The sequence below is a fragment of the Phoenix dactylifera genome, chromosome 10 (genome assembly GCF_009389715.1).
Source record: "Phoenix dactylifera cultivar Barhee BC4 chromosome 10, palm_55x_up_171113_PBpolish2nd_filt_p, whole genome shotgun sequence".
Classification (NCBI taxonomy): domain Eukaryota; kingdom Viridiplantae; phylum Streptophyta; class Magnoliopsida; order Arecales; family Arecaceae; genus Phoenix; species Phoenix dactylifera.
Window position 1 is genome coordinate 13515450 of NC_052401.1, and position 72089 is coordinate 13587538.

General features: G+C 38.6%; 2 protein-coding genes across 2 annotated transcripts; one reads left to right on the forward strand and one right to left on the reverse strand.

The window, feature by feature from the left end:
- Nucleotides 1–13143: 13143 nt before the first annotated feature.
- LOC103697815 lies at nt 13144–29483 on the forward strand. Its single transcript, XM_008779754.4, has 2 exons — nt 13144–13353; nt 29121–29483. The coding sequence occupies exons 1-2, from the start codon at nt 13207–13209 to the stop codon at nt 29175–29177; spliced, it is 204 nt and encodes a 67-aa protein (XP_008777976.2). The 5' UTR covers nt 13144–13206; the 3' UTR covers nt 29178–29483.
- A 4328-nt stretch (nt 29484–33811) lies between these two features.
- On the reverse strand, nt 33812–35597 carry LOC103697816 (NAC domain-containing protein 83-like). The gene is made up of 3 exons (XM_008779755.3): nt 35195–35597; nt 34668–34954; nt 33812–34308 (listed from the first exon to the last, which is right to left on the reverse strand). The coding sequence occupies exons 1-3, from the start codon at nt 35373–35375 to the stop codon at nt 34048–34050; spliced, it is 729 nt and encodes a 242-aa protein (XP_008777977.2). The 5' UTR covers nt 35376–35597; the 3' UTR covers nt 33812–34047.
- Between the last annotated feature and the right edge of the window lie 36492 nt (nt 35598–72089).

The following is a 72089-nucleotide window of genomic DNA, read 5'->3' on the forward strand; positions in this document are numbered from 1 at the left end:
TTATAGCCGTTGGGAGTCCAAAAAGCATTTCTGCACAACTAGCCGTTATGTTCAGCCCGTGTTTGGGTCGGCTCAACCTGTCCTTGGGTCGACCCAACCTTTACTTGGGTCGACTCAACCATTTCTTGGGTCGACCCTCTCAGAAAACACAGAAACTTGAAATTCAGCCTTCTGTTGCCTTGGGTCGACTCAACCTTTCTTTGGGTCGACCCAAGGTCAGCTTCAGAAAATTCAGAGCCTTGAATTTCAGCCTTTCTTCACTTGGCATTTTGAGGTTCTTTGGAGGTTGGGTCGACTCTTGCTTACCTTGGGTCGACCCAACTCACTGTTCATTTGTGCTGTTTTTGCAGGAGTGTGCCAGATGATTTCTCGATGTGCCGGGGTCGACCCAATCAACCTATGGGTCGACTCAATCCACACTTTGCTGCATTCTCAAGGTTAGTTTCATCCAAATGAACAAAACCATATATATATTTCCAATTAAGCAAATGTACTGAGAGCAATGAACTTATAAATGAAGTATCAATTTTAACTTATAGCATACTCTAGAGAATTGCTTGTTAATCATCAAAATAACACTATCATCCTCAATCTCCCCCTTTTTGATGATTACAAAATAAAGAGTATAAGCCTATTGATACTTGTCTTTAAAATCAGTTTATAAAAGGGATTGAATTTCAGAATTTCAGCTTTTCATATATATAAGTGAAATCTCCCCCTATATCATTCAAAATTTGCCAATTTGATTTTTTTGAATGGCTCCCCCTTTCATTTATAATTCATTAGCAATGAAACTTCAAAAATTTGAGATAAAATAAGAGTTTCAGCTTATGTATCGAGGTGAGAAAGGAGCGTGCCAAATTCTGAATTTATATGTGCCAAATTCTGAATTATGATAGAAATTTTTGATTTGATGATTTTCATTGTTACAAATTGCTCCCCTTAGATATGTAAGCTTTCTTATATGATTTTCAATTTGTTTGTCCATTTATTTCTCTTTTCTTTTCATAACTTCTTTACTCACTCTTTCTCACAAAAGTAATACTCTTTCTTTTCTTAGAGTGAATACTCTATCTTTTCGTCTCCCTCTTTATATACTCTTTTCTTCTCCCTTTATATACTCTTTCCTTCTCTTCTCTTTTATATACTCTTTCCTTCTCTTCTCCTTTATATACTCTTTCCTCTTCTCCCTTTATATACTCTTTCCTTCTCTTCTCTTTTATATACTCTTTCCTTCTCTTCTCCTTTATATACTCTTTCCTTCTCTTCTCCCCCTTTTTGTTATCATCAAAAACATATATATGGGAAAAGATGCAATAAAGAACAAACTTCAGACTTCATTGATCAAAATAGGAACATTTTCATATATTAATGCTCAAAATGATGAAAAGTACAATGTTCCACAATCAAGATTTAAAGATATAAGGGAAAGACAAGATTCATAAGGAAAAAAGCAAGATATATATGAGAAAAGGCAAGATACATACGAGAACTAGATTTCTAGCCTAGGCTCTAAATATAGATGCTAAGATCAGCCTAGGGAGACTCTAATTGAGAGTGGGAAATAGGGTTTTCGGAAGAGGACAAAGGGTAAACAGTGCCCTAGATAGCTCACGGGTCCCCCTTTTAACAGTGGGGTCCCGACGTTGGGTCGACTCAAGAAATTTCTTGGGTCGACTCAACGTTGGGTCGACCCTATTCTGGGTTGGGTTGACCCAAGTGCAGAATTTTTCTTTTCTCTTCCGTTTTGCTTCTAAAATGTTTTCCTTGCTTCCAATCCTTATAAACTCTTTATGGGACAATGATACATGAGTAAGGAATCTATAGATAACAAGTTTGACTCATGTTTCATGGGTTTTTAGAAATGGGAGGAATGTATCATGAGATTGCTTGCTCCCTTTTATATCTCTTCAATAAAAAGGATCACATATGCCTAATTTCCTCCTTAGCGTGCAGACTCTATCTTCACTCAAGGGTTTTGTGAATATGTGAGCTAATTGTTTTTCAGTACATATATGCTCATATGTTTCCATTTTGCACATGATCCCTAATAAAATGATATCTTATTTTTATGTGTTTGGCTTTAGGAATGAGATATTTAGAATGTAAGCCAGAAGTGATCTCTAAATGTAGATTCCAAAGATAGTTTTGAAATCAAGTGTAGATGGAATCTTTTTCAAGTTATTTCAAGGAGTATCAAGAATAATATTCAAAGAAAGCACGAATGAAAATCCAATATCCTCCTTTTTTTTTTTAATATATTAAGTATATAGCAACATGAGAGCAATCTAATTAATTTTTAGAGTATAGTATAAGAGCAGATAAAGATCAAAACTTATATACTCAAAAAATATAAGATTATGTTGAATCCTTAATTCTTAATGACTTCAAAGTTCTTTCATGATATAAAAGTATTGGAGCATAGATACCAAGACATGAATTTATGCAATGTAGGATATATAAAATTCAGGGCATTGAAAGTTCTTTTAAACCTCTCTTAAAGACTTTCTTTTACTCCTTTAAAGATCATAGCATCAAAATCAATTAAAATAAATTGGCTCATGATTGAAACACTAAAGTGCAAGCCAATAAGAGCTCATTAGTAGATTCCAAAGTAAATTTCCAATACTAAGACAAATGGAATCCTTTTCACTTAGTTTTCAAAACAAGTGATTTACCAATTAAGTACAGATAAAAATCCAACTTTCAAAAGATATTCAATGAAGCACAAAGTTTAATACCACTTTACATTTAGTATTCTTTCTCTTATCTTTAGTTTGAATTTCAGATTTTAATGATAAACGTGAATAAAACTGAACCTTTATGATATCAAGAATGTAGAGTGATCTAGAGTTATTCAAAATTTATAGCAATCACTCTTTTTAATCTTTTAAGAACAAGTTATGCTTCCTCTTAATCTTTGAAAAAATGTACTGAAATATTAATCAGAAAATGATTCATTTGAAGCTCAAATTCTTTCAAAAGCATTTACATTTTCTTTCTTTTAAGAATCATTTGAGTGAGCTGAAATATTTCTAGACTTGAGATCATTCACTCTTTTAATAATATATATACATATATATTTGATGAAAGTCTTTAACAATGTAGGAGAGAAAAAAATATATAGATGACCATTGAAGTATATGTATTTATAGAACTCAATTTCTTAATCAAGGTTTTTCAGCAATGTATATATGAAGCACAATAAATCTTTTCAATATCAAAATAAAATCATATATTAAAAAATATTTGTTTGCAATCAAGATCATCAAAAGACACATCATTCAGACCAATATTAGTACACTTTGAAGATAAGAAATGATATGTTTCAGATGCGTATCAGGGCAAGCAATCAAGGCATCAGAATTATTCTATTTTTCTTAAGCTGTAATTTTATCTAGAAATTCATATTGAGTTATTCCCCAAAATGATGCAATCATTGAAGCATATAATGAAGGTTACAAAAATACAATGATAGAGGCATTTTTAAATTAAGTTTAAGCTTTTATACAACATCAGATTCTGAATTTCATAAAAATTTTCAAGGAGCCTTTCAGGATTATAATTTGAGATATGCATCTTCTACATTGTAGCTCATCTTAAATTATTAAGATTGAAGACACATATTTCAAGAACATTAGAGCACATCCAGAATCTTTGTAATTCATATTGAATTTTGGTACAAATTGGAGGATATTATGTACTAATGTTAGGCAAGATAAAAGATATGTCAGAATCAATCCATTTTGCCTAATTTGCAAATTCAAATTAAATTTTTTTATTTTTCAAAATATATTCATTAAAACAAAATGATGTTGTTGTTGGTAATAACATGTTTCAATCAAAATTTATAGGCATAAAGCATTACAAGTTATATCTAGGAAAGATCTTTGCTATTTGAATATTGAAAACACATAATTCAAAATATGCAAAACATAACAAGCATGTCATGGATCAAAATCAATTCTTTTCAAATAAAATTTCTTATTTAAATACAATTTAGCACTGATTTTATCCTTAAGGTGTGTTTTCAAGTGATTGAAACTTTATTTGATTTTTACAACCTTCTTATATATTTCATTTATTTATCATTCATTCCCCAAATTTTTAATTTCTTTCTTTAACCATTCAATGAGCATTTTTGATTATCTTCATTTATTTTTCGGTTTTACTTTTCTATGCTCTATATTCTATTTGCTCCCTATCCGGTGGAGTTGGAAGGGGCACGAGGTACTACCACTAGCCTCCCTCTTGTGCCGTCCCTAATATGCCCTACACCGAATAGTTGGGTCAAATAGTGCCGGGTACTACCACTAGCCTCCCCATTGACACCATCCCTATGATGAGCAATATAGAAGGGTTAAAATGTTCACTTCAAACTTTTCTTGTAATTAATTACGGATTTTATCTCTTCCAAAGGAATGTTCATATTAGTCTTACAAATGTGCCAAATATATTATGCTTGTTTTGCTTTTCCTAAAGATTGGAGCATTTGCCTTTACTTAGATTTTACTTTCCTTGAATAATTGTTCATTTTCTTTTCTTTATCTCTTCCTCTTTTTGTTATTCTCAAGTAATTTACATGAAAGAGCAGAATAAAGAATTAATCTAATATGCTGCATATAAATATATATCATGCAAACAGCATTTTCATTATGCCCAATGATTCATAGCTTATCACAAGTTATTTTGAATTAGAGATTTGAGGCATAAACTTGTGTATTTCATGGTTATGCATTATAAAGGAAAGAGTAAGCTTCAATTTAATCACACCATGAAATAATTATCACTAGCATGAGAATGAAGCATGATATCAAGATGATCAGCAATTAAAGGTTTAATCATGCTACCATATAATTTCAAACTATTGATTTGCTCAACTAACTTACAAGAGAAGAGTTTAGATTACCAGTGCATTTAGCATTCTTCAAGCCAAATACCTTTTAGATTTTTTACACCCTTAGCTGAAGAAAATCTCTCTTTTTTTGTTTGCAAGGGAATGTTTATTGTATCTTTCATCGAGGTGTCCTTCAAGTTGAAATTTCTTGCTCATAAATCCTGTATCATTAATAAAATCTTTTTCTTTCTTGAAGGAAAGTCATTAGTTTCTTCAAGATACAAAACATTCATACAATATATTTCTTAGCTAGATGACTCAACATAAGATATGACAATAATGAATATTAAGTCACTTTACTCGAGAGATTGTCTAAATATAAGCAAGCACAAGTCACTTGAACTAAAGAGATAACTTCATTAGGTAAAATGGTTCAAGGACAAGTATGTGAGGCAATAGAAGGATTCATCAAGGTCAAATCATTTTTTTTTATTTTTAGAATTAATTTAGCTTAGATTCTATTTGCTTAAGATAATTATCAATGAGACATGCTAGCTGAGTTTTAATCAAATTATCTTAAACAAATTGTTTCTATCAAAATTCAGATTGTTACATAGAATCAAAATGATAAACTATATCTCAATAAAAGATCTAGTTTTAATAGGAATAATATAAATTGATATTTCTACAACTAGTATCTTGTCATTGAATATTCTATATGCATTGCTTAAAGAGTAATATCCAAAGAAACACTTGTTTTATCAGATTTGGCATATATTTCATTCCTTGAGAACATAATATGTATAACTGAACAATATGAAGGTATGCAACATTTGATTTTCTTTTTTTTTTTATGAGTTCACATGGGGTTTTCTTTAAAAATAGATTTAATAGAAACCTTATAATATGACAAGCTGTGATGATAGTATTAATCAACTGTTATTAACAAAGCATTGTCCTTACACAACAAAGGTTCTATATATTTTTTTTTTTATATTTTTAATAACCCCTATATGCCAATAGTGTTCTTGGTGCAAGCACAATTGTATTCAATACCATTTGATCAACAAATTGGTTTTCAAAGCTGTGCCATGAATTTTCACAGTTTGCAAACCTTTTTCATTTGAAACCTTTTGTAAGTTTGTGCCAAAGCAAAAAAAATATTTCAATTTAAGTGCCAAGAATAAAACTAACATTAGCTTTGAGAAATCATCCATAATTACGAAATTAGAGAGCTTATCTCCTAGGTTCACAAACCTAGAGGATCCAAATAAGTTCTTATGGAGAATTTCCAACGGGTAAAAGGTGGAAATAATGTTTTCAAATTTAGAAATGATTCTAGTTTATTTTTCTAGATGACATACATAGCAAACTTTGACCTTGCAAAAATTAATCTAAGTGAACCAATGACAAGGTCTTTTGAGATTAAGTCCATACTAGTATGAGTTGATTTATATGCCAAAAGTGGTTTCTTTAATCTTGATATTCATAGTGCATATATTTAAAAGCATACCAAGTATACATTCTCATGTCTATGATCAAACAGATAATACCATTGATAAAAACTCTCAATCAAGCATATAGAGAATTCATAGAGTTATTCTTAATAAATTGATTAATCATTTAGCAACTTATCCAGCAGTAAATAAGGCATACTATAAAATGAAGTGATTTGATTATATTTTAAAAATATTACCTATATCACAAAATTGATTAATACCTGCAATTCATGTTTTAATTTGATACTGAGGCAAAGAGAATGATGAGATGCAAGGATTACTAATTTCATTATTCTTTTTATTTTAATTACTTTTCTCAAGTATATTTTAAGTTTCATTCTTTAATATATGTCTAGAGCACCCAATGTCTAAATTAACATCTTTCATTGGAATCTTGGGTAGCTAGACACATTTGCTAAAAATGATTATGTTTTCAACTTAGAAACCCAAGCTCTTTTGGTCCTTGCAGGTTAGCTATAATTGTTCCTTTTGGAACCCATATTCTCTTAATTACCATTTTGTCTATTAGTTTGCAGGTTTTAGGATTGCAAGTAATATACTTCTGCATACTTTTGCTAAATTTTAAACAACATAGATTTAGCAAAAACAGATAATGAATTTTCAGTTTTCTGTTTCTGTTTATTAGTTTCACCAGATAATTAGAATCCGTTTTAGGATAGATAGTGGAGGATTTAACACATATATCATTAAGGGATTTCTGTGTGTACCAAGATTGATATCCTAATCCAGCTTTTTCAAATTCAGCTCTTTGATTATTTATCATTAAGTTCAGTTTTTTCAGAGCTGATAGTAGATTTTTCAACTATAAGACTTAAATTTGTTAACTTCTTTAGTTAGCCTTTCATTGTCTTCTGAAAGTAATTATTATTTTTCTGAGTTATATCATAGCTTTCAGCAAGAGATAGATTTTTCTGATTTAGCTTTTTATTCTTTAACCTAAGCTTCTTATATTCAAAGTATAGATCATGAAAAGCATCATGAAGTTCATCAAATGTAAAATCAGATTGAGTTTCAGTATGTACTTGATTTTTGAATGAGAGATCACTTTGTATTCGAGTACACACCTCATCTCCATGTGCCACACAGCAAAGATCTTCATTTTCAGTTTGCTGCTCTTCTTCTCTGAGATAGTTTCAATGTCACTAGAAACATTAGTGCATTCATATTTAGCTTCAAGTATACTCCATATTTCTTTAGCAGTCATGCAAAAAGATATGTCATCAAGTTCACTATCATCCAATGCATAAATAGAATATTCATGGCTTTTGCATTTTGCTGAGCCATTTTCTTATCATGATTATCATTTGTGTGTAGCCCATTGACTATGATACTCCATAGATCGCAGTCATGTGCTTGAATGAAAGTGCGCATGCGTGCTTTCCAATGTGTGTAGGTTTATACCATCTAATAGTGGAGGTCTATCTGTGAATTGCCCCCTCACTCATTGCACATCCCACTTGGGTTGTCATGATCTTTAACTCTTGATTGTTAGATCAATGAGCACTATTAGAGCACCTTGCTCTGATACCACTTGTTGCCCAAGGTGACAAGCCAAGAGGGGGGGGGTGAATTGGTTTCTTCTAAATTTTGGTGCTTTAAACGTTTTCTTAATTAAGTGCGGTGGATGCTTCCTTAAACTATTTGAATGATTTAAACTAGTGCAAAGATAGAAGATGATGCAAGAATAAACGTAAGCACAAGCACAACACAAACACAACAATATATAGTGGTCGGTGCTCTCCTTAGCACCTACGTCCACTCCCCAAGCGTCCCCTTGGGAATTCACTATAATCCCGCGGATTACAGTTGGATTGTTTTCCGGGCTCACAATCCAAAAACCTTTGTTGGTTTTACGGGCTCACCAACGAACCTTTACACTTTGGTTTTCCGGGTTCACCAAAAACCTTTGTTGGTTTTGCGGGCTCACCAACGAACCTATACACTTTGGTTTCCGGGTTCACCAAAAACCTTTGTTGGTTTTGCGGGCTCACCAACGAACCTATACACTTTGGTTTTCCGGGTTCACCAAAAACCTATGTTGGTTTTACGGGCTCACCAACGAACCTATGTTGGTTTTACGGGTTCACCAACAACCTATGTTGGTTTTACGGGTTCACCAACAACCTATTTACAAGTAGTTTGATAAACAAGAAGAAAGATTCAAACTCCCTAAATGAGCAAATGAAACAATATGAACTACAAAGAAGAGTTAGAAAATATTTATCGCTTTGAAGTAGCTTCTCTCTTCTTTGTCAAGGATGCTTCACTCTTCAAGGGAGGATGGAGCTCTTGATGCCTCTTTGAATCTGCTCAACCCTTTCTTGATTCTTTGAATGAAGCTCTGATGAAGCTTGTCTTGCTAGGGTTCTCTCTTGAATGCACTTGATGTATTTTCCCCAAAGCTTACTTCCTCTGATGAATACTCCCTCTTAAATACTTCTCCAACCTCCAAATAGTCCTTCTGACCGTTGGATTGAAGAAACTAGCCGTTTATAGCCGTTGGGAGTCCAAAAAGCATTTCTGCACAACTAGCCGTTATGTTCAGCCCGTGTTTGGGTCGGCTTCAACCTGTCCTTGGGTCGACCCAACCTTTACTTGGGTCGACTCAACCATTTCTTGGGTCGACTCTCTCAGAAAACACAGAAACTTGAAAATTCAGCCTTCTGTTGCCTTGGGTCGACTCAACCTTTCTTTGGGTCGACCCAAGGTCAGCTTCAGAAAATTCAGAGCCTTGAATTTCAGCCTTTCTTCACTTGGCATTTTGAGGTTCTTTGGAGGTTGGGGTTGACTCTTGCTTACCTTGGGTCGACCCAACTCACTGTTCATTTTGTGCTGTTTTTGCAGGAGTGTGCCAGATGATTCCTCGATGTGCCGGAGTCGACCCAATCAACCTATGGGTCGACTCAATCCACACTTTGCTGCATTCTCAAGGTTAGTTTCATCCAAATGAACAAGACCATATATATATTTCCAATTAAGCAAATGTACTGAGAGCAATGAACTTATAAATGAAGTATCAATTTTAACTTATAGCATACTCTAGAGAATTGCTTGTTAATCATCAAAATAACACTATCATCCTCATGCCCTGGCCAAGGTCTTAGAACTCAGTCTTATAAATCACATAGATCTCTCCTCATCTATTCAAGGTCGATAGATTCCTATGTAGGTGCATTACCCTACTCCTACAGTGAATCTATTGCAGCCAATCTATACTACAAAGATCCATATGACTAGAGACCATATATATGTGCAGTCAAACTACAATAACCTCGCTGTGAATAGCCGAAGCACCGCAGGTCAAAGGACCAGTCCACACTACTGCAACATTAAGTAAGTCACTGACGAGTAGATAGACAATCCAAGTGACTTCTTGTCTTGGTCACGCTCAGTACCCTTGTTCTCTAACAAGCACCTGCACTCTCACTTCAGTGTCCCTACACTGTGGACTTGAGTCTCGTCCATCCATAAGAAAAGCAATATGTGCACTGATCGATCGATCACCGTCCTCGTGATGATCCATTGATCAGGAGCATTTAGAAATTAATCACCAATGATACATGGCTCAAATTCTCAACTCTTGAGAATATGTATCATCATCTTATTAATTCCTTGGACGATTCATAGACACATAAACAATATGGAATGAAAAGAATGCCCATTTATTATTCAATAATAATAAAGTCAAGTACAAATTTATGTCCCAGAATTAATAATGTGTCCGCCAGAGTTGGCTTCTAGGGTATACATCTAACATGTCCACCTTCTAATTCAAAGTAGCCACTTGCTGGGTGAGTTCATGGGCTGGCTTCAGCAAGTTGCCTCTCCAGATTGTAGGGGCATCTGCTGGCGAGTGCTCATGATGATCTTCGCTCTGATACCCAATTGACGCAGTCGGGGTGGGTTGCAGAAATTTTTTTTTCTTTTTTCTCCTTGCCAATGCGGCTAGGGTCATTTGGTGGGTGGAAGGAGGAGGAAGAAGATGGATTGCTGGTTGAATTAGATTGGACTTGGAAGGAGATTGACAATTGACAAAAATTGGGCACCAATCCTAGTGGGTGGCTGAAATGGTTGGACTTCAATGTATGTAGGCTGAAATGAAATTTGTTGGATTTTTAATTGAAGTGGACTCCAGGGGAACGTGAGGGAGTTGGGGCATGGATGGGATGACTTGGTTGCTGATGTGGCAAGCTAAGATGGCGTGACAAGGGGAGGCGTGGATCAAAGAAGGAATAAGGATGAGTTAGTTATGGGAGTCTCACCCAAAGACCAACTCTCTTGAAGGCGTGAAGGGAAGAGGCGGTCCCATCTTTCCCCCAGCCTATGACGTCGCACCAAACAATAGAAGAGTCTCTCTTCATGTATGCAAAAGGATTTTCAAACCATTAAAAATTCTGATTTCATTTTTCATACCTTCCCTTATATAGAGAGGGTGGTTGGCAAAGACTAAGGATTACAACCAAAATTTCTTTGGACTCCTAACCACATAAGGACTCTTTTTAAAATTCAAATCTCCTAATTGATCACCTAGACAACTGCCAATTGAGGCTTAGCCACACGTGGAAGCCCTTCTTGGCGTGCGGATTGGAGAATAGGAAGGAAATTTCAGCTGCAAGCAAGAGTCTTCTCCAAGTGGGACTCCATCTTGCCGCATAAGATCAAATCCAACTCCTAAGGACTCTATCCTATTTGACATGTAGCCGCTCCTAATTAATTAATGACCCACTCGATGCCTTGGACTCAATCTAATTAGGTGTCGAAGACACTAACCCATTGTGAATTAAATCACTTATTACAAGGACTCAATCACACCACAACTTGGACTTGATTTTTTCCTCACACACCTAGACCCAATGTGCCATGCTCAACGAAATAAGGGTGATGCTCCCGCATCACATTTGCCAGTTTTCAAAAACTACGTTATCCCTTAAATGTATAGGATATCTAGCATAGGCATGTTTGGATATCTATGTAAGTTATCCACGGGATAAACTGCTGACCCAAAGATTGATTTTGATGATCACAAAACTTTGAAGTATAATTACTAATGTTTGTGTTGCAAGAAGAAAGATAATTTGTTTTGCAAGGAACATAGTAAGTTGGAAAAATACAAGAAGCTCTCAAAAGCTCTTAAGAAAAGTTTAAAGAAAGCCACACTTTATTGGCCCAAGGTTCAAGTTCAAAGGATTCAAGTTGGAGGAGCAAATTCTAAGAAAAATTCAAAAGAATAGTCCTCGAGTCGACTCCTAGATGTTCAGAGTCGACTCTGGCACTCTGGAGTTTCAAGGAACAGTGCTCGAGTCAACTCCTACTATTCACGAGCCGACTCCTGCAGGAAAAGACAGAGAACTGATTTTTAATGAATAGTGCTCGAGTCGACTCTTACTATTCACGAGCCGACGCCCGCAGAAAAAGACAAAGAGCTGATTTTCAATGAATAGTGCTCGAGCCGACTCCTGCTATTCACGAGTCGACTCCAAGCATGCAAGAGCCGACTCCACTACGACTGGGATGCATAACGGCTAATTTTTTTTGAGTCCAACGGCTCTATTTTTGTCTCTAACGGATAGATCTTTGTTCCCACGCCATCCAAAGCTATAAAATCAAGAGGAGAGCAAGGGGAGAAGTAAAGAAATGGGAGAGCATCTGAGTGAATCGCAAAACTTCCTCTCCAACTGTGTGCTGCCTCAGTAATCCTCTACGTCGTGCGAAATCAGAAGAGGGTCAAGTAAAGAAGAAGCCAAGTTCTTTCATCTGCAAAACTTGTTTGAAGGCTTCTTCTCTTTACTCTATTTGTTTATATTGTTATATCTGCTTGTTTGAGAAGTTTGTATTTGTTTTAAACTCTTATTCTACATCTTGTAACTTGATTCAAGAGGTTAAGGGTTGTTGGTGAGCTAGTGAAAACCAATGTTGTAGGTTGTAGTTGGTAATCCGGAAAAAACTAACTGGGTTGGATTGTGAGCCCGTCAAAACAGTCGAATTGGTTCTAGCCCGTAAAAACCGACCAAGTTCGTTGTGATCTCGTGAAAACAACAAATTAGGTTGTGAGCTTGTAAAACAACCGGCTGTAATCTAAGGAATTATAGTGAAATTTCCAAGAGATGTTATGTTAAATAATTTAATATTATGTTATATTATGAAAAATTAATTTATGCTAATATTATAATATTTTATATTTTTATTACTGTATTATACTATAAATATAATATTATTACATTATATCATAATACATGGATATGTTATGCTAAATAAATTAATATTATATTAAATTATTATGTTATAGTATACAATATTATATTACTATATTATAATAATATTATATTACATTATAACAATATTATACTATATAATATATTTATATATTAATATATATTATATTTATTATAATTTGTTGTATAATACTATGCAATGTTCGTTATGGTCATTTTGTCATACCAAAAATACTTTCTTAGTTTGTTTACCAAAAATATGTTAAAATACTATAGTATTTTAGAAATGTAGTTACCAAATAGCAAACAACTTTTTATAATAACTCTACTTTAGAAAGCTCTACTTCCAAAAGCTCTACTACCAATAGCTCTTCCAAATAGGATCTTGTTGTTCTTTGACTTTTTTTGAATGTATCTGAGACTTAAGTCATGTGAGCAAGTCTGAAACTAGCTCTATAAAAATTGGTCATATCTAACAAAAATTTAAATCTGATGGTCGGGCCGGCCCAGCCTGGGAATAGCAACCGGGCCTAACTTCTGCTGTTTAGCCCGGCCCGGCCATCAGCTGAAGATAAACCCTACATTTGAAACACCAATTTCTCCGTCATCGTCATCACAGAGACAGAGAGAGAGGGAGATGAGTGGATTCGTGGGGGCGTTTTGGGGGACGCGGACGCTGGAGATCGTGAAGCGGAACTACTCCCCAGGTCTTCTATGGAAGAGGATCAAGCTCACCACCACCCGCAAGGCCAACGCCAAGAAGCGCCTCCGCCGCATCTGGCAGGTTTTATCCGCCCCTCAAATATTCTTCTTCCCCGATCTATTTATCCCCAATCATCTAAGCTCAGGGCTTTTAATTGGAGTTAAAGTTAGGGCAATGACCCGCCTGAGGAAGTACAGTTCCGGTTTTTTTTTTTTTTTTTGGTAAGAATGCAATTATTCATCGTACCAAAATTTAAAATTTGATGCTTTATATTTCGATTCATCGAGCAATAGGCTTCAATTGCGATGATTAATGCCTTCATTTTTTTGATTTCTTATGGATACATAGTGGGAACCCATCAAAATCGAACCTTTCGCACTTTTATTACAGAGTGGATGCTTGAAACAACTTATGAGGAAAATCATATCTTTGTATTAGCAAGGCACAATCTGCTTGCATATGATCTGATCTGGTAGAGTTCTGAAATGTCTTTCTGGTAATGGGAAAGATGAGTGATATTGTTTTTTAGGGAATGCCTGGGTTGGGGATATTGAAGAAGCTGAATGGAGATTTGAAACTGGTCTTTCTAGTAGTAATGTGAATTTATGTGCATATGTGGATCTGTTCAAGTCAATAGGATAGTTGGAAGTGAGTAGAAGTGTATTTAAACAAATAGCTGCATCTCTTGGAAAGTGGAAGCTATGCATAAATATATAAAACTAAATTAATCACGAATGTAGACCCTGACTGTTTTAAGGATGTGGAGAAACGAGGGAGAAAATCCTCCTTTCTATAAATAGGATCATATTAGAAAAGGGCCTTTAAAGTTTTAACAAGACTGGAAGTGCACTAACATCCTTTGAGATGAACGCAAAATGCAATGCAAGATTGTTGAACATGAACCATTATGGTGATAGCATCAAGCACATTCTTTTGATGGAAGTGGTGGGAAATCTCAATGTAGAAAGAATGGTTGAGGAAGAAGCATTAAGCACACTGGAAAGGGCTGAGGTTGATTAGTAATTATGAAGTCTTTTTCCTCTTTTCTGCCTTCTATGATTGCAAAGAAGTTGCAGTCTCATAGTTAGGGTAGTTGTGAGTAGTAGTCCACCTCATAATGGTGATGGTGGATAAATGGGCTCGAATATGATCAAGTTGGAAGAAAAATTGAGTTTCTATCTCTTAATTGGTGAGAAATGCAGCATTGTGTAGATTGGGCATCTTACTATTAGGACACCCTAGCAACTACAGTGACACCATGACCAGCTCTGGCTGAGAAGCAGAATTTTCATTTGATTGTAAAGAACACTTTTGACCCTATATATTTTCATTTTTAAATTGAATGAAAGTAATGGAAGGCATCGTTCTTTTGTGTGTCAACATGTTATGCCATTTCCCTAGTACTGTCTGTGTTAGTTTTTCTCTTCTCTTTGTTCTGAATCCAGCTAGTTATCACAACAAAGCCATGATGTATAGCTCAATAGCCACTGTTCATTGAGGCGAGGAAGGTGTCATCTATGCGTGAGTTTGGGTTATGAATTTAAAGTAGAGAACAAAGTAAATGATAAATCTCCAATGATTTAATTAAATTCTACCAATTCAGTATTAGAGGTGACGTCACAATTCTCCACGGATCAATTTAAAACAAACTATGAAGGGCCAACTGAAAGTGCAGTTAAGCAAAGTTCAAAATAAAGCCTAAAGGAGAAGCCCAAGATGTCTCTGTCATGAAATCCATTCCAACACTGCTCATTTTGACCTTCAAATTTTTTGTTATTGATTTAAGTCATGCTAGCTATTATTAGTTTCTAGTAGTTTAAAAGTTGAGTCTATTGTTTGTCTCCATTAGAAATTGGGCTAAATATTTGGAACTTGTTCCTATTTGAAGAATAAAGTTGAGACTTTTTCCCTTTAATGCTATATTTTTGCACCATGCAAAAGTTTTTTTTTGGAGGAGGCCTATTTTGTTTTGCTCCTCCCTTTATAGTGGATTCTTCAAGGGTGTGTGTTTAGTGAAGACTTGTGTTACCTCCTTATCTCCCATTTTTTTGGCATCAATTGGTATAAAGAGCTTTGAGTTCATGATGTCCAACCATCATAAACCTAGACCAAGCATGGAAGAGTGGTTTGTGAACATGACTTGCAGGATGTTGATATAGATAACTTGACAAGATAAATGCACCATCTGCAAAAGTGTCTTGCAGACAAGGCTTTGAGATGTGATGAGTCTTGTTATGCGTTGAAGTATGAAAGTCATAGTAGGATTCAATTAGTGTGGTACATCCTTTCAAAATCTTACGAAAATGGTCACTTACGTGATTTGGCAGGACAGGATACAAACAGCTTTAGGTCATGCGCTCGACGAGTCAACCACTCCTCACCCCACTTCTCCTCTGACTCTCTTCCCACGGGTTACTGACTTTGCTTTGCCCAGATAGAACCAGCGCTTAGGTACATGAAGCTTCTTTTTACCTATGCTCTGCACTTCACCCGCTTTGGTAACTAAAGTAGAACAAGAAGGCTGTCCTCTTTCATCATGCTCATGGTTAGTTTTGGGGAAAAAGGCTTTTACCATCATGACACAAAGGGAAGCAAAGTTAAGACCATCTACATGTACAAATTGAGAAGGCATGCCTCTCATCAAAACCAATGAGAGTAAGAGGCACAGATTGACTAAACCTCCAGCTATGACAAGGAACCAAAGAAGAGATCTACTTCATATTCAACATGAGGACAGCAATAGAGATATATTATTTATCTTCAGCATATCTTAACCTATCAAGCATCCCATTCTAATATTGGTCAATAATGAAGCAAACTTCGTTGTTATTCATCATCTTATTTTTCCAAAATTTGAATATCCTAATGATCGAATACAGATTAACATTCCATTGACTCATCAAAAATCTGATGAGATAGAGATAAATATTCTTTAACCAATTGAATGGAAATTATGATGGAGTTGAGCAGATATATGAAACAATATAAGTATCTCTTGATGAAAAAGCTTTTATAGAAGATGAGAAATTCTAACATGTCAAAAAAGTATGCTTAGGGTTAATTCTAAGAAAAAAAAACTAAGTGGTGTATTGGAGAATGTTTGGGATGCATCACCAAATTCTTGAGAAATCACCAACTGGAGGAGCATGACATGGCGATGTTCAGGATCAAGTGAAACCTGCATTATGGTCAAGCAAGGTCCAACCTAATGTTTAAAAGAGAAGCCCAGGCCATGAAGTCTGTGCCATGAAGCCCACTACATAATCCTAATTTTAAAACTTTAATTATTTATTTGATGTTTGCATTTAAAGTTATCGCTTGTTATTGTCATTAACTTCTACTAGAGAATTATTCTGTGATTACTATGCTTCATCTAGAAATTTGTGCTATTAAGACTTGTTTTTATCTAAAGCGTAGGGGAGACTTGTTCTCCCTGTGCTATGTAACCTGTTACATTAATATTAGGAAGAAGCTTCTAATTGAGCTCAAGGGTAGTGATCTTGCTCGTATCTTTTATAGTGGATTCCATGAGAGTGTGCATATTTACTTGATGTAAACTTGTGTTATCTCTCTGCATCTTCTAGCATCAACAAGGACTTTTGGTGGTTATCCAATTTAATAAGAGCCTATCAATTTTTATATGATAGTTGATAATTTATGTAACCAATGTATGATGAAATATGTAAGTGAAGGAATAGATCTACAATGTGGTCCAAAGGTTGAAAGCAGTTTAGATATAGTATATCCATATCCACTAAGGTTCGGCCGAACTGGACCAAACTGCCTTGTTTGACTCATATCGAGCTGACCTATGGTAATGTGTTGGTTTGTCCATTAAATTCGTTTTTGGCTTTGAACCGGCCAGAACGGATTCCGAACCGATCAAAACTGGCCGAAACTAGCCGTGAACTAGCTGGTTTCGTTCGAACTCGGTGCGAACCGTCCAGTTCGCACTGGGTCAACCTTGTTTGGAACGGGATCCCCTCCCTCTTTCCTTCTTTTAACACCTGTTCCTTTAAAGTCTTAAGGCCTAAACGGCTCCCCCTTCCCTCTAATTTGCAAAATCATACCTATTTAACACGATTGAAAAAAAATTCAAGCCTAAATGAGGTGTGTTTCCTCTCCTCTATTTTTCTTAAAGCTCTAAAAAAATAGCTCAAAATTTGTAAAAAACGGAGGTCATGCATTTTTTGATTTGGGCTTGATTTTATGATATTTATAAATCTAGGATGATCTACATGATAACATATTTTTTTTAATTTTTGGATTATATATAATTTAAAAATTAAAAATATATATTTGAATTTAAAAAAAAAAAAATATAAAAATAAAATTTAAAAAATATAAAATCAGAAGTGTGTTAGGAGCTTGCAAGCTACTCTCTAGTAAAATTTGATATCAATTTATTGAAGTTTTGATCGATCATGCGCATAGTGGCCTAGGAGTAAATTTAAAAAAAAGAGAATAAATGGCCTTTGATGCTTGCCCATGAGTTTAGAAAAATATATGTAGCATCCATTAATGGTTCTACATAAATCTGAGCTGAAATTAATTTTAAAAATATTATATTTAAAAATAATTTTTAAATTTAAAATTTATTAAAATATATAATTAATACTAAAACCATGAAATATTAGTATATATTACAATAATTCAGAAGTTTTTTTGAAGTAGAAAATAATTTTTTTTTTTTAAATTTATGATATTTAAACATATTTTTAATTTAAAAATTATTAAAAATATACAAATAAATAAAAAATATAGAAAAATAGTATTATAGATTAGATAAATCAGATATATTTTGTGAGGTAAAAAAATTCTTTTCATTATAAAATTTTTTTGTTATTTTTAAATAATTGACAAACTGACGTACTTGATAAACCTATAGAAATAGAACCATAAAAAAAAATAGATCTAAATCATGACATTGGAGGTATAACTGGTGCAATACAGAGTTCAAGAAGGCAGGATAATTAGGTTGAAGCAGCACTTAGCTGGTGGTTACTCCGACGTATCTATATGCGAGAAATATCCACATAAGGTTCGACAACTGATGAAGAAGTACTTTGCTAATTTCAGAGCAATAAAGGAGAGGATTTCCAAGAAGAAAGCAGAGGTGGATTGCTGAACGACAAAGCCACCTTCCTATCATTCTAGGGCATCAGAAGAGACGTCTGCTCCAAATGACGAGGAGACATAGATCCAAGCTGCCATGCAGGTGAGCTTGGATAATTAGTTGTAGCATAATGAGATGGTCAAGTATAGAGCTCGATTTTGGCCTTCATACTATGAGTCGGTTTTTGGTTCTGCGAGCAGCAGGATAGATCCAGAGTTCAAGAGGACCTTCTTAGTTAGGGACCATCAGCAAAGGCAGTAGCCTATTGCATCTATGCTGGAGGCTTTTGGTTGCAAAAAGAAGTAATCAGGGAGATTTCATCAGGAGCAACCATTCATAATTTAGATCTACACAAGTATGCTGAACCGACCGAAACCGGTCGGTTCAGCCTGTACCGAACCGGTGCCGACGGACATCGGTACGTACAGCATATAAAACGGTTCTGACCCAAATTGGTCGGAATCGATTGGTTCGTGCTTGGACCGGTGCGAACTGGCCGGTTCATACCGGTACAAGCCGGTCTTTCCCCGCGCATGGCGCGCGGGGCTGGCGGAGCCCGCGTGGCCTCTTAATGCCACAGAGTGGCAATGCATCTAACGCGTCCGCGCGGACGCGACGAATTTTTTTTTGGGAAACGCATGCGGACACGCGAGCGGAGAACGCGCGCCCATGCGCGTTTCCCCGCGCAGGAATCGCGCCCGCGCATGATTCCCCAGCAGGGAATTGCGCCCGAGCGCGGTTCCCCGCGCGGGGCACCGTGCCCACGCGGGCTCCACCCCGTGGGGCACTAAATGCCATAGAGTGTGGCATTTAACGCGTCCGCCGGACGCGCGAGCAGAGAACGCGTGCCCGCGCCGATTCACCGCGCAGGAACGCGCCCGCGCGCGATTCCCCAGCAGGGAATCACGCCTGAGCGCGGTTCCCCGCGCGGGGCACCGTGCCCACGCGGGCTAACATTAAATGCCACTTTGTGCATTGACGCGTCCGCGACGCGTTTTTTTTGTTTTTAAAGTCCGCGCGCTTGTGGCCGCGCGCGCGGCTTCGGTTCGGTACGGTTCCAAGCGGTACCGAACCGAAACCGTACCGGTTCCGGTGCTCATCGTACGCTGGTACAGTCGGTCCGGCGAACCTTAGATCTAAATACTTTCTTCAGCAGGAATTCGAAGCAGCAGAGGGTTGACATAATTTGAAGAAGGATAAGAAGGATATGTGGCGAGCTGTTGGATCCTAGTTTCACTTCAGCCACATTTCAACGAATGTGGCAAACAATACGTACTATAGGTCTGCCATTTTTTCATGTAGATTGTCCGGTCTCGGTGTAGATCCTCTAGAACTGAAGGATATCTACGGTGAGCTTCTTCGCAATAATAAAGAGCCTAGAAAAGTGGATTGCCTTATGCAAGAGCAAAGTTGCCCACATATGGACTAATGATGATATGTGATGGTTGGATCCAAAGTCCCTGTACCGGTCCGGTAGGCGTACCGGTTCCTACCGGACCGGTACGGGCCGTTGTACCGTGCTCCGGGCGTACGAACTGGAAAGCTCTCCCCGCCGGAATCGGGGAAGAAGAAGAGAACTAGAGAGAAAGCGGGGAAGAGAGGGAGAGAGCCCACCTTCGCCGCCATCGGAGAGCCGCGGAGGGACGGCGGAGGCCGGCGGGGGCGGCGGAGCCCCGCGGGGGCGCTGCGGAGGCCGCGTCCGGCGGTCGCGTCCACGTGTTTCGAAAGAAACAGGGGACGCGGCCGCGTTTTTTTAATTTGGGGATTTTTAAGTGAATCGGTCCCCGTCCCCCGCCGCCCCCCACCGGCCTCCGATGCCCTCCGCTCTCTCCGATGGCGGCCGAAGTGGGCTCCCTCCCTCTCTTCCCGCGCTCTCTTTTTTCTCCTCGTCTTTTTTGTCTCCGCAAAGAAACCAGCCTGTACCGGTTTCCACGGCTCCGCCGTATCGGTTAGCTGGCCGGACCGGTTTGTATCGGCCCGTACCAGGCATACGCTGGTTGGATCGGTCCTACCAGGTAGAGCATTATCAACTTCTTGATATATGAGGTACGAAACTTTCTTTTCACAAGTTGTGATACTTTAGATTAGGTGCACAATGCCACATACATCCTCAAATTATTGGAGGTGATTGATTTGGTAGGAAAGGAAAAATGTCGTGCAGCTTATCACTGATAATGGCACAATATAAGGCCCGCGGAGAAGATCTTGATGGAGCGGCAGCCACATATTTTCTAGCCCCCATGTGTTGTACCTTGTATCGATTTCATGTTGATGGACATTGTGCAGATTTATAGAGTGCAATTACAATGGAACAACCCATACCATTACTAGATATATTGATACTATACATGGGTCTTTTCACGATGAGAAGGTATGCAGAGGAAGATTTGAGACCAAGAGTCACACGGTTTGCTGCTAACTGCAATATACTTGGTAGCCTTTTTGAGAGGAAAGCAGCCCACGTCAGATGTTGTCAATTCCGAATAACAGAAAAGTAGATATGCGAGGACCGACATTGAAGGAAGAATTGTTGAGGACTTGGTAACAAGGCAGACATTCTGGCAGCGGGGCGACTACGATAGTGAAGGCTATTAGACTATTGTATGAAGTGCTTTGGACTGTGAACAGTGAGAGGTATCTCCAGATGGGCTTCTTGTATCATATGATAGAGGAGTAGACATTCTGGTAGCGGGCGACTACGATAGTGAAGGCTATAGACTATTGTATGAAGTGCTTTGGACTGTGAACAACGAGAGGTATCTCTAGATGGGCTTCTTATATCATATGATAGAGAGGACAAAGATTCAGATTAAGGAGGCAAATCCGACGTATGCCTAGGAGTACATTAATCATTGAGTGGCGGTGGGACTACCAGATGGGTAGGAACTTGTAGCTAGCAGATAAACAAGAACATTGAAAATTAGACTACTCCTGTAATTATACAATTTTACTAAGGCAATAACGAACTCTATCTGCAGCATATTACCTGATCTCGAGGTTTCAGTACACCGTAACAAGAATCGATAAGGATGACGAACTTTTGTCCGCTCTGGCAGAATTGTGATTTACAAGATGGAGCATGATCCAAAAGTCGCGATCCCTATATCTAGAAGAGGTAAGTTAACTTAAGTGACTTATGTAAGTTAACTGATATTTTGAATTATTAACATATTACAACACATTTATTTCACAGATCAAAATATTTAGAGAGGGTACTAACAACTTTAGAGTCTTGGTAGCTGTCGTAAGTAAAAAAAGTAATGAAGCCAGATATATTACACATCAGGAGAACATTTACCTGGCGTTAGATGGTTACTAATATGATACTATCTTAAATTTAATTTTCTACAATGTTTTTGTAGCTGAATGATGGATTCATTTTGGTTTGTTCGCGAAAAATTTTAAGTGGCTGGCTATCCGGATTCTTTTTTAGACAGCCTTCTTGAGTGGCTGTGAGCGTAATTGGTCCATCTTTCCCCTCATCCACGGCAAGCAAAGGAACCGTTTGACATAGAAATGCCTCAACGACCTTGTATATGTTCACTACAATCGAAGGTTGAGGCTAAAGTGCATTTAGGAGGAAGTGGAGCTAAAGTACAAAGATCCAATCTATAGTGCTTTCATTGATGATGAGGATGATCTTATGATCGGATGGCTTTGTGGGCCAGCAGCAGGAGCCGAAACTTGAAGAGCAAGGATTGCCTTCATGATCGGCAAGTTTTGTATTTAGCAAGCTAGGGTTGATGTAGGGCAATGAGCAGAGAGCAATATTCTACGTATCCTTCTTGCTGATCAGCCACAACCATATTAAAGCCGGTCATCACATGACTCCTTGTTTGAGACATCCTCTTAGAGATATGATCGAGAGATGCTTATATGAGGCCACTACGCTATCTAGCCAACTCGATCAGGAGGGCGATATACGTTTTCCAACATAGCTAGACAGAGAGTGGCATAAAGGATAAGCAGGCAGAGAGTGACACGAAGGGTGAGCAGACAATGAGTGGCACGAACGGTTAAACAGGCAGTGAGTGGGCATGAAGGGTAAGAAGGCAATTGCCTAGCACACCAAAAAAGAAAAACAAAAAGCACTTGTAGCCCCAATGGAGAGTGTGGAGGAAGAGCCAATTCACTCAGATTCAGAGACCAGGAGCAGGAGTTCTGATGGTCATTAATCTGCTGACTAGAGAGAGAGTGGGAAGGCATGAGACCACTGTTTATGCGATAGCTATAGGGTGGTCTTGAATTTACCAGTAAGTCCAGTTTATGCATGCTACATTGGATAGGGATCATGATGCATAATCTGGTAGAGTTCACGAGGATTCAATTGTATATAGAAGACACACTCCTCGAGGTCATTTCAGGAGGATACAATGCAGCAGCAGATAACCTCGTACATGAAGTATGATTCATAGACGTATTAGGTTTTGAGTTGTATATTGGATTCTATTATCTATGGCCATAGGCAGCCTCTGACCCATATGGATACGGTTTATAAATATGGTGCGTCTGAGGCATCTTCCGATCGCTATACTACGCAGCCTAGAGCATCTTACAGATTAAGATTTTGCTGCCGGTTTATTCGGATTGGTTCCTTCACAGCCGTTTTATCAGCCATTTTATCAGCTAGAGAATCTCTCAGAGCTAGAGTTTCAGCGAGAGATCCGAAGTGCTTATAATTTGGAGCGCGTTCCTTATGGGATGAAACATACAAGACTACAACAACCGCTTGGTTAGAGGGGTGGGCTGATGTGCCTTCTGACTATGCTAATGATTCAGATATTCGATGAGATTTTAGATATCAATATGTATGTTGTACTTTAAATATATGTATTGATTTATTATTTTAGATTTTTTATCTCACTATTTGATTTGAGCAAAATCTGTCGAACTGGACCGAACCGCTTGGTTCAGGCAGTACTGAACCGACCTGGTGCAAAATTGGATTAGTTCGTTAATAATATTCGATTCTGGCCTCTACCATTCGTAATCGATATTGGATCGGCTAGAATCAGTCCTTTACTGCTCGGAACCGACCGGTTCGCACCGAGTCAATCTGGTTTCGAACCAGGTTGGGTGTTATTGCCACTGTCCCCACTTGATGTCTTTAAAGGCATCAGGTGGCATTAGGAAGGCTCGAGAAGGCCTTTCCAAAACTATTTGAAAGCGGCTCCGCCGCTTCTCAAAAAATCTAGAAACAATATCGATTCAGACTATCAAAAGAAGGATCCAAGGCTAAATAAGGTGTGCTTTCTTTCTCCTATCTCCTTCTCTTCTTTTTTATAATTTATATCATTTTAAAGCAATAAGTTGCGTCATTTAGATTAAATCGGAATCATAGAAACATCAAAAAATACCAAAAAAAATATTAAAAAAATATAAAAAAATCAAATTAGACTTAAATTCATCGAAAAAGTTCAAAAAGAGTGATTACCAATTGAATTTTTTGAAAACTCCAAAAAAAATTAGGGTGTGCTGGTCTGTGAACCAGCACGCCCTACCGGTTTGGTTCGGCACTGAACTGGTACCAAACCGTATCGGATGCCGACTGGTACGAGTCCCTGATACCGGTTCGGCAGATCTTAGATTTGAGGATATTTCATGTTGCTTCTTGTAATATGTAATATCTCACCAATCATTTTATGTTTTGTATCATTTTAAAACAACAAGATGCATCGTTTAGGTTAAACCGAAATTATAGAGACAAAAAAATATCAAATTTGCCTTAAAATTATTGAATATTTTGAAAAAGATTGATTACCAATTAATTGAACTTGAAAACCCCCCAAAAAAGGGCGTGCCGGTACGGAACCGGCATGTCCAAGCGTACCATGCTGGTACGGTACCGAACCGATGTTGTACCGACCCCCGTCGACAGGTACAAGTCCCAGTATCAGCTCGACGAACCTTAATATCCACCCTTATTTAGCAGATATGGATGGGGATAAGGACATCAATCATATACTAAAGTTCATATTTTTATTTGTTTTAAATGGATACAAGTACATGCTAAACATTAGTCATACCCGTATTTTTTTGAAATGGTTATGTATGTTGAGTTGAATTGCAATAACCACCATTGGAGATCCAAACTTTGAATTTTCAAACTTGTCTAAATAGATTATTTGCATGTGCATTGCCATGAAAGACTTCTTTTTTTTGAAGACATTTGCTATTAGAGTCTTAGAAAAGCATACATAATCAGTCACAAATCCACCCAGTCATCAAGGTTACTCAACTTCTTAATCTCCAATATTTTTGCGTATTACAAGATAGAACGGTTGCATGTTTCTATTGCTCATTTCTATTCTAATCCCACATGCCCATGTAGCAAAAAAGCATCAACTCTATGGACCCACAAATTAGAAGAATGTTGAAACTGATGGAGAATCAAAATTGAAAACATAATATTCATTGAAAGAACTGAAAAGATATCCCAAAAGATCTTGACCACGAATTAGGAGTGTAAACAAACCAAACAGGAAAGACCTAGGTGTATGTCAAGCTTGGCTTGTTTTACGATGGAGCTGAGCTCAAGCCAACTCATTTGATTCCAAACCCGAACTTGAGTTGTTTATGAACAAACTCATGAGATCTAGTGATAGCTCGAGTCTTTCAAGAGTCTCATTTATATAGTTTGAGATAACTTTTCAAGTTAATGCTTGAATCATATAGTTGAAATGTATTCTACTCTTTATAAATTAAGCTATATTTTTTTATATTGATAATAATAATTACAATAATATATGCTATTTATAAATTCATAATTTGAGTTGAATCAAGCCAAGCTCGGGTGAGCTAAGCCTAGCTCTAACTCTGCTCACTTGCTTACTAAGCGAGACAATCTTGAGCCAAATTTTGATTTGAGCACAAGCTAGCTTGCGAGAAATTTGTTTATTTGATAGCCCCACTGTTGTGGTGCAACTTGGGTTGGGCTCAACTCGACCTACTTGCCTAAACCCCTCATTGGGTAGGGTTGGGTTGAGTTTTATAAATTTAGGTTCTGCTTGGATTGGAAAATCCAAACCTAACCTCAAGTATGGTTGGTGTGTGACCCAACTTGAACTCAACCAAGCTCATCTTAACTCAGTCCAACCTGATATATAAATAAATAAATTAATAAATAATCCATATTCCTGTTTAATTTATATTGCTTGTTTATATTATTGTAACTTACATCTTGTTGTTACTGTTGATGCCACTAGCAAGGGTGGCAGAACCTACTGCTAGTAGTGCAATTGCTGTGTGTTGAGCGTCGATAGTGGACAACCCAATATCTATTTTATTTTTTGAATTTTATCTCCAAATACAAAACACAGAAGAGCAAAAAAGAGAAAATGAATTGGAAAATATACTAAATTGATGCCTTGAATTGATTGTTTGTATATCTGTGAACATGGATGAGATTAATATAAGGGTAAGTTTAACGCATACAGGTTATTTTCATCAATTAGTCTTATATTATACTTTTTCTTTGTTTTTTTTTTTTATATTTATAGACTGTCTTGAATCCTAGCAGCCTGTCTTGTGCCTATTATCTTGTAAAACCATGGGGACGATCTAACCTGATCCGACTAATGCAACCAACCCAAATTTAGATTAAAATGGTGATGCAGGAGCATTGAACCCAATCCCTCTGTGCGTGTTGAGTCATTTGGAGATCGAGTCCTTTTTGTTTGGCGTGTTGAGTCAATTGAAGTTTGGGTCCCAGTGCTATGAAACCACGTTGAGTCCATGGCGTCGAAGAGTCCTTGAGTGATTAGGGGTTTGTCTATTTGGTCCATGTGGCGTTTGGGAAAGAGTCCTAGCTGATTTGGACTCTTTTCCATTTGCTATAAGGAGTCCTAGTTATTTGAGAGTCTTAGTTGGTTTAGTTGATTTCGTCAAATGATTGATTTGATTTAACAAAGTTCATGTTTAGTTGGAGTCCTAAAATTCTGATTATAAGAGTCCATGTTTAACCCAACCTCTTACTCTATAAATAGAGGTGGTTGAAGAATAAATTTCAGAATTTGATCACTTGCTTTTCTTGAAACCGTGAGAGTCCTTTCTTGTGAAGGAGAGAATTCTTCTTGCTTAGTGCGACGCTAAGAGGCTAAAGGAAGCTTGGTGAGACACCATCATCTTCTCTTCTTCCAACCGTTGGATTGAGTGAGGGTGAGATTCTCTCGTTCTTTCTGTACTTATCCTCCCTTCACGCCATACCTTGCTCACACTCACCTTAGAATCCTTCTTTCATTAGAACACCTATGCCTCCTCCACGCCCTTAAGCCTCTCATGTCCAAACCCAAGTCCTTTTTGGGTCCAAGCCAACTCCATCAGCCCAATCCCCCTAATTTTAGCGACCAACCATTGAACCTAAGCGAATCACTTAGCCATCTTCTTCCATCATCTTCTTCCTCCTTCCTTCCCTGAGAAACCTAGCCGCCATTGATAGAGAAAGAAAAGAAAGAGAAAAAATAGAGAGATCAGCCGCCGTCCAACTAGATTTCAGCAAGCACCCATCCCCGCTGCGTCAAATGGGTTCAGGTTGGGTTGGTTTAGAGATACGAAACCCAAGATCGGGTTGGGTTGGGTTAAGCTTGGGGGATAGAGGGTCGACTGGGTTAAGGTTTGCCCTCAACTTGATTCATCCTGTCCGAGTTGCTTCCCTATCTACAATGGATTACCTGACGAATTAAAAAGTCATCATTCATTATTCTACTAAGTTCTGATTACAGAAAATATTTAGGAAGGAATGGGTACCTAAAGATAAAACTATGATATAAGCAATCATCCCCCATCAAACAAGAAACACCCAAAACTCTGCAGAAGGATTCACCTATGCATTTCAATCAAATATAAAACTAATGAAAATGAGGATGGAATGATAGAAGCAAGCCAAGAAATGATTAAAGGGAGAAACCAGATTCAGATTGCAAGATGAAAGAAAACCATTAAAAGGTGGATGTCAATAAGAGTTAAATGAATTCAAAGAAAACCGCCGCTGCCATTACTGCTCCTTCCACCGCCCTTGGTCACTCCATCTCAAGTGCACTGCCTCCTCCTTGTCCAGTTCAAGAAAGAGGATAGATGACAGAGGGGTGATGCTGGGTGGTGGTCATTCTCTTTAGTAATGACAGTATACGTAGCTGGGAGATCAAAGGAGTGAGATGGAGAGAAAAGTGGAGAAACAAGAACTACAATGAAGCGAGGTTATGGTCAGTTGTGGTGAAATGGAGATGGATTGAGACTTGGCAGGTGTTAGGCAGTGGGGCAAGGACAGAGAGGTTGAGAGGAGAAAGGAAAGAGACCGAGATTGGTTTCAGTAAGTCACCAGGCTTTTAGTGTTAATTTTAGTCAGCTAGCAGGATCCAAATCCAAGAAAATACTCTGAATCTGGACGCTCATCAAGATTTAAGTATTTTTATTTCTTTGATCATATCTAAATCTGAATTCACATTGGATATGCATTCACGTATCCAAATCTGATGATATTCAAATGCGAACCCAAATTCTGTTTGATATTATCCAACTCAGTTTCAGCCCTGTGGGCCATAGTTGCAAATCTCACTAGTTTGACTATTCTCTCCTCATATTTATCGAGTCTTTGTGAAAAGAATCAAAAGACGAACAATATGGGATATATTATTTCATTAGTGCCTCTGCCAATATACTGTGAGAAAACCTCATGGCTGGATTTCTAATGAGACTATGAAGCTCTTGCACTAGTGGGTTCTGACACATAAATCCTCAATATAATAAATCTATTAATGAGCCCGCCTCTTTTGTAATATTTATTGTTGAATAGAAAAGTCTATATTGAACCAACATTTTATCTAACCCCATTAGGTAAAATCTAATCGTAATTTAAAGGGTATCCATGCAGACTTCATTAATTTTCTATTCATAAATAAGAACCCAATTTTAGATATTCAAATATAATTTCTGATATTTGATCTTTGTTTTTAGTTTTAACTGCTCAATAAGGCTTATGGTTTACTTTCCAATGGTATATTTGTATATCTTGAAGTCTTTAAGGAGCTGTTTAGTTTTCTTTGATTTTCTACAAATAAGATACACACTAAACCTGATATTTTATAAAATAAGTATATGAACTATAAAACTGAATTATCAGGTTTTGCCAGTTTCCACAAAGCTTGCTGTAGGAAAAGCAACCAAACAAGGATTACGGTTTCCAGGTTTTGTGTGAACTAATTTTAGTAAATCCTGACAGCCAGACAATCTCTAAGGATCTGTTCCTTCTTAATTTGTACTGGAGGCTTGATAAACATTCCATTCGAAGCAGGGGAATCTGAAGCGGTGGTCAGTGCGTAGAAGTTTTGTCAGAAGTGAAGCAAAATTATGATTATCTCTGTTGCCAAGAGAAACAAATTCGTACATCAGGATGATTTATTTTAACCACCACCTCATTTGCCTTAGCTAGAATGACACCTTGTACATATTTTTCTTTAAAATGATATGCCCCCTGCCTCGGCTGTGCTGTATGCTGCATGACTTGCTTTGGTTAGTTGCTTATTCATTGGTTTAGTGCTCGGCATGAATCGATGTCATTTAGCTGGCTATTCATGTCCTTGTTCTGGTATGATCAATAGGCATATCCATGGCAGGATCCCATTTTAGTGTTACAACACACTGGTCTCTCGATCAATTAATGAATTCTACACATTATTTTGCCTGCTGGAATTAAAATTGTTTAAAAATCCTTTAAAATGTGCCACTTTTGTTGCAGAATGAGGCAATCTTGAGGGCTTGTGCTGAACCACCAGCAACAAAAACATCAAATTGAGGGAGGACGCCGGTGGCCTGTAAACCAGACCAAAAGGGTATTGAGCATCGGGTAGGCCCCCGAAGGGTCTGCTTTCGTGCTTCCAAGCTTCATGCAACCAAATATTCTTCTTTGGCGAATTTCCAATTGGAAGAAAAACTTTGTTAATTCTCCCTTCATTTAGAGGATGTCAGTATGGTAGCGTTGTATTAGTCATTTTTGCTATTAATTTGGAATTCCAAGACAATATGATCTACCTTCTAAAGGTTATTACTTTGGAAATTTCAGCGCACAATCCAAAACTGTGTTGGTTTGATCCTTACTGAAGCCATTAGATTCTTTTCTTGTGCTAACTATGTGATGTTACAGTGTGTTGGGCCGTAGGATGATCTACGTTCATATTAGGTCATCTGAAGCCTGTCATTTCCAGTAGTTCTGAAGAAGTTGGTAGACAACATGGCTTTGTGCCTGCAAGAGGCTGAGACATAAGAACTACCTACCATCACTGACCTACCTGGTTTTCACCAAAATTGGTGCATTGCATGACAATCCATTGATGATGGATTAAGAGAGGCATGAATACATACATATGCATGTGCATCTTTGAAGCAGTCCAATTTTGTTGGCGAGGACGAGGAGATGATTGTTAAATACCATCTATCTGTATTGACATAGCAGTCAGAAGGCATTTTTTGTTCCTAATGGATTGTCAGATAATCTTCTGATTGCAGAGTGCATGGATAGTGATATATCATGATAATCTTCTGATCTTGTATCTCTCCCCCTCAAGTTTATGACAACCTATCAAAGAAATAGCAATGTCTGCTTTTACTTGGATATGAAACAAAAATTTCCCTTCGAAACAACTCATTAGTTTACACCATCCACATTTGAATATACAGCTATATAACCTCACATCAATCTGATTTCTGGAGATTAATCTTGTAAATTATCTTTCCATGGTAGTCACATCAATCTGAGATTAAGACTAGTGCATATTGGTGTTATTCCTCAGATTTTTTTTTTTTTTTTTTTTGGGAGAGAAAGATTTGCATTGTAGCACAGGGAATACATTTGGAAATAAATGCTTTGTGTGTTCGGTTCTTATTAGTAATTGGATCAGGTTGAGTCCTAGACAAGTTTCTCCTCCCCTCCTTTCCTTCTTTGCTGGATTGCAAGGCAGGGCATCCTCATGTGGTGTTCACATGCTGGGCGACCGCACAATTCCAACTGCCCACGGTCCCCACCGTCCTTTAGATAATCAAAGAGCCATCCTTTCAACTCTCAACTAGATTTTAAATGCATGCATGATGTCTTGCTTTCTTGTTCTTCTCAAATTCGCTCATCAGGTGGTGGTTAGTCAAATGTCTCTTAAATCAGTGCTCGTCTACCATGCCGGCAGGTCCCACGTGCTTCATGACGACAACCAGCAAGTCAGCAATCCAATGCCACACTCTTGTCGGGTGTAAACGGGTTGGATTCACACAAGATCCAAATCCCATCCCGATTGCAGAATGGATCCAATCTTTTGTCGGGTAACCAAACATTAACTTACAATCGCTATTACCATTCAAGTATATGCATAATTATCCAATATTTGTATTCACTTATTTCCAGGACTTTACATATTTTCTCCGTTTAAGATCATAGACTAGGTGCGCTCTAATGCCATTTGTAACAATCTAGAACCTCATCCAGAAAAGCTAATTAGAAGACATTATTTGGATTTATTTGTTCTGTACATGTACCTAAAATCTCTTCGAGAAATGACTGATGTGTGATTAAACATATACTCGCATGTCGATTTATTTTATTCATTTATGTAGGACCACATGCCTTTTTTGGCAACTCTGTGCCTACTCTAATTAGAGATTATCTTGCTCATAAATGGGACGGGTTATCGGGTTGTCCGGTATCATCTGCTGCACCCTATAAAGATAAAGGCCAATGGAAGGGGTCAAAGAGGGGGTGCAGGGGAGCTTTCATTGAAATGGGGATGGAAAAGGAAACATAGGCGGTGTCGTGAACGAACTGCCCAAGCTCTAGCTGGATGATGATCCCAAAACCACACTCACAAGAAACTTTGGTCGGCAGTTCTCTTTGGGGGGTATGTCATGGCTGGCACGTAACGTGTAAATAATATTATATGTCATCAAAAACTTTGGTAGTTTTACTAAGCTAACCTATTGACCATACTTTATCTACTGTTTTCCTCCTTGTTCTCATCTATTCTATGTTTTGGGAAGTGCTATAATTTCCAAGACATGCTGACCCCACCACCTTCAACATCAGTGCTTTTAATGTTATTTTAAGCTTAATAACTTGTACTATAATATTAGTAATGTAGATTTCTATATCTGCCACATGCCTCCTATCCATGAATAACAAATGAATAATCTGACATGCAGTTTTTTTTAACACCGTCCATTAGTATAAAAATCTTAAGTAATGACTTAGTTTTGCTGCCATACCACAATGAATGGTGTCTCACTAGAATCACCAATCAATTGGCCTTTCATAGTGCATCCTTCTCCTGAAAAGCGACAAAACAAAATACACTTTTGATCTTATTATTCATCAAACTTTATATGGAGAAATCTGAATCAGGAGATGAGTTGAATCATTCATCATTCTATAACCTACCAAATATTCATTGATACCCTTGATGGAGCGGTTCCACCCTTTGCAGTGCAATACTCTTTATTACATAGGTGCCACAAGTATCTTCCCCTATTAAATTTGCAAATTTGGTAGCTAATGCTTTGTATAATTGATACCCTTTACTAGCTCTCCTTGAAATGATCACAAGCATTAGCTTTCAAAGTTGCTAACCTACTTTGCCTTTCATATTAAGCTTTCCACCCCACTTAACGGTTCCCATTTAGTATGAAAACATCTCCCACCGGCCTAGTTTGATATGTGATTTCGATAATCAGATGTTAAAGGAAATCTTTGTTTTTCCTTTGTTTGTATAAATGGGTTATTCAACAGAAATGATCAGAACTCCAAATTATTAAGAACTGCTAACAATCCTAACAACTGTTTTTATTAAGCTTGAGCACGGCGACTCATTTAGATACCGAAAAGTATCAAGCAGTTATAAGATATCTTATTGGCTTATGATGGTCATAAAGTGTTGCTATGAATAGGTTTCTATATAATGTAATAGCTTGCATATGTATGTGATTAGCAAAATATTATGATTTTTTTAGTTTGTATACTAGTGAAATTCATCATGGATGTTTAAAGTTACATAACGGTCCTTAAAAAGTCATGACACAATCACGTACCAATAACTCATCGATATCTTTACAAATAACGTAAAGGTCATTATAAGTCGCAATGCAAACATACATTTGAATTAGTCTATGCTTCAAGAAGCATTAAGAGAGTGTCCAAAATAGATTTCACCACAACTTGCATAATGTAATATATGGTCTTAGATAGAAACTACCAAGGATGAGCAAAACCAAGATAATATTTATTGATTACAGTCATTTTTGAGTGATGGTTACCTCAAGCCTATGGAATGGGATTCAACTAGTGTATTCAATTTGTCTAGATGATTGTCTTATTGTCATATTCTCACATCAGAGTATTCTCCAATGTCCTGGTCACTGACCATTTCAAACTTTCGGATCAATATAGATAACCTTGGGACAGACAAAGTTCATCAGAAGTGGTCCAGCTAAGAGTTAGCAGGACTAAGCAAGATGTCAAACCAGTCATAACATCATAAACCTTGAAAATTGTTTAACAAATGGACCACTTTTGGATGTTGAAGTGCTCCAAGCAACCTGAAATAGTTCTATTATTATTAAGAATGGCACTTTTATTTGTGATTATGGAACAATAATTCTTTAAGGTATTAAGAAGAGGGTGTGTTTGGTGCAATTTTCAGATTACAATGACATTCTAATTGATGTGTTAGAAATATTATTTCTTCTTCCAGACATTCTTTTTTGTGTCGGAAGCAACACCTAGCTGCTTCAATCAGCAATGGAGTTGGACAGTAAAGTTTTCTATGGATTTCAGCATAAATTACTCTTGCAAGCTTGCTCTTAATTTAGTCATGTTATTGACAAACGCAACTTAGGAGTTTGAATTTTTTGATTTATCACTGCCTTTTAGATAGGCTAAGAAGCCATGCAGTGGTCTTTGAATGAGTTAACTGCAAGGTTTGTTCATCCACCAATATGGCCCATTTGACCAAGTCAGAGCTGCATCTCAGCAATAAGCACATCAAAGTGGGGGGGTCATATTCTGATTTGATTTGCTCTCCTCTTGTCAAAACAAAATCTAGTGCAAATATTCTTGGCGAATATGGGTGCTTGCTAAGGGACCCATATTCCCCTTGACAGCTCCCCTTTCCTCTGTCTCAGCTGACCCTAAAGGCTAAAAGCATCTCTTTCACAATCCACATGGAGATATGCTTCCTCTTTCTTGCTCTGCTTTCCTTCCTCTCTTTTCACCGCATTGGATCCTCTTTTCTGCTCATAAGAACCATTTACCTTCTGGTACTCTTAGTCATCTGAACTGAGCACCAGCTGCAGTTACCTTCATTTATGTCCTTCACCTCTTCACTCATTTATACTGGATAATCAGGCTTTGGCAAAAAACACCATCAATCTCAGATGTCAAAATTACACAAGATATAGAACTAATCAAAACATCAAGGTTCATTAAGAAAAACATCTCTTCCACATTAGCAATAATCTCTTGATGCTCCACAAAGATCTCTTGTATCAAGTTGTTAGAAAAAGAACACTTACAAGAGATGAAAAGACTAGAATTTCTGAAGTTAAAAGCTCATGGAGGATCTCCGATTAAGAAAAAAAGGAAGCTCTGAGTTTCGATACAACGAAGCGAAAGAGACCTAAGCCTCTCTTCCTTATGGAGGTGACCTACTATTGCTGCAGGTAGTTTCATCTCCATTGCTAGATACATCAGAAAACTCCGTGACACAGCTTGACTCTGATGAAGAGGGTCGTGGATCGCTATCTCTCAGACCCATGAAATCAATGAAACCAATGCCACCATTTCTACTTTGGCTCTCTTCACGGTATTCTTTGTCATCAACGCCCATCTTGGCAGCTCTTTTCTTCTTAAATATGCGACAGAGCACCCAATCTTCTGTAGGAACCATGGAACTCTGCATAAAAGCATTATAGAATTTAATTAATCATCTCCAATTGCAGTTGTATTTATTTTTTTCTTCTACTCACTCCTGAGACATTCACAATATGCGTCAACAATTAGCATCTTTAGTCAGGCCAGGAAACTGATAAAAAACAAGTACTTAATGAACTACTCAAACTACATGGTTAAAGCTATCACCAACTAGCACATATACATGGGGGCCTAAGGGTATGAGAAGGGCTAAAATTCTTCTCTACAACAGAGTAACTGGGGACTCTTTCAGTGGGAATTCTCATGGCATAGTTCCTACCAAGTACAAGCAAGCACTCTTTTAAACTAAACAAGAGGAAAGAGATAGGATTGGAAGCTCACATGAGTTGAGTTCTTTCTCTGGGGGAAGGCACCAGCTCTAGTCTCGGGGCCGGCAAGGCGATACTCGTGCATGATCCAATCAGTTCGAGACCCTCTTGGAGGCTTGCCATGATAAAAGACCAACACCTTCTTCATCCCCACCACCTGGTTGCTCCTCAAAGCTACGATCTCCTTGTCCTTCCCTGTCGCCTTCCAGTATCCGCAGTCGGTAGCCCGGTTCAACCGATTTCCATTCGGATACTTGGCCTCTCTAAGGTAGAAAAAATACCTCTCTTGCTCCCACCCACCTAGACATCAGGAAGGGAAAGAATAACCATGTTCAACTACAACTCAATACTGCAATCAATCATCATCATCATCATCATTGCATGGCTCTCAACAACTAACTAAAATGATTATGAGAAGACTTTCGCTTTGCAAATTATGGTTGTCATCATGATGTTGATAAAGTTGGAGCTGGTTTTACAAATGTTTCATGTATTAAAATCTTGAACATAAAAAAAAAATGAAGAAGCAGTGCTACTGACCAGGCAAGTCCCAAGGATTGTATTTGCCGAGATCGACCTCAGGGATGATGGAAGCTGGCAATGGACAGGAGAAGACCTTCCTTGTGAGGTACTGGACAACAAGCTCTTCATCAGTGGGGTGGAATCTAAATCCAGGGGGCAGCCTCAGCACTCCATGCCTCATGACACCTGGCTTGTCCATGACCAAAGGCAACCCTCTTCTTCACTTGTCCTTGGAAGTGAGAAGCAGTATCAAACACTTGAGCAGCCCAATTCCAAATGCGTTAGATTAAAAGCGCCCATGTTCCATTCTGCTTGTCTCAAATCCAAGGAAGAAGGGGGGCAAGAGAGAGAGAGAGAGAGAGAGAGAGAGGAGGAGGACCAAGGAGGGGAGGTGGAGTTGGGTTTGTGAATTGGAAAAAAAAGCGAGGGGGGGGACCTTTATAGTAAGATTGCGGGGAGAAGGCGACGATCGCTGTGGCGTAAACCAGACTCAAACTCTTTGACGCATTTTAACAAGTGCGTGGCGATAGCGATTTCGGAGGTGAAAAAAAATATTAAATTCTTATTACAAAGGATAGCAGAACTTTTTTTTTTTTTTTTTGGTAGAAGCTGCTAAAAGCCGGGGGAGAAACGTCAAAAGTGTGCCTTGCCCGCTGCCCGACGGCCAAGGGCTCTGTTCTCGCTGCTCTGGGGACCTATTAAATTCCTTATGGACTTACCTACCCTCACCTGTTTATGTTATTTACGGAATAAATTGGGGAGGTGATCGCCCACCTGGAGGGTCGTTTTGGTCATTTCGCTCCGCCGTTGGGGCAGGGGTAGTTGACGTCATGCTTACAGCTGGAGAGCATCAACGCATCCCGTGGATTGGCTGGATGACTAATATGCCCTTAAGATTCACCGCTTATTACATAAACGGACCTTACCACGGCAAAGCCTCTACCCAAGTCTACATCCTTCTCTGAATAAGACTCAATTAGAGCCCCTCCATATACAACATTCTCCCATTCTTGACAACAAAAAATCCCACACAAAGCATATTTATTTAAATTCATTTCTTTTTCTCAATTATCTTCTCCCTTGTTTGTCTCTTGCAATTCACGGATAATTATATTCGAAAAGCGATCATTCATCTAATGACGACTACTTAGGAAGAGCAAATTACATTGTTCTACATCTTATCATCATTCAATGTTATTTACATTGCAGCCAGCGTGACATGTAAAACTGAATTGAATGGTTTATAAGGAGTATGATATGGCAAATTTAGAGGGGACACGGGGATTTTTATGCACAAATTTGGTAGCTAAAATTTGCTAACATGGTAATGTATGAAGACCTAGATTCTCTTCATATGGGTCTCTATCTGTAACAACCCAGGACCTCACCCAAAATGGCTAGACGGAAGGTATTATTTGGGTTTCTTGATTCTGTATAAGTACCTAAGATCTACCCAGCAAATAACCGATGTGAGATTAAACACATGCCCGCACGGGTCCTCACATACTCCCCCGTTCAAGCCCTGACGTCCTCATCAGGCTAAGGATTTAAATCCATTCAAATCTAATCACAAGCACCACGATCAGTCCGTGGTCAGCCCTAATGGATCTGTGCTGCAGCGTCCCCTAGTCCACATAGGTTATGAGCCAGGTCCGCTCTGATACCATTTATAACAACCCAAGACCTCACCCAAAATGGCTGGCCGGAAGGTATTATTTGGGTTCCTTGATCCTGTATAAGTATCCAAGATCTACCCAGCGAATAACTGATGTGGGACTAAACACACGACCGCACGGGTTCTCACATACTCCCCCCGTTCAAGTCCTGACGTCCTCGTCAGACTAAGGGTTCAAATCCATTCGAATCTAATAACAAACACTACGATCAGCCCATGGTCAGCTCCAATAGATCCGTGCTGCAGTGTCCCCTAGTCCACATAGATTATGGGCTGGGTTCGCTCTGATACCATTTGTAACAACTCAGGATCTCACCCAAAATGGCTAGCCGAAAATTATTATTTGGGTTTTTTGATCCTGTATAAGTACCCAAGATCTACCCAGCGAAAAACCGATGTGAGACTAAACACACGCCCGCACGGGTCCTCACATACTCCCCCCGTTCAAGTCCTGACGTCCTCGTTAGGCTAAGGGTTCAAATCTATTCAAATCTAATCACAAACACCACGATTGGCCCGTGGTCAGCCCCAATGGATCCGTGCTGCAGTGTCCCCTAGTCCACATAGGTTATGAGCCGGGTCCGCTCTAATACCATTTGTAACAACTCAGGATCTCACCCAAAATGGCTAGCCGGAAGTTATTATTTGGATTTTTTGATCCTGTATAAGTACCTAAGATCTACCCAGCGAATAACCGATGTGGGACTAAATACACGTCCGCATGTGTCCTCACACTCTCTTATCCCAGAATTAGAGATTCATGCTAAGGAGACTTCTCTATGTATGCACTTTTGGTTTTATTCAATATGAGATAGAGGAGTATTGTATTTTTGGCGGGGCTAACAAGTTGTCATTTTATAAGTTTAGTGGAATTCAATTATATAACTTATTCAACATTATCTGTGGAATATGACAAATTTGCCGCCTTCTGCGGGATACCCTTCAAGATATTTTCTTTGGTCTTGCGTTTGCTTTTGTTTCACTGGTGATGTACAAGAAGGAAGGAAAAAAATGTGCCAAATAGAGAATCTTAAAAGACAAGAACACCCTTGAGGAGTTCTGCAAGTTAGAAAGCATTTGACTAACAAGATGCTTGGATTACGGCAGCAACTTGTTTTGAATTTTCCTGCATATTATTGAGTGTCGATGATCAAAGTCACTCCTATTTATGAGGCCAAAATAGTTTCTTACTAGAAAATTTGGGATGCCAACTTTATCAAGGATCTACCATTGTTATTATATATTGCAATTTGAGTTTCCATAAAAAGTGCACTAGCTTGTGTTGTGTCCGGCCATTCTAACTTGTTGATAAAAAATATTACTTTTAAAAGAAAAGGAAAGCATAGAGTTTGCATTGAAAGTTATGTTGGAGAAAAATCTCCGTTCGTCAACCACCTTGGATTGCTGGAGAAGGAGATTAGGATTCTTGACTGGGATGAAATATGGATACATCTCAGGAGAAGCATTAAATAATTGAAAGGAGAGCTAAATCAATCTCGGAAGAGTTCTTCAGGGCCGGCAGCAACTTTCGTGGCACACCAAGAAGATTACGGATGAGAAAACCGCCATTCTATAGAACCACTTCTCAAAGGTCATTATATTGCTGGAGGAGGAGATGCAGGAGGCTCATCGGAAGTGGAAGTCTATTACTATAGTGACTAAAAGTCTTGGAAAAGGATTATGCTGAATTTGATCTCAAAAGATTTCAAGCAGACGAGAAGATTGCCTAGTGATTTTGAATCCTTTGCCATGGCAGAAGATCACTTTGTATTCAGATTTTAATCAAAATCTGATTGGAATTCTATCTTGGCAAGAGGACCATTGATTATAGTGAGGCAAGTGATGTCAATTAAGCTTTAGAAGTCGGATTTTTTTTTCAAAGGTAGGAGCTACAAAGATGGCACTAATTTGGATAAAGATGCCTATACTTCCATGGGAGTATTGGGAGAAATCATTCATCTTGCACATTGCATCAACAACCGGGTAGCTGATGTTTATTGATGACTTTATTGGCAACTTCCGAATCATCGCATTTGCAAGAGTCCGTGAGAGGGTGAATGTTACCAAATCGCTGAAACCTAGGGTTACTATCCAAGGCCTTCAACATTCTCGCAATAGCTTATTTACAAAAATGTGTCAACTATTTGCTTTCGATGTGTCTATATTGGGCACTCGGTGGTAGGGTGCTGGAGGAGGGTGGTTCATCTCCATTCAGAGAATGTTAGGGTGAAAGCTCATGGAGTTTCTATAGAGATACCTAATCATGTAATATGATTGGAGGGAGAAGGGGGATGTGGTTGAAGAAGATGCAAACAAAGCCCTCTTTGGGCAATCGATGGTTGCAACAAGATCAAAAAGCCTTAGGAGCAATGCATAGGGGAAAAGGAGGAAGGAGGAGAAACCCTAGGAGCAATCTCAGGTTGGAGGAAGAATCGGCTGAACTCTTCAACCGTTGATTGTGGAACTAATGGGTGGGAAAGGCTCTCTAGATTTACTAGGCATCAAACCATGCAAGGACCAGCAAGGTATGCAAATAATCATATGATATTGGTAAAAAGAATAGTTCGAGTACCAACCATTTTGGACCTTTAGATGAATCAATTGAAACCCAAATTAAAGAAACTTCGGTCCAAAATGTTGATTCGTTTAGTTTGGGCCTACCCGAAGCTAGCTTTGTATAAGGTGTTGGTAGCTTTGCTGGAAGTGCGGCTGGGTCGCAAGCAAGTCTAGCTTGATCCATCAAAAATGGCCCCATGCCTATAAACACTGACCTAGAATTACAGATCTGGCCAATTGCTTGTGGGTTGTAGTTGCGGTTTGATTTCAATCAGATGCAGGTGTTTGCTAAAGGTATAATGAGCTTTAACACGACCCAACTCGCATTTGCTATCCTAAAGGAAGTGTAAGTATTTGTATTTATATCTTCAGAACTATTATTTACAACATATCGATTGTTGGTTGTGTCTTGACCTTTTGAGACTTCACCCAATGGAGATATTAAGGAGGGATAAGAAAATTGCTTCTGATAGGCATGTAATGGTAACTTTGGAGATGATGGCCAATCAAAATGAGGAGACTAAAAAATCTATGGAAGTGGAGGTTCTCTCTTCTTCTGATAATCCAAATAATCCGAATCTCAATGGGAAATCAGAAGAAGTAGGTAAGGAGAAAGAGAGTAATAATTTTTCCTTATCCTATAAACAGGTGGTTATGTAAATTAAGAGTTATGAAAATAAATTAGGGTGATTGAGAAAGGAGATGTAGAGCCAGGGGATGGACGTGGTGGTACCACCCCATCAGGTGATCAACAATGAAGATTCTTCTATAAACTTGTAGGGAGCAACTAAGCCCTTTTTTACCACAATAGTTAAATGTCTGAAATATATGCATGATATAAAAATTTGTATGTTCTTCGAGACCCATCTTATAAGTTTCTAGCTCTTAAATGTTTGCGTCTACACTAATAAAATTCTTTTGGTCGAGTATTAAGTTGTGCCAAGGTTGCCCGTTGTCACCTTATTTATTTATCCCTTGTGTTGATGCTCTTACTAGAATGCTAAATTCAAAAATGAGCCAATGTTTGTTGTGTATTAGCCTGCTTCATTGACATGTCTAGTATCTCACTTACTATTTGCAAATGATTATCTTTTGATTGCTAAGGCTACCTTGATGAATGTTGTGCTTCTACGTAATCTTGTTGAGGACTATTGTTTGATGTTCGAATAGAGAATTAATGTTCACAAATCAACAATTAAGCTCAGCCCCAAAATTGGTTACCAAATTAAGCATCAGATTGGACATCGTCATGGTATTAAAGAATATGAAGGAGTTTGGCAATACTTGGGATTTTTGATCACAAGTCAACAACATAAAGTATCATTCCATTATTTATTGACACAGAAGAACTAGGATAGATTGGTAGGATAGCAGTGAAGTACTTTATCAATGATGGAAAGAGTTGTTTTGGTCAAGTTGGTGTTGAGTTCTATGTCGACCTATTTTATGGCACATACAATTATTCTCTGAGAGGAGTCATTAATCGAATTGAACATATGATGCAGAATTTCTTTTGGGGTTCTTCTAACTGGGCAAGGAGGATCCATCTTCTCTCATAGGATGCAGTTTAACCAGTTCAAAATGGTAGTCTTAGTATCCACTCTCTATTAATGAGATAGGATGCATGGGTGGTGAGACATGCAGTGAAGTTTTTATTGGAGCCTCAAAATTTTTGGAGCAAGTTGATGGAGAAAAGTATGGGGAGGGAGGATTAGCTACTTCTAGAAACTCTTATTGTAAAGATTAGTTTATTTGGAAAGCAATTTACTCATGTAAGCATACACTGATATTTAGGCTTAGATTGATTATAGGTGATGGTAGAACCATAAATGTGATTAATGATCCCTAGATATCTATAGTACTAATGGCTCATTTCTCTTACACTATTGATTATGAGGCTCTAAAAGGCAAGGTGGTTTAGGATTGGATGATTGTTGGTGAAAAGAAATGGAATAGAGGATTTATCAAGCAAAGCTTTGGAGGTGAACTGAGTTCTCATGTGCTTTCCTTAGCAATCCTATTGGAGGAATCAGCTGACAGGATTGTATGGGATGGTACAAGTGGAGAAAGAGTTAGCATTAGTGAGCTTTATGATGGATAGATGTTCACGCAAGAGTGGGTTTTTTGTTCTAAAAATTGGTTTGGGATATGCAGCCTTGTAGAATGGTTCTCTATTATAGAGGTGTTTCTGTATCTCCATATTTTGACCAATGCACTGATGTAGAAAAAACTATTGATCATATACTTTTTGAATGTCCTAAAGCAACTTAGATTTTGTCTCAGGCTTTCAGTTGGATACTAGAACCTACCAATCCTTGGAATTTGGAGAATTTCCTTTAAGTTATTAGAGTTGGTAGTCAAATAAGAGATGCTGATAAGCGGTACATTTCATTACGCTACATTGCTTATCCAATGTGGTTAACTAAGAATAGAAGACTATTTGAAAGTATAAATGAGAATTCGTTAGTTATTGTTTTGAGATTTCTGCATCATGCTTTGAATCTCATACAAGTAAGATCATCAGAGGGATTGATGAGTATTAGCCAGGGAAATCTAGGATTCCCCATCTATCGGTTCTGCATCTCATTTAATTTTTTTCACTTGAGAACCCCGACCTCCTAGTTTCCTCAAAATCAGCTTCGGTGGCAGTTGAGGCACTAAACAGGGGTCAATTTGGTAGAACTAGCAATATTATTTATGATTCAAGGACAACTTTTATTGCAGCAGGAGGCTCTCATCTCATTAATGTTACGGTCTTTATGGTCGAATTGTGAGTTGTATGGTAAGAATTGGTTTATTCTATCACTGTTTTACAAGCGGATCCCATCATGTTGGAAGGGGATTAGAACAAATATTTCTTAGATTATGTCAGAAAACCTTCCATAGCTAAATATATTTTGAGAGAGGCAAATAGGGTAGCTAACTGGATAGCATCCTTGGTTGTTGATCCTAGTGGATCCAAGCTATGGGAATCTTCATCTACATTACTGGTTATCTTCGAGATTTGTTGATGGTTGATGCAAGTGGATGTAATTATTCAAGGGCTGTGTAGAGCTACCAGTTCAACAAGAAAAAAAAAGATAGAGAGGAGAGGAGGGGAGAAATATAACTTGTAGCCTGGTTGATGTCGACATATGAACAAAATTTCCAAAGTTGGAATGAAAAATTTAAATGTGTTAAACAAAGCTTCCAATTCCTATGGTTATGGATCTACTATGGATGTCTAAGCTTAAATATTTCCTAAATATATATAACTTTATTGGAGCAGCCCAGAAGCATTATTAAAAGTAAAAGCAAATAAACAGCTTATGTAACATTTAATGAAAATATAACTCAACCAAATAGCATTTTATTTGTATAAACTAATGCTAACTAGACTTCATCAATATAACACTTTTTTAATTGTCAAGTGTTGCTCCATCGAGTTATGACCATCACATGAGCAAGATTATATGTAGCCACAAGTTTAATCATCAACAAAGTTCCAACCTTTCATCTCCATTGCATCCTTTAGAACCATGAAACTAATCTTATCTAATGTGACCAATTTTATCCAAATTATTTATCACCTACTATCTTTGAGGTTAATGTTGCATGATAGAACTCAAATATGCATTTTCAACTTTAATTTGATCAAGTTTTGCTTTTTGGAACATGAGCTTTGAGTTCCATCTCCATGACATATGAAACCATGCCCCAAGAACTTGAGAGAACCTCTACAATTTTGAAAAGAAATCCAGGGGCAGTAATGGCAATAAGCACAGCTTAGCCCCGTGAACAACGTGGACAAGCTAACATTAGATGGCTTTGGCTCCTAGGGAGAGAGCAATCCTTGTTGTTCTCCATAGAAGCACTAAATTATTATATAAACAAATAGAAGGCATGGAAGGATTGAAAGAAAGAAAGAAAGAAAAAAAAAAAAAGGCAACGAAGGGCTGTCAGATTCCACTTGCAGAATGGAAAGAAAGTTTATTTGAGTCGAGCTTTCTCAAGCCAGAATGCAGCTGATCTTTTCCTCTTTAATATACAAGATATTTTGTCTACTTTCTCCCTCATTATTCCTTCTCCATCCTTGCTCGAAATAGTTGTGTTTTAAATGCTTTTAAAAAGTCTTTATTACTCTTTTTTTCTAGTCAAAGGGGTTTGCGTGTGGGAGTTGAAGAGGGTTTGTAGGAGTACAAGGAGACGTCAAAAAGGTACAATTATTGTGTTTGGCGAACGTCTTTTTTCGTGTGTGGATTTGTTGCTTGTTTTGTTTGATCTTAGCTTGCTTTGTTTATTTGTTGGTTATAGTAATTCAGTTGATTCAGTGGAAGAAGAGAGGAGGAAAGAAAAATTAGCATACATGTACCATACCACAAACATCCACCTGGTGGTGGCTTTACTTGTTAACACAGCAATTAGCAAGCCGAATCACACAGGTATTCTTAGGTGTCAAAAAAGATGCAAAGTGCCACCAAGGTGGTAGCCTATTGGTAAAAGGTCTTGGACTCCACCCGAGTTGTCTGTGTTCGAAACATGCGGGCGTCAATTAAATCAAAACACCGGATGCCCCACGCCCGAATGACTCTATGTGGATATGCTTTTCTTCCATCAGTACTGAGGTGGCGCTGGGATGACGTACTGATATGTGGATAGCCCAGTGAGGTTTCTCACGGATTGGAGAGGGCACGCAGAAACTTGTGACCTGCATCGAATATTTTCTGATGGAAGGAGGGGCCAGTGGAAATTGCTACGCGGGTGGGGTTCTTCCCCTCCCCCTCCCCTCCTATTTTTTACCAAAAAAAAAAAAAGAAGATGCAAAGCCATTATATAGCAGGGAAATGCTTTAGTAACACAATAGTTGGAGAAGAATAAGTTAAGCTAGTATTTATTGCTCTTCAATCAGAAAGCTTGCAAGGTGCTAGTTGGAAAGGAAGCATAGGATAGGAGAGTCATGCATCAGAATACTGCAGGATTAGCAGACAATGCTGTCAATTGTTTGTACGCAATCTCTGCTTTACATTGCACAATCCTTTAGATCTTCCAATATGTTGGTAATTGTTGTGGTTCAAATATGGCCCGAGGGTGACCACACCGATAGAGCTGAGGAAGCCGCCGGTGCTAGAAAGGAAAAGACAGGAGCCACCTCCAGCGCGACGACTGCAGACCTGTACAAAGCCTCACCAGTATTTCCGGTGAGGGCTCTCCAACAATCAAGTTAGAGTGGGTAAATTTGGTCCAGCTAAAAAAGATTCCTTATAAATTATCTGACGGAGCTATTTATAGCCTCGGTGGAGTGGCCTAGATGATGGAGGTACTATCAGTCCCCATCATGAGGAGGCATGGCTCTGAGCCGGATGGCGCGCAGCTCAGGTTGGCTGGTGACGTATGGTACAGCCCGTTCTTGAGAACGGTAGGGCGTTGATAGTCACAGCAGGGTATGACCGGAGTAGTCAAGGTGCCGTCTGACTGCTGTTGGCCGGTTATGGAGACATGACACGTCAGTGTGGTGGAGTACGGCCATGTAGGTGGGCGTAGGCACGCACATAGGTGCAGTTATTTGACGAGGCTAGGCTCGTTAAGTAGTCGTGTCATGCGGGTTACTTCGGGTATTCCATAAGCTGGATCTAAGCCAAGTACTCTCTTGCGGATCCATGAAACAACTCTCAGAAATCTTTTTCCCTTTTGGAAGATACAGGAGCGAAACAATCAACCTATTGATATTGGAAGAGAGTGGTTGGCTTGGCGGATACTGGGAGTGGCTCGATTTTTCGGGTTTCGAGATATGCTTAGAGGAGCACCTTGAGCTCGAGGGTCGGAGCGTGTTGTTGGGGTTGGCGTCCCGAACTTGGTCGGGACGGATTGGCGTTTGTCTGGAGTTGGTGGAGCTTTTGGCGGAGTTCCGAAGATAAGCTGGTTTTGGGCCGAAGTGAAGATTCAGTCGTTCATCATTGGTGTTTACTGGGCCGAAACTAGGAGGCCTTTTAGTGGTGGGCTGGACGATCCATTTTTCCCTCTATCAGTAATCATCAAGCTTCACATTGTGAAACTTCCTATCTTTCAATATTTTTCGATGTGTTTGGTACGTAATTGAATCAGAATCAAAATCAGAATGAAATTTGAATACCTGAAGAGAGTCAGGATTGAGTTTTGGAGGGATTGAGGCATTCTCATTCCCTCATAGAATCGGAATAAGAATGAGACTCTCCTCAACCAAATGGCTCGAATGAAAGTTACTCATTTCCATTCCCATACCCAACTCCCCCAACCAAATATGCCCCAAAATTACTATTTGCTAATTGCTTTACTTTCATAACCGCTAACCATTAACAAAATCCTGCTCCAATGGTGTTTTTGAATTGTCGTTAAATCAGTCGAGCTGTTTTCAATAGCTGATTTTGCATCTAATATAATCACCACAAAGAACCTCAACCTACAGGGTTTGTTTGCGACAATCACATGGGATAAATTAGGTTTTTCTGAGGTATCTCAGAGCCATTCCTTATTTAGTTCATTATTTGTCATTTATTCCTATGTAGGCCTATAAATGGGTCGGGTCGGATCGAGTCCTGAGTGACCCCGATCCGACCCGATTGCTTTTTCGGATCCTAATTTTGGACCCAAACCCGACCTAGCTGAAAATCGGGTCGGGTCGGGTCGGTTCATGCCTACAAATTTTGACCTGATGGATCATTCGGGTTGGATCGGATCCGGTCCTGATCTATGTATTTTTATATTCAAAGTTCCATTATATAATAATAAATAACATCAAACAATTATTGCCCCAATTCTTTTTTTAAAAAATATAGACATTTTACTAGATAAGCTATATTCACATGTTCAAATTCAACATTCTCTAAATTCAACATGTCGGTCCCAAGAACATCTAAGAAAAAAAAAATCTAACCCCAAAAAAAATGGGTCGGGATAGGTCCGGATCCGAGTTGAGGTTGAGTGGACCCGACCCGACCTGAAAAATAGAATGGGTCCAAATTTAGGGCCCGACCCGACCCTGTGGGTCCTAAAATTTGGGTCGGGTCGGGTCTTACGCGGGTTAGGTCAGGTCGAGTCATGGGTCGACCCGACCCATTTGCAGCCCTATTCCTATATACTGAACTGTACTTTTTCCTAAATTAAGTAGCATATGTGCTCCAATGTTTATCTTTTTCCTTTGAGAAATTATGCTTCAATATTTGTCTTTGCCCTTATATATATATATATATATATATATATATATATATATATATATATATATATATATATATATATATATATATATATATATATATATATTCATGACTTTCACCCATGATCTGATGTAATGGATTGTTCCTTCAACTAAAAGTTTACCAAATTCACAACTTAACTACCAAAAATTCAAATATTTATAGATATGGAAATGTAAGAACCCGCTGTTAGGTTTTTCTACTCTTTCTTTCTTTCTTTCTTTTTGTGAGTGAATGGCAGGTTTTTTGAAGTTGCAAGCTTACATACGAGGACATCTTAGGAAGAATTTTTTTTTTTTCCTTTGGCAGGTTCATCATACAATACGTGTATGAATATACCCAATAAAATCAGAAAAAAAAAAGCTCACAGAGTGCCCGAGGCAACTCTCTCTCTCCTGCCCACAAGGTGTTCTCTGAATGGTTAGCCACATAAGCGACCTGATGGAGGACCACTGTAGAGAAAATAGAGAAGGGAGAGGGAGAAGAAAAGAGGAGGAGAAGAAAGAAAAAGAGAAGAGGAAGGAGGAGAAAGGAGGCCAATTTTTATTCAATTCTTCAATACTCTAATTCATGAGAGGGGTGGCCTTTATATAGACCTTACATCAGGTCGAACAATTGATGACATACCAAAATTGGACTCTCAATCAGTTGACTAAGTTAATTAATTGATTACATGCCAAAATCGATTTAATCACCTAACCCAATTATATAACTTAATAGCTAACCCAATTGACTTGTCTAATAACAAATAACCAACCAAATTGCCTCGATTAAACAAAAGCAAAATGCAGAAAATAAAATGTCTCAATCTGGTGGCTCAAGATCATCTCCCAGCCACAATGATGCCAATCCCTAGTGCGAACGCGAACGAGTGGCTTTGATGTCCCCATCACGGCCACCTAATCCGCAACCCCGTTAGCCTCTCTGAACATATGCTTGTCCTGAAAAGCCCTAGCATCCCTCGTTATCACAGAGTGCCCGAGGCAATTCCCCCTCTCCTGAATTGCCGACAAGCCCGTGGAGCTCCCGCCAGCGTACCACTCGGCCTCCTCCAGGTGCATAGAGCCACTCGCCCGCCCCTCGGAGGCTCCAAGCTTGGCCGTTAACAAAGACACCGAGCCTTGCGAGCCGGATCCGTTTCGCAACCCTTCACCTTGGACGGCGACCACCATGCCGAGCACTTCACCAGAGACAACTAGCCATTAGATACGGCAAACAAAGCTCTCTCTCCTTGGAGGAGATTTCTCCTCCTAGAGCTTCTCTCTCTAACAAGCCCTTACAAAAGGTGCAATCAAAGCGGTGTTCCTTTTTCTCAAGAAGCATCTATGTTGGAAGGAGTTAGTAGTTTAGTCAAATCAAACCGGCATTCTGGACATGGTTGAATCAGCCAAACAATGTGAGAATAAAATGTATCCTTAAATTGTTGAAAGGGTGAAATGTCCACAAAATTAGAGCTCAATAATGGTTCATTAGGTATTTAAACTCTCAATGATATAATGTTTTCTTAGAAGGTTGGTTCCATCATGTGAAATGAGCTTGGGGCCTACCTTCTGTACCCTGGTAGCCCTTTTCTGAAGCATCTAAATATCAGGATGGAACACAGTCCCACTTGTGGGTGTAAGAATGTCTTTGAGAGGTAGGATCCTTAAACTTTTGTGCTTCAATTCACGTGGAATGTTGGAAGAATCCTTAAACCTTATCCTTATAAGGAACACACTATGAAACTCTCTTTTCCCGGCAGACATAAGAATATAAAAAGTTCATAAAGAAAATATTCGGATGTGATAGGCATCCGAAGTTAGGAGCAAGTGCTCCCGATGTTTCCTTATCTCCTTTGATTGAGTTAAACCCAAACACCAGGTGAATCCTGTACTCATGATAAGTTATCACATTACGCAACTTTTATGGAACAACAGATTTTTTATATTTTGAAAAGGAGCTAAATCATTTGAAGTTTTTTAATTTAATCTTGAAGTATATATCTTTAGCCCCACTTAGAAAATAGAATTTTTTTTTGACCATTTTATCAACTATGTAACTTCACCTTTTCAATACATAGGAACCCAGCTTCATGGTTCATCTAGTAAAATTTTTTAGTTCCAAAATGATGAACATAACTCTTTAAAAGGATTTTTTCCTTTTATAGAAATAACCCCTCGTTCACCCTCTTTCTGGGAGGATCGAATGAGACATATGTCCCATTTTCAAACTAGCACATGTAAATATGCAGGCGTGCCAATGGCATCTCCAGTTAGAAAAGAAAGAAGTATAGAAAGAGAGTAGCATAGATCCTAACGCTTTGACCTTCAAGGACTTTATCTATTGTCACACTGCTCTTTTGGTAAAAAAAAATATATTGTGTAGTCAGGGCTATGATCGAAGTACTATACTGCTACTCCTATTAATAAATTAGAGTTTTGTTAGAAAACTAAAAGTAAGAAATTTAAAGATAAAAGAAAGGATAAATTAAAGATAAACTAGTTTTATTAATAGATGAAAGGATCATTTGTTCAGATTGCAATCCATTATTTATACTAGCAAACAAAATATATTGTAATCACTCACTCCAACAATAGTAGCCCATATATGTCCTCCACTTTTGACAGTTCTGGCAACTGACATCAACCCCCTACTACTTATGTCTATCATATCGGCCAAATCTTGTATCATCTATCCAACCGATTAATATACTTGACCAACCTCAATCATGTTGCAATATTCTCATTCCGCCTACTCATAGTAGTTTACCCTGGCCATCTCTCATCCTCTAAAATGATCTTCCTACGCTTAAGGCACCTCCAAGCCAACACAGTTAGCTCCTTGATACTTTGGCCTTGGTTATTATACTCGCAGTCACATCACACTCATAACACTCCTAAGCTTGCCATGTGATTGAATGGGCACCCGTCTTCCAGGCCAAATCATGTTTTTATGGTAAAGGTGAATGGTAGCATAGGCTTGTACCTTTGCTCCCTATCGAAGGAAGATACTATACATATCTCCATAAGTGGTTTTAGTGCAATGGCCACTTTACTTGCAACTGCTTTACTGATCTCCAAGCATAGTGGCATAATGGTAAGTATGCAAGGATGTCTCACTAGGTATGCCAGAAAGAGATTGTTCGTGCTCTTTTCTTTTTATTCTGGAGAATTGAAAGACACCAACATCCCCTTTCTAAACTGGTATGTTCGAATGTGGTAGCATGCTACCGGTGTCTCTAGCTGGAAAAAAAAGAAGGATAGGAAGAGATTAGCATGGATCTTGATGCCTTGATCTTCAAAGAATTTTGCCACCGTCATAATGCCCGTTAGATTAAAAAAATAGGATGTAGCTGGGGCTACAATCAAAGTATTGTATTGGCTCCTCCTACTAATTAATTAGAGTCCTATTAGAAAATTAAAATAAAAAATTCAAAGATAAAAATAAAGATAAATTAAAGATAAACTGGTTTCATTGATCGACAAAAAGATCCCTTGATATTACAATCCATTACTAGCAATCAAATATATAATAACTGCTCATTCCACTAACAGTAGCTAATGTTTGAGCTTCACCTCTGACAATTCTAGCAACTGATACCAGCTGTCCTCTACTATTCATGTCTATCATAATGGCCAGATCCTATATCGTCTAGCAAATCGATTATCATACTGAAATTGGCCTCAATCTTTTTGCGATGTCCTTGTTTGGCCTGCTTATAATAGTTTATCCTAGCCATTTGTTGGCCTATAAAATGATCCTCCCATGCTTAAGGCACCTTCAAGCCAACTTGGTTAACTCCTTATTGCTTCGACCTTGGTTATTATTACGGTGTTCATTAATAATATTCGTCAACTCCTTATTGCTTCGGCCATGGTCAACGCCTTATTGCAGTCCTATCATATTCATCATATCCCTAACCTTGCTATGTGACTGAATATGCACATATCTTCTAGGCACCATCATGATTTAGGATGTGGTGTAAACACCTCTAAACAGATTGAATAGCTTTTCCGCGAGTAAAAGTTGAATTGTGAGGGATTTAGATCCTTCAAGGTTTCATACAAAAACACTAAATGGATCACTTATTATATCAAGAATTCCTACATCTACATATTGGGATAATGTCCATTAAAGTTATCGGTGAAATTGCTTTGTTTAGAAATAATTCTATGACATAATTACAAATTAAAATAACATATCATAAAATTGATTTCTCAAAATAAAAATATATAATGAAGTTAGATATTATATATTAGTTTTTTTAACTACTAATGTACATCTTTTGTTTCACCATTCCTTTGCTTGCAAATTGTAATTCTTCAACCTTCTTGGAAATTAAAAGCATGTGAAACTTGCATTCCATACTATAAACATTATCATACCATATATGTGCAGACATAAGAAAATTCAGATTTTCACTATTTTAATCTTATGAAGATAACAATTAATGTATAACTTCCATATAATAATTAATTCTTGGAAATAAAAGAAAAGTGCAAAAATGTTTGCTCTATTAGTTGCTCGATTACTTTCATAGTTTGGAGCACTTGTTCAGTAAGCAAGAAAGCATGTAACTAGGAAAATAGAATATCAAAGGTAGTTTACCTCCCCTCACAATGTTAATTTTATATCAGTCTAGGTACTTAACAACCTAATTTGATTATATTATGTTAATTCTTTTAAGAGGTTTTGGTGCATGAATATGGATATATGTTCTTCTTGTAGTCCTCAAATTTATACAACATCAAATTTACAATTTAATTGATAATTGATAACGATATATGTTGCACCAAGCAATTGACATAAATATTCTTTAAATAGAAATCAAATCAACTCCATCTCCTATTTATTGTACATATGTTTACCAAATAATTCACTGACTTTTGCATCTAAAAACTGAAATGAGGACTTGCCACATTTTCATTTCACAAATATTAAGCAAATGGGTCATTTCATTTTCTTTTATGAACTGATCTGATTGCTACATTTTCTTAAAACTAGTTTGCTTTCCCCATAGGAACTTAAAATGTGGTCAATAAGCTTCATCTCACATATCTACGGTCTACTTCACATATATATCCCTACCATTCTTTCTTTTCCATGGTGCAACACTATGAACACAAGCCATCTCCAATCATTTTCAGACATTTTTAGGAGGTTTTGCCAACAAGCTCATCTTCTCCTTTCCCACAACAGATCCTTAACTAAACTCTTATTTCTTCCCTCCTGGTGGCATCATTATTTCCCTGTCAAAAGGTAAAACTGAACCGAAAAAAAAGGGCATATGTGGACACAACCAAAGACCCTCCAGAAGGCATGGCAATCGACATGGTAAGAAAAGGTGACCTTTCAGGTCTTCCCTATATGGGGGAGTTCAAAGGCTAGTAGTGCTTGCATGTTTGAAAAAAAGCATTCCTTAGAATTGAATTAATCTTGTAAGGAAGCTTTGTCAACGCTTGTGGACCGGTATGAGTAGTGATAGCATATCTTCTTGCCCCTATGAAGCAACACCTGGGATCACAACTTATTTAAGTCTTGTATCTTTCAAATATGACTGCATTTAAGACAATATCTTCCTTGGTCCCTAAAGTAACCCACTGATATAGTAGGTGACCAAACGCAATGGAAGGGTGACAACTATATATCTTATGTTTTTAGCAAAGATTGTTGACATTTTCTTTTATGTTCATAGACAAGGGATTTCATGAGAAATGTTTCAAAGATTGTTGACATTTTCTTTTATGCTTTTAGCAAAGATTGTTGACATTTTCTTTTATGTTCATAGGCAATGGATTTCATGAGTAATGTTTCAATTAGCATGCGTGCTCTAAGTTCTTTTCTTTAAAGTTTTGAAGAATGGGGGGCAATGGAGAGAGGAGTTCATGGAGTGATAAGGACTCAAATCATTCAGGTGCAGCTCCAAAGCACCTTGCTATGCTCATGAGCTTAACATAATGGCTTAATCCAGCGGCATGGAGATGGAGGTGATTTAAACCAAAAATGAGCATACCATTAACCCAGTTAAGGTCATGGGTTAGGTCCAGTTTTGGGGAAGATATATTCTCTTTACCAAGTCAGATCACGTAGGGGTATCAATGGGGTAGGCCAGGTCCGTCTGGCCAAAAAATGGACCAAGGCTCAAGTATACAACGATTGGAATGGAGCCTAAACCATAATAAATTAGAGTTAGGCTGAGGGCAGAAATAAAACAATCATGATTAAGTTCAATGGACCATGGCCCGACTAGAAGCACAGGATCAGGCTGTTGTTGGGCCTTTATATTGGAAATCGGAAGTACGAGCCAGTTTTGGCAATAACTATAAGCTTGCGGAGTCATTATAATTAGATAATGTTGCCACCCATCCTGTGAACCTGCGGGGCAATAAACAAAGATTAAAGAGCTTGCTGGATTTGCTCTAACTGGGTCCTCCGACGCTTAAGTTAGAGCGAATTTGAGGTGGGAATTGTCACACCCCAGACCCAAATCCGTGACACGGCCGTGCCATTGCCGACCATCGCCCACAATAGCACGCAGCCTCGTACAGGGGTAATAGGTAGCCCATGGAATTCAAACTTTCATATATTAAAATATTGCAGTACAACCTTTAAGGCTGATACAAAATACAGAACTTCCATACTATTCAAATATACAAAGGTATGTATGCTTCTGCAAAAATAACGAAGCTCTGTTACAAAAAAAATATATATCTGATGGCGATCACTTGTGGGGATCTGAAAGAAAATAAGAACAACCAGGCATGAGCTACACGGCTCAGTAAGTAGTTCTGCATAATTCTATCTGATCAACTAAAAGACTGAACATGCTTATCAAGGTTTGAGAAGCTGATATGCATCTTATCTAACAATTTATCATGGCAAAATATGTATGCTGGGTAAACAAAGCAGTATTTTAAGTCAAGTAAAAATTTTCGTAAAGTATACATACGAAGCCGTGCCCCCGGCATACCGTGGTCCATCCTCTCGGATGCTACTGCGAAGTCAGTCTCGGCCACTGGCGGGGCCAACTCGGTTATTAGTCAGCCACTGGCAGGGCCGGCTCAGTCATTTTCGGCCACTAGCAAGGCCGGCTCAGTTGCATTCGATCAGTAGCATCTTTGAGCCTATTAATAGTGCCTCTTGGCTAAATAGGATTTTGCTATACTAACTTGCATACATGACTTAAAGTATCAGCATAATCATGGTGTATACATGGCCATAAATTATAAAATCAAGCAAGTTACTTACTTATCATAACATATCATCCATGAAGTATGTACTTGAATAACATTTTAGGAAATATTAATAAACATGACATGATCCGAAATAGGATTAGAACAGGTTACTTACAATAAGTTGTTATCCAATTCCTTGGGTCAGGACGACGAGTCTTTGATTCCTAAAACTACATTATAAGACTCACATTATCCTCTATTTATCATAAATTTTAGTTTATCTTATCATGGACTTGTTTGGATCCTAACCAAGGATCTTAGCCTAGTTCAATTCACCCAACTTGAAGCCCTTGGGGTTCAATTGAGGTAAATTTGGGTCTACAAGGCCTAATTGGGCCTTTAATGAAAGGGTTGGGTCTGATTTGTGGTTAGGCCCATTCTTTTCTAGCCAATTTGGCTTTCTGCCAATTTAATTGGGCTTGATCCGAGCCTGATTTAGAATTAATTGGGCCCGCTGGAACCAACCTAATATGAACAGGGTTCGGACCCAGCCAAATTGAGCTTAATTGGGTTCGGCTTTAGCCCAATTGGCTTAATTGGGTTTGCTCAGGCTCAGTTAGGCTCAGACCCGATGCTATTTGGGCTTAATCAGACTTACTTCATTCAATTGGGCTCGATTCACCTCTTTATTGGGTTTTTTCCGAACCCATTTCAATTTATTTGGGCCTAACGGGTTTCGGACCCGAACTTGGATCCGACCCGCTAGGCAACCCGTTAAGGGTTCTTTCTGGGGGCTTCCAGAGGCTTCGGCCTCTTCGTCCGTGCCTCTTCCTCTCCCCCCTTCCTCCGGTTCCCTTCCTCTTCTCCTCACCACTTTCCGGCTCCTCCCTCTCGTCTCGCAGGCGACTGGGGAGATGAAGCTCCCCCGATCCACCGGCCGAAGCGGTGCTCCTTGCTGAGTTACACCCCGTTCGATGCGACGTTCGCAGCGGAATTCGAATGGGATATCATTCATCGTATGAACGTGCCTCGGATCGTCGAATTCAAAAATTTTTCTGGATCCAAATCCAGAAGATCTTTGAACTCATTAGGAAGGAACGATTAGGATCTGAGGAGGGTTGATTAAGATTTATAAAACTGAAACAAAATCAAAAGTTATTAGATTTGAAGATTTCATCTTCAAAAATTCTGCAGGTGTAGAACACCGCAGTCTGATGATCTATTCTAGGTTCCTGTTTGAGCCGCACAATTGTCCGGCCTCTACAGGTATCCACACGATGATCTAATCATCTGAGAATGGGTCTTACCGGAGTGCTAGCTCCTTGTAAAGACCTCTCATGACTATCATAAGTTGTAATAAGAATCTGCAACTTACCTCCTTGATGAAGAATCTTTCTTCTTCAACCTTGCTTGCGATGGAGGAAGAGGAAGGAGAAACTTTGCACGTGGATCTTCCTTGCCTTGCTACCGTGGAAGAAGAGGAGGATGAAGACCCCTTGCTGCCGTGGAGAAGGAGGAAGAAAGAAGAGGAGACAAGGAGAGGAAGAGGAGAGAATTTTTTCATAATGTCTCCCTTGCTACCCTTTTATAGATTGGGTTTAGGGCCTCTCCTAATCTTATTAGGAGTATGGGACTATAACCCACCCTTGCATTAATGCCAAGTGTCCAATCCTTGTGCTCATAGATGCATGACATGTGTCCACTTAATCAACTGATTAATTTTCTAATCACATTAGGATTCCTAATCTCATTAGGAGAATTAATTGATTTGGGAGCATGCATCCTACGACACCATGTGGACTTTAAAGTCCGCATAGTGTGAACATGATTTAAGTCATATTCATCCTACGCTGACATGTGGTCTTTAAAATCTGCACAAACCTTGGTTTAATCAAATTGACCCAATCATGAACCCAAATCAATTTCGGTCGAACCCAATTTGATTTGGCTCATTAAATCAACCCAATTGCAATCAATTCCACTTAATTCTTCTTCCATTAACTTACTAACACTTAGTAAGTTAATTCAATCACCAATCATATTGATGATTGATTTCCATTGTGATTCCAAATCACAATTATGATAGTCTGACTAATTAAATTCTCTATATGTGTGACCCCATAAGTTCTATTCTGACTGGTAGTGAGACATATTGAGATCTCCATCTCAATATCACTGAAACTCCTTTCAGTGGACTGAAACGATTTTAGTTCTACTCTCAGGGTTCACTGATCACCAAGTGAATGCCTTCGAGTCTTACAATCCACTAATGGCACCTAGCAGTATATGGTGGCAACCCAGCAGAATGGAAAGTCTAAACCTCTAGGTGCAGTTAGCGTATGATATAGTCCCTCTATCATGGATTCCGACGTGACGGAGGTTATGAATATCTCGTCAAATCCCATCATCTGTCATATGTCAAATTTATACGACTTCCAGTTCGAGATATGAAAAACTCTTTTTCTAAAATACCTGCCCAGAAATTTATCGAACTCAGTCTCATAAATCACATAGGATCACTCCTAATTTATCAAGGTCGATAGATCCTATCTAGATGCAACCCTATTCCAAAATGAACCTGCTGTAGCCAATCCGCACTACAAGGACCCGAATGGCTAGGGCCCAAGTTCACATGCTCGTCAAACTACAGCAACCTCACAGTGAATAGCTGAGGCATCGCAGGTCAAAGGACCAGTCATACAACTGCAGCATAAGTAGTCACTGATGAGTGGATATGTCACGACCCCCGCCCCGTTCCCGGCGGGCCGCCGCGATGGTCCTAGGGTGCGGGTAGGCATAAGGCCACCAGCCACCACGTAGAACCCTACTACCTATCAATCATCAATAAATTCTAAAAAAAATTTGGCATGATGCATGCACAAAATGATCACTTTTCCTATGGTGACCTGTCAGGATTATCTCATTACATACAACAACGCTACCTGTCAGAGCAGCAATCACATAACCTGTCACATAACGAACCTGGACAATATATATCAATACATCATCACAGGCATATAACTCAACTGTATAAAAATCTGGTTCCCATTCCATCCATGGTCAAACCCATATCCACAACAGGATCTATGACTGTGACTATACACTAAATACAACAGAAGGTTTATAATACACCAAAAGGGTATAAACCTCTATCTACATTATACTATACTATGGAGCGGCACAGCTAGCAGGCAATCACTAATCCTGCTCCTCTCTATACAATACCTGTCCTGCAATCAAAAACACCAAACTGGGGAGTGAGTATATAAATACTCAGTGAGTGGAGTAGAGAGTACTATGCACATGAGACAAGATATAATCATGGCTCGAGGTGAAATCTCAAGAGCAATAACAAGATGAACATGATCTCAACATAGAGAACATGGAGTAAATCATCAATATTACCACAATCAATATCAACTCATCTGAAGCATATATGGAATAATCAAGGAAACATATATGCTACTCATGAATATGCTCAACAGATCATAATGCTGGAACATGCAAATCAGGTGTCAATATGCTGAAATCATCACTAGACAGCTGTCGGGAGGTGGGTTTTACGCCCCAGGCGAACCAGTAACAACTCCCTACTGCCTTATGCATACATCGAATATGACACCACACCAATATGTAAATCATCACTGGACAGCTGTCGGGAGGTGGGTTTTACGCCCCAGGCGAACCAGCAACAACTCCTCATTGTCACATGCATATGCAGGATAAGATACCATACTGATAATGTAAATGCTAGACAGCTGTCGGAAGGTGGGTTTTACGCCCCAGGCGAACCAGCAACAACTTCCTACTGTCACATGCATATGCAGGATAAGACACCATATTGATAATGTAAATGCTAGACAGCTGTCGGAAGGTGGGTTTTACGCCCCAGGCGAACCAGCAACAACTTCCTACTGTCACATGCATATGCAGGATAAGACACCACACTGATCATGTAAATGCTGGCCAGTATCCAGAACAGAAATCCATCTCACATCTACATACTAAACGGCACCTCGCGGGAATTCTACATCCGCGGAAAGCCATACTGCACCTCGCGGGGTCTTACTATGCCCGGCGGCAAGCAGAATATAAGTCGTAGGACCGGCCGATCCTACGCCTAGGGCCGTGTCCCCCCTAGGAAGGGACTGGGCTCCGCCCACCCAGAAGGCTACTATGTGCACAAAGGCCGATGTTCAACCCCCATCGACTATAGGTGTCCTGCAGATACTGCCAAGCCATGCATAAATGCCATAATGCACCCTCCCAATACTCTACTAAAAAGGAGTATGATCAAGACTACCACTCACTCGACTCCGACCCAATCATAAACTAACATCAGGGTTGGGAGTGAGGGGTTAAGGGTGTGCAATGCAACTCAATATACCATGAGAAGAGCTCTACAAGTCTTTGAAATAGAGGAAATGAAATCAATTTACAAAAGAAGTCATTTCACAATTCGGATCTAATTTAACTACTCATAAAGGAGTATAATCAAGGCTACCACTCACAAGTCTTTGAAATAGAGGAAATGAAATCAATTTACAAAAGAAGTCATTTCACAATTCAGATCCAATTTGATTACTCATCTACCCCTCGTAATTTCTCTCAATATTTTCTCAAATGCATGTACAGAATAATCAAGCATGGAGAACAAAACATAGAGGGATCTACCATAATAATTAATCAATAAGCTCAGGTGGAATCAAGTCACACTTGGCAACATTCATGAAAATGAATAAGGAATGTGCTCATGGTGCAAAGTACAAACTCCCACTCACCTGTCAATCCGGCACAGCCCTGATACGCCTCCAAAAATCTACAGCAGGCAGTGAGAAACTTCTTCCTCTTGTTTCCTAGCTTCTTGCCCAACTGTGACATGCATTTACAATACATTTAGTCTTGTATCAAGGGCTATAATCTACGTGTCAATTATAATATAGGGGACTTTAATTGATTCAACTCTCCCGTTCCCTAAATCTTTTCTTTTCTTTCTTTTTTTTTCTTTTCCTATTAATTAACTCACCATTTATGAGTATTAGGGACTCCCTTGCATGAGTACAATGTCCCCTTAGCTTAATCTGGGCTTAATACCCTATTATGGCATGAAATCCCCTATTTTCCCACTCGGATGAATAGTAATCCGGACCGACAGCCGGTTACTTCATCCTAGGTTTGATCCACTTTCCAAACTCCAAATTTGATGAAATTTTTACCTAACATTCTACACTCATAGGGAATTCCAAAGAGGTAACATGCATTGCTATCGGAGGTCGTTTGACCTCCTAAATAATTCGCCGAAGTTGGGACTTCGACATAGTTTTTCCGTAATGCCGGAAAAATTTGTCGAAATCCGATTCTTCCTCTTTTAACCACCTCTACAACCCTTATCTGACCCCTCTAGACTACATCCACCCTTTGTATGGCCTAATATCATCAAAAGACTAGATAGGGATGGATATTTACCTTTTTCTTTTTGAAAATCGAGGTCCTTGCGTAGAGGGGAAGGAGATCTACGTTTTTTCCTTCAGCTGGAAGTGCAACCGGGATCCCTCTCCTCCTCGAATCTCCTTCCTCTTCTTCTTTCTTCTTCTTCTTCTTCTCTTTTTTTTTTTCTCTCTCTGTGTTTCCACGCCTGAGACCTCCTCTCCCTCTCTGTCTCAACTCCCTCTTCTCAGCCAACCCACCACCGGACAAACCCCCATTTAAGTCAAATCAAACTCTGAAAATTCCCATTTTACCCTTACCACTTCAACGGATCTACAGTTATGCCATTAACTTTTGATTTCTTCCCATTTTATCCCTTATATCAATTTTAAAGGACTATTCTATCCCTTTTTATATAAAAAAAAATTTTGGGGGTTATTACTGTTAGATGTATGCCCTAGAAGCCAATTTTGGCTGACACATTATTAATTCTAGGACATAATTTGTACTTGGCTTTATTATTATTGAATAAATGAAAGGCATCTTTTTCATTCATATTATTATTGTGTCTATGAATCGTCCAAGAAATTAATAAGATGATGATGCATATTCTCAAGAGTTGAGAATTTGAGCCATGTATCATTAGTGATTAATTTCTAAACGCTCCTGATCGATGGATCATCATGAGGACGGTGATCGATCCGATGAGATCAGTGCACACATTACTTTCCTTATGGATGGACGAGACTCGAGTCCACAGTGTGGCGACACTGAAGTAATAGTGCAGGTGCTTGTTAAGAACAAGGGTACTGAGCGTGACCAATACAAGAAGTCACTTGGATGTCTATCCACTCGTCAGTGACTTGCTTGATGTTACAGTAGTGTGACTGGTCCTTTGACCTGCGGTGCTTCGGCTACTCACAGTGATGTTATTGTAGTTTGACTGCACACATACATGGTCTCTAGCCATATGGGTCCATGCAGTGTAGATTGGCTGCAGTAAGTTCACTGTAGGAGTAGGGTATGCACCTATAAGGAATCTATCGACCTTGATAGATAAGGAGAGATCCTATGTGATTTATAAGACTGAGTTCGTAAGACCTCGGCCGGGGCAGTATGCACAATGGAGAAAGAGTTTCCCACTCTCGAACTTAAGTCGAATAAATCTTCACATATGACAGACGATGGGATTTGACGAGTTGTCCATGACCTCCGTCCTGTAGGGATCCACGATAGTAGGACTGTATCACATGATAACTGCACCTAGAGGTTCACCATTCTATTCTGCTGGGTAGCCACTACATGCTGCTAGGTGTCACTGGTGGATGGTGGGACTCATAGGGATTATCTTGATGATCGATAAACCCTAATGAGTTGAGTTGGAATCGTTCCAACCCATTGAAAGAAGTTTTCAATGATATTGTGATAGAGATCGCAATATATCTCCCTACCAGTCAGAATAGAACCTATGGGGTCACACACACTAGAAGTATTGACCGATCCGATGGTTGAAAAGTGATTATGAATCACGAGTAATCAATTCGATTGATAATAAGTTGAAGAAGGAACAATGAAAATTGATTAATTGGACTTAAAACACAAATCCTACTTAGAGTAGGATTCCTGGAGTCCTAATTGGATTAGGACTGGGAATCCTATTTGGAGTAGGACTGGGATTCCTACTTGGAGTAGGATTCCTACAATCCTAATTAGATTAGGATTTTGATTTCATCTTTGGATTCCTACTTAGAATAGGATTCCTAGAAATCCTAATTGAATTAGGACTTCGGATTCAAATAAGAGTCCTAATTAGATTAGGACTAAAATCAAATATGTCCTAATTTGGATTAGGGTTTCTTAAGTCATAATTAATTATTAATCTAATAAATTAATAAGACTCCTAATTGGATTAGGATTGAAGAGTTCAATTGAGTCAAAATTGATTTAAGTTCTAATTGGATTAGGACTTACCTAGATTGGATCCAAATTGGTTCACCCTTGGGCTAAGCCTAATTGGATTAGGGCTTGACCACATTAGGGCATTCCAAATCCTATTTAATGTGGATTAGGGTTTACCAAGAGGGAGGGGCGCAAGCCCCTCCCCTTTTGCTTCCTTGGTGCGGCATGAAGAGAGGGGGCCGGCGCCCCCTCTTAGGAAACTAGTCTAGGGCTCCTACAAATAGATGGCTATAAAAAGGGACAACGGGCCGGCGCCCTAAGTGAATAGAATTCCTCCTCCTCCAAGCCGTGGCCACCCCTCTCCCTTCCTTGGTTCAGCCGCCATCAGCAAAGGAAAAAGAAGAAGAGGCGTGCACCTCTCCTTGGCCTCCTTCCTTGGTTCCAACGCAGGGAAGAAAAGAAAGGCTGCAGGGGCTTCGTTCCTCTTCCTCTATCCCTCCTTCTTCTTCCTCCTTTCAAGCATATTCAAGAGTTGAAAGAAAGAGAGGAGATCAGCCATCAAAGTTATCTCTGCAAGGGAGCTAGCACCCCGGGGAGATAGAAAGCTTGGATCGATTCCTGCTTCGTGTGGATACCCGTAGAGGCCGGACACTTGAACGGCTTCAAGCGAACCTTCTTCCAAAACCACGATCATCAGTTTGCGGTGATCATCTACCCGCACAAGGTGAAGATCTGATCTTCTAATTAGATTAAATGTTTTTAATCCTTATCTATCTACGAACGGTTTATGAAACACGTTCATGCGATGAACGTTGATCCCGCTTATGCCGATTCCGCTGCCATCTGATTTTGTTTTTGAAATATCAGCGGCATGGGCGGGTTCCTAACAGTGGTATCAGAGCCTAGGCATCGTAGATTAAGGTAAGGATTAATTATTAATAGGCTTATTAGATCTGAAAATTAAATGATCATGCATGCTGAAAATTTTCTGCATGCAGATTTTTTCTAGGGTGCTGATTTTTGCATGCTGATTTTTATGTGATAAAAAGATGATTCTAATTGCATTGTTAATGGGATTACAAAGTTTAGAATCATGATTAGCATGATCAGCAACCTATGTCATAAGATAATCAATTAGTTTTCAGATCTGAAAATTATAATTGCTGCATGTGGTGATTATCATAGGATTCAAACCCTTTTAGTATCAAATGTAATGACCTGCGATGTGATCTGTAATGTCATGTAATTTTTCAGATGCTTGCATGCATCTTATTTAATGTTTTGAGAGGCCTGCGTGCCTCCTAAAAGGGAGATGTAATTTATTTTTATTTTTATTTTATATCTGGTTGTATTTCTGTGATGTGATGTACGTCAACGATCAAGTCGAAGATGATGCATGAGATGAGCAGGGGTCTAAGCGGTTGATGGCGATTGGATCAAGAGTTGGTCAAGGATCGAATCAAGGAGGCTTGGAACCAATTCAAGAGTTGAAGACCAGTTGATCGATTAACGTGCATGTGCTTGTAATACGACCTAACTAGAATCCATGATCATCACCTATTTAAAGTTTAGCTTTAATTATTGCTGCGATTATAGCTGCCTGCAATGTGCCGTTTGCATGTGATGTGAATGAGAGTCGGGTAGATAGGTTTACATGTGATGTAGCAAACCCAATTGAGACCTAAATTAAAACCTCCTCAATCAAGTCGAGAGTGAACCGACATGAGCAAGTCATATTAGATTAATTGATCTAATTGGTGTCTAGGAAAGCATGAAAGGTGGTTACTTAATTAGGACCTTACTCTCTGAGTAAGGGGAGCCTCCCACCTGCTTACCTAGCCAATTGTTCGATTACCTCTTATGAAAAGCTCAAGTTGCAAACACTAAGACCTGATTAACCAATATTAAGTCAATAGGTCTTCCACTGTAGTAGAGCTGCTAAGGTCTTTCTGATGTTGATTTGTCTCGGCTGGATACAGTGGTCAAGTTGCATCGGGGGGCTGGACCTCTCTATAGACATAAGATGTTGTAGGGTAAAGGTGGGGTTGGGCACCAATAACTGTTAGGTGAGGGCCCAATGACGACTTTATTCCTACGGTTGTATGGTGGGTCTGACTTAACTAAGAAATGGGACCAATAACTGTTAGGTGAGGTTTTCATGGCTTAGAGACCAAGTTGCACTGCAACATGCTTGAGAAGCATTGTACAAGAGTTGTACATTCATCAATCTATGTGTCACCAATAACTGTTAGGTGAGGTGGCATGTAAATCGGTGGGACCGCAGTACCCACTAGAAACCCTAGTCGTGTGGAATTTCCGTTTTCCTACCAGGGGAGTGTGAGGAATTCGAGAAAATAGTGGGAGTTACATTTGTTCTAAAAGACCTTAGAACAGATTAGGATCAAGTACAAAAGTCTAACTAGAATCTTTACTCTCTGCAGATCATAATGTCAGCCTCAAATCCTTTGACCCGTATTCTTGAGATCAACCGATTGACCGGTACCAATTACAGAGACTGGCTTAGAAATCTCAAAATTGTTCTGAGTTGCGAGAAAATAGGCTATGTGCTCGACAATGACATCCCTGCATTACCAGCACGTCCGACCGCTGATCAGCGTACGACGCATGACAAGTGGACAGACGATGACACTAGGGTCAAGTGCAATATCATGGCATCCATGTCCAATGAACTACAATATCAGCATGAAAATATGAAGACTGCTAGGGACATACTGGCACACCTGCAAGAGTTGTATGGTGAGCAGAGTCGCACAGCTCGTTTTGAAGTGTCCAAGAGGCTCTTCAAAGCAAAGATGCGCGAGGGGCAGTCTTTCCATGATCACGGTCTGACTATGATCAAGGACTTAGAGGAGCTTGAGAAGCTCGGAATGAACATGCACAAGGAATTGCAAGTTGATCTGATCCTTCAATCCCTTCCTGATTCATTTGGTCAGTTTATAGTAAACTACCACATGAATAAGATTGGATGCACTAAGACTGAACTGATAAATATGTTGGTAACTGCTGAGGGAGCCTTGAAAGGTTCAAGGGGCAATGTTCTTGCTGCTGAGTTGACTTCTGGTTCCAAGAGAAAGTCTACTTGGAAAAAACAGAAGCCTGCTAAGAAGCAGAAGAAAGACAAGAAGCCAAAGAAGGAAGTTCAAAAGAAAAGGGCCAATGACAAAGGAAAATATTTCCACTGCAATGTCGACGGCCACTGAAAGAGGAACTGTCCTTCATACCTCGAGAGCCTGAAGAACAAGAAAGGTGACACACCTTCAGAAGGTATAGACTTGCTCATAATTGAAACTAATCTAACGGTTTCTTCTACTTCTAGTTGGGTTATAGATTCTGGTTCTAGTGCTCATCTATGCACTACCATGTAGGGTCTAAAGAAAAGTAGAAGGCTGGCGGAAGGTGCGGTAACCCTTCGGATTGGCAACGGGGCAAAAGTTGCTACTGTGGCTGTGGGCACCTACCATCTGCGACTACCGTCTAGTTTTAGTTTATTACTTAGAGACTGCTATTATGTACCTGCTGCTAGCAGAAATTTGATTTCTGTTTCATGTCTAGCACAGGAAGGTCATGTTTTTATATTTGACAAAGACTGCTGTTCTATTTATTTCAGAAATAAAATAGTCACACGTGGTTTTATGATTGACAGTCTCTATCATTTGCATATGGATTTATCTGTAAATGTTACTGAGCAGGAAGTGAATGCCAAAAGATCCAAAAGATCCAGGGATGAGATAAACCAAAAATATTTGTGGCACCTCAGGCTTGGCCATATTGGAGAGGACAGAATGAACAAAATGGATAAAAATGGGCTTCTCGGCTCATTGACTTTCGAGTCATATCCAGTTTGCGAGTTCTGTCTTCAAGAAAAAATGGCCAGATTGCCCTTTGTAGGACATGGGGAGAGGACCACTGAAATACTTACCCTGGTACATACAGATGTATGTGGCCCATTCGATGTGCTAGCCAAGGGACGTTATTCATACTTCATTACCTTTACCGATGATTATTCACGGTATGGGTATGTGTATCTTATGAGACACAAATCTGAATCTTTCGAAAAGTTCAAAGAGTTCAAAAATGAAGTAGAAAAACAAACTGGAAAACCCCTTAAGGCTCTTCGATCAGATCGAGGAGGAGAATACCTTAGTGGAGAATTTCGGGACTATCTCAAGGACAATGGCATAGTCTCACAATGGACTCCTCCGGGTACACCTCAACTCAACGGGGTATCAGAGAGGAGAAATCGGACTCTATTAGATATGGTCTGGTCCATGATGAGCTTCACTGATCTACCGATGTTTCTTTGGGGAGATGCCTTACTTACCGCAGTATATCTACTTAATAGAGCTCCCTCTAAATCCGTTCCTACCACACCGTATGAGATATGGCATGGTAAGAAACCAAGTCTTGGCCATCTCAAGATTTGGGGATGTCCGGCCCACGTCAAGAGACTACAGGCAGACAAGTTAGAGGCTAGGACCATAAGTGCTCGTTTTATAGGATATCCTAAAGAGTCATTAGGATACAATTTTTACGTCTCAGAGGATCACAATGTGTTTGTGAGCCGTCACGCCATCTTCTTGGAAAAACAGTTTATCCTTGATAGAGGCAGTGGGAGGAAAATTCAGCTTGAAGAGAAAGTCTCTGACAAGCAAAGAGTCATGGATCCTATCGAACCCATTCATACAGAGCCAGTATACGATGTCCCTCAACCACCTCGCAGATCTAGTAGGATCTCCCATCCTCCCGATAGATACTTACGTATACTAGAAGAGGATACCGAGAAAATGTTCCTAGTGGGAGATAGGGATCACATGCAGGATCCCAAAACCTACGACGAGGCGATATCTGATATCAATTCTGAGAAATGGTTGGAAGCTATGAAGTCAGAGTTAGACTCCATGCATTTTAACCAAGTCTGGACCTTAGTAGATCCACCAGAAGGTATTGTACCTATTGGATGCAAATGGATCTATAAAAGGAAGATAGGTTCGGATGGAGAGGTAGAGACCTATAAGGCAAAGCTTGTGGCGAAAGGGTATAGTCAGCGCGAGGGCATTGACTATCAGGAGACCTTTTCACCTGTAGCCATGCTGAAATCCATCCGTACATTGCTTGCCATTACAGCATTTCATGATTATGAAATCTGGCAGATGGATGTGAAAACTGCTTTCCTAAATGGATATCTTGAAGAAGATATCTACATGGAACAGCCTCTGGGTTTTACTTCCAGTGATGGAGATCACAAGGTCTGCAAGCTGCAAAGGTCCATTTATGGACTAAAACAAGCATCTCGGAGTTGGAACACTCGTTTCGATGACGCAATCAAAACATTTGATTTCATCAAAAATGAAGAGGAACCGTGTGTTTACAAAAAGGTTAGTGGGAGCGCTGTCGTATTTCTCGTACTGTACGTGGACGACATCCTCCTGATAGGGAATGATATTCCCATGCTAACCTCGGTCAAGGTCTGGTTGTCAAAAGAGTTCTCCATGAAAGACCTTGGGGAAGCATCCTATATTTTGGGAATAAAGGTCTATAGAGATAGATCTAAAAGAATGCTTGGCCTATCACAAAAAATGTATATAGAGGAAGTGCTGAAAAGGTTCAGCATGGAAAACTCCACAAGGGGTCTCTTACCCCTTAGGCATGGAATTCATCTCTCCAAGAAGATGTGCCCCAACACATCTGAAGAGATTCAACGCATGAGCAAGATTCCCTATGTATCGGCAATAGGGAGCCTCATGTATGCCATGCTATGTACACGACCTGATATAGCTCTTGCTGTGAGTGTCACAAGCAGATATCAGTCAAATTCAGGTGAATAACACTGGACAACTGTGAAGAATATTCTTAAGTACTTGAGAAGAACTAAAGATTTATTCTTGATCTTTGGAGGATCATCAGAGTTGAAGGTAGAAGGATACACAGATTCAGACTTCATGACTGATGTCGATGATAGGAAGTCAACATCTGGATATGTGTTCTTGTGCAATGGTGGTACGGTAAATTGGAAGAATTCTAAACAACCGATCATTGCTGATTCTACTATGGAAGTTGAATACATCGCCGCCTCTGAAGCTGCTAAGGAAGGCTTCTGGTTCAAGAAATTCATTGCGAAATTGGATGTAATGTCATCAGATGCCATAACACTCTACTGCGATAATAATGGCGCCATAGCTCTTGCTAAGGAGCCAAGGTCTCATCAGAAGTCCAAGCATATAGAGCGGCGCTTCCATCTCATATGCGACTATGTTGAGAAGAAGTATGTCGAAGTGTAGAGAGTAGACTCCGCGGACAACGTAGCAGACCCGTTCACTAAACAGCTAAGTCAGCAAAAGACTGAAGTCCACCTTGAGAAGATGGGACTAAGATATATGACTGATTGGCTTTAGTGCAAGTGGAAGATTGTGTTGCCCAGTAGATACAACCCAAGAGGGGGGGGTGAATTGGGTCTTTTAAAACTTTTATACTACTTCTAAAACTTTTCAATTAATTATGCTAAGTTGTATAGATGCACAGTGGAATTTAAACTTAGCAACAGTTTGATTTATTGAATGAGACTTGATTAACTAAATTGAATATGCTTGCAACTAAAGGATGCGCGGATAAGAGTTAAGCAAGCAATTTATCTAAGTAAGTAAGTGAGCAAGTTAGACAATGACAAAAAGCATCACAAACACAACAAACATATAGTGGTTCGGTGCACCCCAGCACCTACATCCACTCCCCAAGACCTCTTGGAAATTTCACTATAATCCTCCAGATTACAGCCGGTTGTTTTACAAGCTCACAACCCAACTTGTTGTTTTGCGAGATCACAACGAACTCGGTCGGTTTTCACAGGCTCACCGACTAGAACCAACCGATTGTTTTCACGGGCTCACAATCCAACCCAGTTGGTTTTTCCAAAGGCTCACCAACCACAACCTTACAACGATTGTTTTCCGGGTTCACAATCAACCCAGTTGGTTTTCCCCAAAGGCTCACCAACCACAACCTTACAACGTTGGTTTTCCCTTTGGCTCACCAACAAACCTTAACATCGTTGGTTTTTCCTTTGGCTTACCAACAAACCTTAACCTCTTGATTCAATCCCTTGATTGAATCAAGTTACAAGATATTAGACTAAGAATTTAAAGTAAATACAAGCTTCTTAGCTAAGCAAATATAGCAAATATAAACAAATGGAGTAAAGAGAAGCTCTCAAACGAATTTTGAAGATGAAGGAACTCGGCTTCTTCTTTACTTGACCCTCTTCTGATTTGGCACAAGGTAGAGGATCATTGAGGCAGCACACGGATGGAGAGGAAGCTTTGGGATTCACTTGGATGCTCTTCTTCTCTCTATTTTACTTTGAATGACCATTTTGTGCTTATGGAAGATTTTTCTTGTAATCTCTTTGAAATCTCTTCCCTAAATGTTCTCTCCCACTTCCATACCTTCTTCCCTAGATCTCCTCTTGATTTTATATCTGTAGATGGCGTGGAAACAAGAATCTAGCCGTTAGAGACAAAAATAGAGCCGTTTTGCACAATCTGCAACTCCTGACAAAATGTCCGTTGGGATCGGAGTCGACTCGCTCGATCAGGAGTCGACTCGAGTGTTGCTGGAGTCGACTCATGCTTTACTGGAGACGACTCGGCCACTATTCAAAATTCGAAATAAAGTGCCGTCCCGTTCTGGAGTCGACTCGGCTGAACCTGGAGTCGACTCGGATTTCCTTGGAGTCGACTCGACTCTCAGAGCCTGAAAGACAGGTCTTCTGTCTTTAAACTTGATCTGTCTCGGAGTCGACTCGGACTTTGCGGGAGTCGACTCGGCTCTCAGACACGAAATACCGATCTTCTATCTTTGGAGTTGAACTGCCTCGGAGTCGACTCGGACTTTGCGGGAGTCGACTCGGCTCTCAGACACCGAAGTTGGCTCTCTGACTTTTAGCCTTGCATTTCTCTGAGAGTCGACTCTTGCATGATTAGGAGTCGACTCGCCAAACTTCGGAGTCGACTCGTAGTCTTCTGGAGTCGGCTCGGTTGCAGGGTCTAAAAATTAGGATTCTGTCTTTCTTCTGTTACCCTTTGGAGTCGACTAGGAAACGTGGAGAGTCGACTCGGCACGCATCGGAGTCGACTCGAATTTTTCAGGAGTCGACTCGAGGACTATTCTTTTGAATTTTTCTTTGAATTTGCTCCTCCAACTTGAATCCTTTGAATTTGAAACTTGGGCCACTGAAGTGTAGCTTTCTTCCAACTCTTCTTGAGAGCTTTTGAGGCCTTCTTGTATTTTTCCAACTTGCTATGTTTCTTGCAAAACAAATTATCTTTCTTCTTGCAACACAAACATTAGTATTTATACTTCAAGGTTTTGTGATCATCAAAATCAATCTTTAAATCAATCTTTGGGTCATCAGTCTCCCCCTTTTTGATGATGACAAAACTTGGAGTATATGGAATATAAAATATATTGTGTTCTAGAAATAATGCATAGCTAAGTTGTTTGAAGTAGAAAATATATATCTTTAAAATATACTTCATGATAATGCTTTAGATTTAATCAACTTAACACAATCAACATATTTCAATTTAAGCTGATTTGTATTCAATTCAAAACATAAAGCATTATGAGCATATACTCATACTCAAATATTCCTCCCCCTTTTTGACAACATCAAAAAGGTTGCAAAGTAATGAAACATTAAGCGCAAAGATAAGAATACTCAAGTATTTCTTTTCCTTATAGTACTCTGATTTGCCTGTCTAATTATTGCAAGAATATGAATCATATAACTCAAGGCAATAAAAAAAGATTAATGAGCATAGATCAGAGCTAATTAGGATAATTTCAAAGGAGAACACATCGAATGTGATTCCAAGGATAGTTTTCAACTCAAGTGTAGGTGGAATCTTTCTTAGGTTAATTCAAAAAGTACCACAAATGATATTCAAGGAAAGCACCAATGGAAATCTAACCTCTTTTTAATAATAAGTATGAAAGCTTGTTCATTTAAGATCTTTTGCCCCAATATATTAAGTATTTTAGCAACAAGAGAGCAATTCAGCTAATTTTCAGAGTATAAGAGCAATATATTAAGTATGATTGCAAAGTTCTTTTATGGTGTAAACATATTGTGGCATAAATACCAAAACATGAATTCATGCAATTTATGATATATCTTAGAGTATACATAAAATTCAAAGCTTTGAAGGTTCTTATAAAGACTTTATTCCTTTAAAAAAAAGCACATTTTGGTACATATAATAATGAATTGGCATAAGAACTCATTAGTGAATTCCAAAAATAGGTTTTCTAAGAGATACTCAAGAAAATTAAACACATTATTCTCCCCCTTTTTCAGTAAGTTAGAGGCTCTTAAGATCAACTGTTTGAATTGCAATTTGGTTCATGATATATGCATAAGATATATTAACCAAATAACAAGCCTCAAGGTGTATCATAAAGATTTTCAGATTTTAAATTTCAGATGATACATATTGGAGAGTATTAGGATCACTTTTCATTTAGTATTCTTTCTCACTCCTTTAGTTATAGATTTATGCGATTAAGTTCCATAAGATCTCTCCTTCTGAGATTTTCTTTCTCCCCCTCAATTGATCATTCCATTTAAGAGTTTAGAATTTGAAGATAATGTTCAATAAAATTGTCAATCTCAAAAAAAAATATTTTCTATAAGTTTTAGCTTATTTCCATAAGACTCAATGTTTGAGATAAGACAACCTTTATAGAACTCATCTCAAGGTATAAACTTATTATATAATTAAAGCAAGTCTTGCAATATAAGGAGGTTCATCAAAATCAATCCATAAAAATCAAGGTATGCATCAAATTAAAGTAACTTTAGGATAAGATACTGAATATCTAAAGCTCCCCCTCTAAATATGCATTCTTCTTTAATCATTCTTTTCTATTGTTGAATTTCAGATTTTAATGATAAACGTGAATAAAATTGAAATTCTATGATATCGAGAATGTAGAGTAATCTAGCATTATTCAAAATTTATAGCAATTACTCTTTCTAATCCTTCAAGAACAAGTTATGCTTTCTCTTAATCTTAGAGAAAATGTATAGAAATATTAATCAGAAAATGATTCATTTGAAGCTCAGTTTCTGTCAAAAGCATTTACATTTTCTTTCTTTTAAGAATCTTTTGAGTGAGCTGAAATATTTCTAGCTTTAAGATCATTCACTCTATATATATATATTGATGGAAGTCTTTAAGCATGTAGGAGAGAAATTTTCAGCAATGTAGATGATCATTGAGGTATACATATTTATAGAACTCAATTTCTTAATCATAGTTTTTTTTCAGCAATGTATACATGAAACACAATAAATCTTTTTAATATCAAAATAAAATCATATATTTAGAAATTTTTGTTTGCAATCAAGATCATCGAAAGATACATCATTTAGACCAATATTAGTACACTTTAACGATAAGAAAAGATATGTTTCGGATGCGTATCGAGACAATCAACCAAGGGGTCAAAATTAATTCTGTTTTTCTTATGTTAAAGTTTTCATTTAAAAATTCATATTGAGTTAAAGCTTTTATACAAAGTCAGATTCTAAATTTCATAAAGATTTTCAGGGAGGCTTTTAAAGTTGTAATTTGAGATATGTATCTTCCACATTGTAGCTCATCTTAAATCATAACGATTCAAAACACATATTTCAAACATATAAGAGCATATTCAGAATAGTTGTATTTAATATTGAGTTTCGATACAAAATGGAGGATATTTTAACAAGTATTAGGATATTATGTATCAAAGTTAGGCAAGTAGAAAGATAGATCAGGATCAATTCATTTTGCCTAAATAGAGATATTTTTCTCTTCTCCTTTTTATAAATTTATTCAACTTTCAGATTTTAAAGATGATTGTGAACGACAAATCTAAAATTTCTTTTCAATAATACCAAAATGCAGTATTTCAAACATTCAATCAAATTATCC

Coding starts and splice junctions, on each gene's coding strand:
- LOC103697815 (XM_008779754.4), top strand. CDS start 13,207: ATGAGTGGATTCGTGGGGGCGTTTTGGGGGACGCGGACGCTGGAGATC. Junction 13,354..29,120: donor GCCTCCGCCGCATCTGGCAG/GTTTTATCCGCC, acceptor CTTTTGTTGCAG/AATGAGGCAATCTTGAGGGC.
- LOC103697816 (XM_008779755.3), bottom strand. CDS start 35,375: ATGGACAAGCCAGGTGTCATGAGGCATGGAGTGCTGAGGCTGCCCCCT. Junction 34,955..35,194: donor CAATCCTTGGGACTTGCCTG/GTCAGTAGCACT, acceptor CCTGATGTCTAG/GTGGGTGGGAGCAAGAGAGG. Junction 34,309..34,667: donor AGAGAAAGAACTCAACTCAT/GTGAGCTTCCAA, acceptor GCTTTTATGCAG/AGTTCCATGGTTCCTACAGA.